The following is a 72,089-nucleotide window of genomic DNA, read 5'->3' as shown; positions in this document are numbered from 1 at the left end:
TATAGTGGTAGACGATCTACCAGAATATACAAAGAAATTCGACATTAAGAAGAACTTAAGATCGTTGTGTAGAGCGAAAATCAGCTTGGCTGATAAAGATTTTGATCTACCCGTAGAGAAACAATCGCCTATAGAATAATAGGGGTTGACAATGCGTACATCTAACATCCAGGGTATAGGAAATTTGAAAAGTTAGTATTGCTAACAACCATATTTGGTTATGTGGTAACCGGAACGTGTAGTTCTCCTCCCGCCAAGGAGACTCATGTTTCCATTTTAAAACTGGCAGTGAAACCGACAACATTACTACAACTGAAGGGCTACTCATTTAAAGGATCCAAGGGAAGATCTTGAAACTCTTGAAACTTTGTGGAGTTTAGATCATTTAGGTATTGACTGCAGTGGTGAAATAACGGAACTGGAACAGAAAGTACTGGCGAACTTTGAGAGTACTATAACTTATTCTGAAATTGACAAATAGTATGTTGTGGCATTGCCTTGGAAAGGCAATAAAAGGAGATTAACTTCCAACGTTGGGTTGGCTTTGAATAGATTAAAACAACAGTGTGTCAAGTTGCAGAAGGACACTCAGCATCTAGAACACTACCAGAATATCCTAAAGGATCAGGAGGATAGGAGATTCATATAGAGAGAGTGGAATATTTTAAAACAGAGGAAGACTGTCATTTCCTGGGACATCATGGTGTTAAAAAAGGACAGTGCAACAACCCCTATGAGGATAGTATTTGACTGTTCGGTCAGACAGGGGAAAAGTGGGAAGTTTGAACGACTGTTTATGGACGGGACCACATATAACAGCTAACCTGCTCAAAGTTCTGCTGCAGTATTAAGGCAAGGGTATAACTGCAGAATCTGTGGAAGCAACAACTGGATTAGGGTGAACCACTCCCAGATCCATTACAGAACTAATGGGCTGAGTTATCCGAAGACTTGGAAAAATGTCTTGATATTTCCTTTCCTAGGAATACTAGTCTAGGAAAGGGGGACTCCGTACAGTTATTCTGCGATGCCAGTGAGTTAGCATATGGTTGTGTAGCCTATAGAGTCAAGAACGAAAACTTATTTAACGATGGCAAAGGCAAGAATAGCGCCCATTAAAGAATTAACTGTTCCAAAACTTGAGTTAATGGTATTGTTGCTAGCAGCAAGAATGGCCAAATTTATTAAAGAATCCTTTGAGAAGGATGAGTTTGTAGAACTGTTCGTTTGGTTGGACAGTAAAGTCGCCCTAAGTTGGCTAGTATCGAAAAGTGTTCTCCCCGTGTTTGTGAAAAATAGAGTGCAGGAAATAAACTATTTAAACTTGAACAGATAAGGCAATTAACTAAGAGTATATTACATCATTGTGTTATATGCAGGAGAGGCCGTATAGGCCCAATATAGTTCCTCCATTGCCTGAGTTAAGGGTGCAATGTAAGCAACCTTCTAATACCACAGGCGCCGACTACACCGGCGCATTATGGGTTAAGGGAAAAGGACAGACCCTTAGAAGGCTTGTATTATCTTATTTACGTGCCCGATAACCAGAGGCATACATGTGGAGCTAGTTGATAACCAGTCCTGCGGGCTCGTTCCTCATGAGCTTTAGAAAGTTCTGCAGCAGAAGAGGTTTCCCAGCACTTGTGATGAGTGTCGACGCCACCACGTTTGTAGCGGCATTAGAATATCTTTAAGACCATGTCGGAGCGACCCATCGAGTAGGAACGATGCATAGCTCTTGGCCCAGGATGGGGGAAGTAGTCCTCATTCATAAAGAGGGGCCAAGGAGCAAGTGGAAGTTGGGCCAAGTAATCGAGTTACACATGGGGCTAGACAAGGTCCCAAGAGTGGCTACTCTAAGAACGGCCCATGGCCAGCTCATGAGACCTGTAATTTATGCCCCTTATAGCTGTGGCAGGAGATAAGGGAAATTAATCCTGCGACAGAACACGTTCAGTCAAGCACCCGCCTTTGCAGAAGGACTGATCAAATTGCTGCAGAAGCCAGAAAGGCATTGATAAGAACAGCACTATTGTAAATAATGTAGGCATAATTTTTTCTTGCGAGTGAGTATGTCGAAACTTCAAGAGAGGTTGTAATTTTCCGCAAGTTGTGGTATAGTTTTATGTAGCCTATTCGTTCTAAATTTACATAAAGTGGAAATGCGTATTATGTAGAAGGAGGATATGTTTTGTAGTGTTTGTATTTAGTAATGAAAAGCGTTGTTTTGGCTGTTTCGTGTATTTAATTGTAAGTATACATGTAATAGTGCTTAACTACCAGCATCAGTTGTATGTCCGGTGGTTAGTCTATGTTTGGTGTTGGCCAAAGACGGCCATGAAACCAGTGTTGCCAACCGTAGGGACATGTCCCTAAATGTAGGGACATTTTGCATTTTTTAAGGTTTGTAGGGACGTAGGGACGCCCAGGTATAATAGCCGGAAATGTAGGGACTTTTCAACTCTGCAAGAAAATATATAATCTTTTAAATTAAGTAACTTATTTATTGACTTACATAATTATTCTTTAATTTATTTATTTACCCTTTTACTGTGTCAAAGCAAACATCACTGCAACATTGGCTGTAGCATTTGCTAGCCTGCTACGGAAAACTATTACTAAATCCAATGCATCAACCACCGAGACTGAATTTGAATCGTGATCGTGACGTGTATCGGACCCTTACGGATTCAAAAGTCCAGACTCGGTGTTCTAAAATTACAGTTAGTCCGTTAGTAAACAGCTTTAAGATAGCATCGATAGCCATTCGTCTCGCCACAGGTTGTGTTTTTATTCTGGTAGGCCCAGGTAATGGATGAAGAGAATGAAGGCCCTTCGACGTCTAAAAAGAAAAGACAATACAGGAGCGATTCGAACGAGTTGGAAAAAGAAGAAAAAGGAACATCGAGGAGGCAGAAATTTAGGGATGAACGGCTACAGGTGAGATTTTTTTTTTTTAAACAATAATGTGTATGACACCTGATTTTTCATTACCATTTAAATTACTAGTGGTCTGTCGGCGATTCGGGAAGTAGGTTAACCAGTAGGAATTTCTACTGACTATGCTAGAAAATTAATTTTGAGGAGTAGAATAATGAGATTTTGCTTCATTTTTCAAAACCCAGCAAATATATATATATATATATATATATATATATATATATATATATATATATATATATATATATATATATATATATATATATATATATATAATATAATATATATATATATATATATATATATATATATATATATATATATATATATATATATATAGAGAGAGAGAGAGAGAGAGAGAGAGAGAGAGTGCATGTAGAAGATAAATCACCAAATGAGATACAACTTTATTTCGAGTTTCGACCTCCATATTTTACCTCAAGAAGCATGAAAAGGAAGTCAGTTATCCCCATTGCGTTCCTCTGATGTTCCCTTCATATTCATGTACGAATTGTGTTTTAAGTGATTAATTTTCGTCTTTTACGAGTGATTTTTCTAATTTGATGCCTAAGATGCTCATATTTAGAAGTTCTAGGCCATTTTGTATATTACAGTAATATAAAGGTAGGAATGTTAAAGCTAATGAAAAAAAAAGTATAGTAGGCATAGGCTATTGTGTTCTGGCTATGTTTTTCCCAATTTAATGTGAAAACAAATCACGCTCTAATTCATTATCCTGTGACCATTGACCAGGCAAATGAAATGAAAATGGATCTATTTCACTTCTTAGGTTATTAGGTAGGGTAATGAGCTCCATATAGTTGGCAACACTCCACCAGATTCAAAATAAATAACGAGAAAAAAATCCGTATATGATTTTCATTGTAATTTTGGAATAAATGTAATGTTAAGAGGTTAAGAGAAATTATATTTCTTTTTAGAAAGAAGAATTTCGAGGCTGGCTGTCTGAAGTCAAGAATAACCCCCATCAGGCTTTCTGTAATGCATGCAAGTCCAAGCTTGTGGCTGGCAATAGTGAATTAATAAAGCACTCAAAGAGGGAAGCCCATAAAAAAGCTGTTAGGTTACTGAAAACTCAACCATCTGCCAGTAGTTGGTTTCAAAAGGGGCTAGAAGGTAACTCTCACAATGTACTCCAGGAAAATGTAAAAAGTTTGAAATTATTTTGAGTGGTGTATTTGTTGAACATGCTAATTTCTATGAATGCTATGGACCATTTAGTGGAAGCTTTACACATCGGTATTCCTGATTCTGAAATTGTGAAAAATGTAAAATTACACAGAACAAAATGTACCAGTATTGTAAAGAATGTTATCGCCAAAGTTGAGAAGGACAAATTAGTCAGCATTCTAGAGAGTAAAATTTTCCATATTAGTAGATGAAGGAACAGATATCTCTAGTGTAAAAATAATAGCAGTTTTAGTTCGATATTATTCTGAGGAAGGCAAAGTTGTAACTCAATTGTTGGAAGCAATATCACATGATTCTCTAAACAGTGATTCACAATCAATATATAATGTCATAATTTCCTGCTTTAATGATAAGCAAATCCTTAAGAAATATTATTGCCATGGCTGCAGATAATGCCAGCGTATTAGTTGGTAAGAATAATTCACTCATGACAAGACTAAAACAAGATGCTGATGAAAGTTTTTTGCAATAAGATGCATATGTCATTCCTGCATATTGCTGCAAAAAGCAAAGCCGCTGCAACTTTGCCTAAAAACATAGAGGATCTGATTCGTAACATAGCATCATATTTTAGCCATAGTTCCAAAAGACAAGCAGAATTATTTCAATTGCAACAGTACCTATCAGCAGAGAAAGCAAAAATTCTTAGACCCGCTGACACACGCTGGCTTGCTTTACAGAAGTGTGTGGAACGTATTTTAAGTCAATGGGAAGTGTTGAAATTACTTTTTTTCCAAGCTCAAGTGGAGGATAAACTTGTCTCAGCAGATCTGATAATGAAAGACCTTAACAACCCATTTACCAAAGCATATCTTACATTCATGAATTATACTTTGACCTATTTCAATCAGTTAAATGCTTTGTTTCAAAGTAAGATTAGTCTCATTGGCATTCTCCAAGAAGAAAGCTTGAGAATGGCTAGACTCTTATGCAAAAACTTCATTAAGCCACAGTATTTAAATGACTTGTCCAAAATTGAGCCTTTCAGTTCAACTTATCTGCTCCTCTAAATAAAATATGTTTAGGATCTGAATGTGAGAATATTCTTTCCGCAGAGTCAGAAGGGCTGGAAGCTGCAGATATAGATAAATTCAGAGAAAGGTGCCTTATTTTTTATCAGACATCATATGGTGAAATTAAGAAAAGATTACCATTATTTGATCCCTTGTTTACTGAAATGAAATTCTTAAAACCAGCAGTAGCACTAGATCCAAATGCTAGGGACAAGTTACCTAGGTTGGACACTTTGATAGCGAAGTATAGCCATTTGTTAGAGTCAGGAAATAATGTAAATAATGAATGGGGAGATATTCCTGCTTATTTTAATGTAGATGAGACTGAAATGTTGAAAAATATGAGTGATGAAGAGTTTTGGTCTTATTTAAAGAATTTGAAGAATTTCTCTGATCAATATGTATTTAGCAATATTGCCTCTCTTGCAATATTAATTCTAACTTTACCGCATTCAAATGCAGAAACAGAGAGGATTTTTTCATTTATGGTAGATTCCAAGACCAAGAAACGTAACAGAATGGGGCCAGAACTCTTAGACTCAATTTTGTTTGTCAATTCAAATTTAAAAGCTAAAGATAAATCCTGCCTAGATTTCGCTAAAGAAATTGACGAAACTCATATTGCTTGTCATAATCAAGCAATGTATGACTTCAAATAAATCTTACAGCAGAATTTTCTTGTTTTGTTTTCATGTAATCCCGTTTAGGTTATCAGTAAATAATATTTAAAAGTTGTGTTCTAATAAGTTTGTCAAGCCGTATTATAATGATTACTCATCTAATTACGGTAGGGACAACATAGGACATTTTCTTGTTAATGTAGGGACATGTAGGGACATTTTGATGAATCCGTAGGGATTTTCAAGCAATAATGGACCTTTTAGTTGGCAACACTGCATGAAACCAGTCTCATCACAACCTTGGTGCTGTAGTTCCGACTGGTAGGGACATAAGAAAAGGGAATGCAGCCATAGTTGTCGGTGCCTTCAAATCCACTTAAATATTCCTTTTCATCTTAAAGTTCATTTGGGGAAATACCTTTAGGAGGTATGCATATCTAAATGTAAGGAGAATTTCTTAGGTGTGCATAGGATGAGGGTTAGGAAGTAGAGATTGTGCTCATGCCACTCACATTCTAATTTAAGCTGGAAATATTGAATGCGTCTTTTTAACTAACAGTAAGTTTATATCGTTTATGTCTTAGATTAATATACACAACACATTGCATTGTTTTAAGTGCAATTTGGAATGGCATACGAGTGAAGTAACCTGGGTGTTGTAGTATAAGATTTAGGGTACGATTAAGTTAGTACGGTTCAAGTCGTTTAGGCTATACGATAACAGTTACGATCTGAAATGCTCTACTTATTCTGAATGAGTCAGAATAGCATTATAGTAAAATCAAAAACGAGTGGCAGGGTAGATCAATACATTTGTGTTAAAAATCTACAAAATTCATAGTTTATAAATTGTGCTGAATAGGGATATTTAAAGAATTCTTATAGAGATGTGCCGCAGATTACTTCTATTTTTTAACTAAATAGTTGTCCATTCCATTTCCATTACCACAAGATAACAAAAAACTTGTACATGTCGCAAATGTGGCATGGTTTTTAAAAAGATTTACCAAATGTGCAATATAGTGAAGAAGTCTAATCTCATTCAACGACCTTAAGCCAACCCTACAAGACAATGGAGTGTCCATTTAAAGCATATTTAAGTGCCCCAGCAAAGGAAGTCGCGTACAATGAACCAACGGACATTGTTTGATGAATTAGGAAAGCTTGTCTTACTTTAAACCGTATTTAACCCTTATGCGAAAAATTAACTTAATCTATCTAATGAACAACCAAATCGATGGATAGTCTATATAAATTGAGACTCCAACAGGAAAGTATCATAAAAGTGAAAGTCATAGACTTAGGTCTTGTTTTTAAGGGTTAAGATCGCCCTAGAGCAGCCTCAAGGAACATCCTTCTAAATGAAATCTGTATTAATCTGTTTTAGCTCCACCCTGCCACTGAATTTGGTCCTACAATAGTCTGTTAGTGGCCTTGCAGTGGCAGGCTTTGCTGTAGATTCTAGTCTGTTAATTATCAGGGTTTATGCAAAAATCATATGAGGTTAAACTAGAATTTAAGTACTGTATATGTAGTCTGTTATTGGCTTCTTATTAGAGGTAAGGCATGGCTGTACTGAATCTATTAATTGCTAGGGTGTTTATGCAAAAACCATTCTGGTCTCCTGGTCACTCCAAGACTACACCCGTGTAAGGAAAGGGATACCATACACAGAATGCTGTTTATAAAGCTGGTGTTAAGCCAGCATGAGCTCTCGCTCACAGACCAGCCCATAAGTAGTCTGGAACTACACTGGAACCAGGCATGTGGACGGAAATGGGTTGAGTGATGTGTAAGTCACATAACAGCAGGTCGCATCGTTAATGGCTGGTGAATCTGTCGGCCAAACCAGAACTTGGCCGATAACCTTTGATGCTTTACAACACCATCAATGGATCAGATGAACAGTTCTCCCCCTACCTCACGATCAATTCACGCAACCTTTAACCTGCATACATTAAACTACTACAGCTAGTTTGACCTCCTGGGTTGAGTTAATTATTGCACTCTTTTCATAGAAGTAGTTTAGTAATATTTTAATCCTCTTGAGTCAGTTTTGTAATCATCCTTTTATATCTTTCATATTTATCTGGGAAACACTCACACACAAAAGTAATCACCCCTTCCTGGCGAACCTGTAGATTTTTATCTGCATGTTCTATTCAGTTTGATTAAATCAGCAACATGCTTTATAAGTTGAAGTAATCAGTCAGTATGTTGTATGTCTATAATTCATTTTTAAGCCCCTAAGACATCCTAGCTTTCACTTTACCTTGAACTTAATCCTCTTAGTAAAATCATGATTTTTAAAAATAGATAGTTATGAAAAAATTTGGTACTTGGAAATCGTATAGCTAATGTTTAGCGAGTTGTCACCGAGACATTTCTCAGTCCAACAGAGAATCATTGTTTTCTTAACAGTGGCAAATTGTTCCTTTTACTAAAGTTGAAGCGTGGGTGTCTGAGCAGTTTTCATACTTAGGTTTACACTTAACATTAAGCTAGATTAAGCTAGATTACTTATTGATGAGGTTCTAGGGTGGTTCTTGTGAGTCACCTTGCTTTGGTAACACCTCGTCCTCAAAGTCTAAACCCCAAACTCGTTCCCATTCGGTCCACACCACTCTTGTGGTATTAACCTTGCTTCGATCGAGTAATACAGCCAACACATAGAGTCAACACAAGAATAGCCTCAGATGGAATGCAGTTATTCGAGCCAAGATGCAATCCAAATGTAGGCTTTAGACTGAGTTTAGAGCTTGCAAATTGCAATACACCACATCAAAATTACCTTATACAAGCTCCCACTCGATATCAAGAATACTGAAAATAGGCTATCAAGTCGTGCAAGAAAAGATGAAAGACTTTTATATTTCTCGTGCTATATAATGTAGATTTGACTATTAATATGGAGTACGCTGTACATAATAAAAGAAAAATCTCAGAATGAGTTCGCATTATTGTGAATGTGGTTAACTGAGTTTCGATATCCCAAGAAAAAAATTCATTAAACAATAACCACCCCTTGAACTTAATCTCCCATTTTCGATCTTTTGGGTGAAGGGTAGCCTATGATATATTCACGTGTCACCCATTTTTTGAGATTTTATTCAAGGAAATTTTAGAAGACCTAACAAAATGATTCAACACTCATCTTTTAACATTTTCAGTTTGTGATACTTGAACAGAGTTCTAGTAGTCTCTTTTCCGGGTTGTTTTCCAACATTCTGTTGTTTGCTCTCATCTGCTGAAACCTTTACACACATCCAGTATTCTTGAGATTTCCTAGGGAATTCTTTGGTAATTAAACAGACGTGTTTGACAAAATGTAAGTGAATATCTATTCTTTGGCTCGGCGAAGTAAGGATCCCAAGCCTTCCACGAGGGTATCTGCCTCTATTTATCCAGTGCTAATTTTCCCTTTATTGTAAAAATTGTCTCCAATCGGAATTTGAATGTTTCTTATAATTCCTTAACTGGATAATTTTAGTGAAAGTTCTTTATTAAATCTTATGTTAGCGATGTGGCTGTCTTGTTGCCATTTTTAATTCTTTGCCTTTTAACTAGGAATTAGCAATTGTAAGATTATCAACTAGTCTTGAAAGTTTAATTATTTTTCATTACAGTATGCCACAGTACACAGCCAGAGAATTAATCGCTCTTCTGACTCTGTCCATTAAAGTCTTTTATTAAACAAACTTCCCTTATAGAGCAATATTTTTGAGTTATTTTTTTCTAAATGGGAGAAGATCTCTTGAATTTAACAGCTAACAAACGCCAATTGACAATAATGTGTTTGACATAACTGAAGCATCAGCGGATAAATTGCAAGGAGGACACTGTGACAAACTAAATGATCCATAAATGCTTTTTGTACCTTTGGGTTTATCTTCAGTTTCCGGAGAAAACTGGGCCAAAGATAATATTTAACAAGTTCACTTGTATCCGTGAAATGTGGGCTGCTGAAAAGCAAGAGCCCGTGTCAGCACATTGAAATTTTACTTGATCCATTATCAGGGGATAACGCCGTCAGATAAACCTCAATGGGCACTGTGAGGCAGAAAAAGCTCTTAGCAGCGTCCCTAAATTTTATAGCTGCAACCCCTTTCATTCCTTTTACTGTATCTCTGTTAATGTTCTCTTCTTTCATCTTACTTTCCATCCTATCCTACTAATTGTTTCATAATGCAACTGCGAGGTTTTCCTCCTGTTACACCTTTAAATCCTTTCGATTATCAATTTCCCTTTCAGAGCTGAATGACCTCATAGTTCCCAGTGCTTGGTCTTGGGGCCAAATTCTATATTCCAATTTATGACTTGACTATCCCTCTGACTAGTCGCCTGCCTGTAATAACAATTTTCTTACCATTTTGAAAGTTTGCTATTCACTTTGCTTTCACGGGGCCAATGCCGTCAGTGCCTGTACATTAGTGCACTGTGGCATTACAGTAATGGTCTTTGCAAAAGTCCCCTCAGCCCCTAGCTGCAGCCTTTTTCTTTCCATTTACTGTGAGTGTTCATATTCTCTCCATCTGACTTTCCACCCTTGACTAACAACTGTTTCACCTTTCCGTCGGAAATTTGAGGTTTGCCCCTGTTACACCTTTTAGCAAACCTTCTTATTGTTAATTTCCGCTTTCAGCGTTGAACGACCTTAAAGGTCGCTTATCTTATGGTTCGGCCTAAATTCTATATTCTGTTCCATTCACTGTGATAACTTCTCAGCAGCGATAGATTAAACTTTAAACAATGATATAATAATAATAGAAATGACATTTCTCGAATTATAAAAATATTTAAATTAATATTTACCATAATCGTGATGCATCTTTGGCAGTGAATTATAAACATAATTTGTCCTCAGATAACCGGTAATTTTATATATTTGTACAAATAGACACTGTTGAAAGCGCAAAATTCGCAGTGCTGTAAAATGGTCCTAATTCAGTTCTGTTACGAAGTGCATTTTCATAATTTCTCATAAAGAGAACAGAGGAGTTATTAATGCCCCTGTCAAATTTAGAAGAGGATTGTGTATATATATAGTATAATTTTCTGCGCAGTTCAAGTACTCAAAAGGCCATTCAAACGAAGTCGACAATGGCACGCGCCACAACAGTTATTGTTTACGTCGTTCTATTTCCAGTCATATGGTTAACTGAACGAAGCTCTATGGAACATTCTCAAAAGTCACAACACGTCGGCATCGATTAACTTTTATTCTGTAATAAGAATATTTTGCTGATTTAAAGAAAAAAAGAAGAAAGAAGAATAGCAAGGACTTCATTGTCAACTATTATTAAAATATTATCTTTTGAAACTCAAGGTGCATCTTCAAAAATGGTTGTTTGCTGATGAACTAAACCGAAACAGTGTGAAATAATGAGTTGTTAAAGAGCGACTCCTTCTTCGCCTGTGGTTTGGAAATTTCTCCCTCGTTTGTTAAATCAATGCGTGGGTCAGTATCTGAACAGCTGTAGCCTGAGTTAGTAGAAGACATACAGGTAAGCAAATGTTCTCGTAACTGTAATTCATACTTTAACAGCCAGCTTGCATTCGTTCTACCTTTGAATACATTTCGTTAGCCCAAATTATTTGATAAGACTATCAGTTGTTTAGGTGTTTTAAAGTTTCTTTGTAATTTTCTGTGTAGCTTGTTGCTAAAACGGTGTACCTAAATTTATGAATTAAAATCTCCAGGATGCATCCTTGAAAATCTATGTGTAGCAAAAGGCAGTAGCCCATTAACTTAGAACCAAGCTCCAAGCCATGAGGTTAACTGCATTAATCGTTTCGGCCGTAAGTCTTTGGCCCATTGCGTTTACGTGCAAACTGGTTGCCGTGTTTAGTACCAGCCCCTTGGGGATGTACCTGTAAAACATGAAATAATAATGGTAAATACCACAAACATAACGGTTAAATTTTACCGATTAAACATAAAAAGACAAACATTAAATTGTTTTAGATGTTACAGTTCATAGTGACTTAACGTACGGAAACGACCAGGACCGTTTAACCTTTTCCCCGTAACTGGACCAACAATGGTTTTTTTGCTTATTCATGTTATGGTATTTGATGGGATTGTTATTCTGCATGGACTGGTAGAAACGGTTCGACTTTTAATCTGAAAGTCACTAGGGCCCCCATGTTCAAGAAGGTTAGCTACAAATCTATTTATGAAAGGAACCATACTTACCAACATACCCTAACCTTTAACACCTAATCTAGTAGGCACTTTAGACCCCCATCCCCGGCAAAGGAAACCACTTGGTAATTCTAAACTGTAGAGCCAACCAGTGAAGCTAGATTATGGCATTTAACATTTCGACTTTGGTAAAATTGCTGTAATGGGGAAACATGGCCAAATGGCAAAAATAAACTTTTCTTGTCATTTTGATGTGTGTTTATTTCATTTCAGCTTTAAAATTTGTTGGAAATTGATAGTTTCTTAGAAATACGTGGATTATTTTCTCCCATTTAACAGTTTTAGGGGTTCTGATACTGGCAATGCATGTGTTTTGATGTCAGCCAAATGGAATGTCCTTCAATTAGTACTGGCCCGGGGACAATACCTGTTCATTAACAAAAGATTGCACTTGCCAGACGGGATAGGAACCTTATTTTTCGTCCTTTGGTCATGCATTAGTTGGGCTGTGACCTGGGTAGTTGAGTGACAAGTTTGGGGTTAGGGCCTGTGACCTGGGTACTTCTGTGAGAGGTTAGGTTTGGTCGTGTGGGTTTCACTGATAAGGAAATATGTTATTCTGATTGATTTTGATGTGAAGGATGAATTTCACCTTGTTGAATTTCATCGGAAATTGATGGTTTTTGGTCCACTTATGTACATGGAATTAGCTCCAAAACCGTTAATACCTGACGAAATTGAAGGTGAAAACCTAAACACATCAGAATCAAGAAAACATATTTTTTGTCATGGAAGGCATGTTGCCTCTTACTGCAATAATACAACCTTTTACTTGCTCTATAAGAATTTAACCTGTTTAGCCCTCCAAGGATAAACCAAAATTGTAACCAGTAAACACCTTAAAGTACCAACGTAACGCCCTGTGGGTGTTTACTGGTTACAATTTTGCCATATTAGCTGTGCTGGAGGGGGTGGGGGCTGTTGTGCTGCCATCATAGATCAACCTGTTTACTGTAGTCTTCAAGGTCAATTACAGTTTAGTTGTGCTGGAACAAAACAACTTTTTCTTGTAAAGCAAGTAAGATAACATAGGAAAATGTCAATTGCCATAGTCTAGCTCACTGTGGAACAACGGCTTAGAATTACCACATAATCAGTTCTGAGGTTAATTATAGGTTAATTACAGTTGACCGAAAAAAATTAACAATGAATTCTTTGATAAACAACCAAAATATTATAGGAAAAGTCAATTTTGAAGGAAATACAGATGCAGAGCCAATGTTAGCTCTACCCATGTATTTTTAATGATATGATGTCTGTATTGGTGATTGGATTTAAATTCATAGGCATAAATTTTGAATGCTGCAGTGACAAGAATTGCTTGAAACTGCAATGAAAGAGTAGTTGTGCTTTCACATTGTGCACTGCCAGTTTTACTCCTTGGGGTTTCCCCTCAGGGGTTAGTGCCATCAGTGTATATCTACTGCAGTGCACTGTAGGCATTACATGAGGTTCTTTACAGCTGTTATTTCTGCCCTTAGCTGTAACCCTGCTCATTCGATGTACTGTTCCTCCATTCATGTTCTGGAAGCTTTCCTCCATCTTACTTTCTGGAAGGAACAATTCTTTTATGATTTTTCAGTGGTAAATGACCCCTAGGTCCCAGCACTTGGCCTTTGGCCTAAATTTTATATTCCACTGGGGTCCTGGGTGAAGGTTGGGGAAGGATGCATCCCTTTGAAATATGTCTGGTCTGTTTTAAACACAACTTGCAGAAGTTGGCCTAATGTGTGCACAGCTCTTGGTAAATGTAAAGGAAATGGCAGCTCAAAGATATTTTTAAGTCACACATAATTTTTTTGACTGTGCTAATAAAGGAAAACCTGTTTGTAAAATGCAATACAAGTGAGATAATCTTGAAATTTGCCAAGCTAATGAGAAATTTGCTTTCTGCTGTTTATACTAAACATCCATCCCAGAGGGCTATACTAAATATAGCAGAAGTTCCATAGGGCAACCTGTTAACTGTGGCACAGCCCTCAAGGATGAAAGTAAAGATACAAATCAGAGACGGTAAATATCTCACTATCTCTGAAATTTCTCAAATGATCTCAACTGTACTGAATTGAAAGGATACACCCTTTGCTGTGATTCTTTGGGACAAAATTATTCCAGTAAAACAACATAGGCTATTCATGTGCTGTCCTTTACATTTACTCAACTCTTTACTGCATGTAATGGACAAAATTTTACACACACCTGTTTTTTTTTTTTCCCCATCTAGCTGGAAGGACAGGCACACCAAAGTCTTACTGTGCTGAGGACATACTACCCTATTAAGTGCTGGAAGCAAATTTTTTTAGTGTTTGGATAGGATTCTTGTCCAGGTAATTGTATACTGTGTGGGGCTAACACCCTGTTTACTGTGTTTAAGGACAAACACCTGGTTTACTGTGCTGGAAGGACATTCTAGTAGTGGCAGGTTAGTATGGGAGAAAAGTTTGTCTTAATCTTGTATTTCAAACATCTAACTGACCTGGTAGTTATATATATAGCTTAAGTCCCTGACGTCACGGCAGAATTTCAAAACTCGCGGCAATCGCCGATAGGTATGTCAGGTGGTCCACCTGTGCGCCTCTCTATCCAGGTAACTGGAACCACACCAGGTATTCCTCAGATCTTCCTGCCGCCATTCCGGTGACATCGTTAGGAATTTCACTCTTTCAGCCTGTGTTTTTCGCAAATTTTTGGTGAAGTACACTTTGGCTTTGGCTTTCGCCGCTTTTTAATTTTTCTTTTGGATTTTCTTGACTAGTTAGATACTGATTGGTTTGAACCTTGACTTGTTTTTGATCTCTTTTGATTTTTCAACATGTCTGACTCTTCATCGAGTGTAAGAATGTGTGTTAGGGGATGTAAGACTAGACTTCCTAAAGCCTCATTGGATCCCCATCAAATATGTAAAAATGTAGAGGGCAAGAGGTGTGAGCTGGAGGTGATAGATGTGATGAATGTTTTTGGTCTGTCTGAAAGAGAATGGATTGACTACAACAGGTATGTGAGAAAACTTGAAAGGTACCGGCTCAGAAGAGCCAAGAGTTCTATATCTTCTTGCTCTTCCAAGGGACAGTCATTTTGATATTTCATTGCCTCAAACTAAACAACCCAATGATCATTCCCTGTAGTGGTAGTTCCTGATCCCCTTCTGATACAGGTAAAGAACCAACTCTTCAGGATATGATGGCGGCCATTCAAACCCTAGGCCAACGGGTTGAATCCCTCGCAGAAGACAGAGAAAAATTATGGTCCAACATGAGAGATCTTGAAATCAAAAAGTGATAAAGTTAGTGCAAGTGCAGTGGAGGGTGCGGCTGCTCGGTCCTGTTGTGCTCCTAGTCCTGGACCTCTTCCAAGCTCCCAACCCCTGGGAGAAGGAAAGTTGAAAGACGAAGGGAGGCGAGAGGCTTTAGCTACCGAGCGGTCGTCCCCTCGAGTGTTCCTGTTGATGCTTCCCCCAGGACGCCACCCTCGCCATAGAAAAGGCGAGGTTAATATGTGCTCTTCGTCTTCTGATGACGCAGTTCCCAAACGGGGCTGGCGTCTTAAATCAGAATCGAGACCTTTGAAGAGAAAACTTCCCGATGTTGAAGGGCGCCATTGAGATACAAGTCAAGCTCCAGGGTGTAGCCACTGAGCAGTCCGAACGTTTTCCTTCCAGTTCTGAAGGCAGCTCACCTCCAAGTGCAGGCGTAAACTGGCAGTCTCAACCAGGACGCCTGGCAGCAAAAGAACGTGGACGCTTTTCTTTCTTCTGTTCACACTCCTCCTTCCTTCGGATTGGGAATCGTCCCCAGAACACTCTCCTCAACCTGTTCACGGGAGTTGAGAAAAAGTCGACAGAGAAAGTTGTGTTGGCTTCCCAGTCTGTCCCCAGCAGAAGGAAGCTCCACAATGGTCTCTAATTAAAGATATGCACCAGAAACTCTCTTCCTTATGCAAGTCTTGCAGCCTGCAGAAAAGAAGGATAAATTTTCTTCCGATTGCTGTTGGCCATCCGGAAACTTTTCGACAGATGTCGCACGGGCGCCAGTTCTCAAGTGACTTAAAGGATCGGCAGTTCAGCGAATGTGGGAAGAATGATTCTCCTGCTCAAAAAAGTTACAATCAGTTCTCGTCAACCTGAGGAAGCTTTTGACAGATGTCGCACAGGCGCCAGCTCTCAAGTGACCTTAAGGTTTGACGGGATAACGAACGCCAGAAGCTGGACGCCAGGACGCCCAAGAAGTTGAACAAGAGGCCCAAGCGTCATTTGGCTGGGCGAAAAGATGTTGATCTTCAGGAAGACAGGAGTCAGGACGCCAGGACGCCAGGCGTCAAGAGGACTTGAAACTGGACGCCAGGAATTTCTTAGAGGAGAGACTCCAAGAATCTGGACGCAACAGGGCGCCAGGCGTCAAGAGGTTGGACGCCAGGATGCCAGGCGTCATGATACTGGAGGCTAGTCAGGATATTCGCTAGGCGCCAAGAGATTGGGCTGGGCGTCAGGATACCTTCGGACGTCAAGACCGTACCTGCAGGACGTTTTTTTGGAAGATAACCCACAGGACATCAGGCCTCAAGAAACTTGTTTTGGAAGCAGCAACTAGTAAACATGGCATACGAAACTGAATTCCATTATACAAGGTTTACCGACAGCATAACAGAACAAAGTTGATGACAACGACGATCTTCTCACTCCCTCTCAGATGTTCTCTCGATGAAAGTTTATCGGACGAGGAAGAGCGAAAAGACCAACTTCCTTCCTCAGACTTGAAGAAATTGATGAAAGTGTTCACGGAGCTTTTTCCTGACAACTTCATTCCAGCCTCTCCTCGTTCTCCTCCATCGAATTTACTTTAAGAAAACTTCAAAGAAGACTATTTTACTAAAATGATCATGTCTCGCTCTCCAAACGAGCTTTAAAAGTTATGGAAGAATGGATGAACTCCAAAAGGATCAAGGACGAACAGTGTTCTCTTTTCCCCCAGCCAGACTTAGCTTCTAGATCTAGCATTTGGTATGAAACCGAGAATCTCTTGGCCTGGGGAGTTCCTGCCTCTTCCCAGGGGGACTCTCTCTCTGGTCGACGCTTCCCGCAGAACTGCTATGGGTGAAAATCCAAGGTGTTTTGGTCCACTTCTGAAATGGATCCATCTTCTCAAAGGAATTTTTAGGGCTTTGAGGTTTTTAATTTCCTGGACTGGACCCTGGGAGCCTTGGGGAAAAGACTGAGACCATTAGATGCAGACACCAAAGACCTTATTCATGTTATGTCCTGCATGGACAAGGCTCTCAGAGATGGAGCCAACGAACTGGCAGCTCTTTTTTCTGCAGGGATCTTAAAGAAAAGGGCACATCTTTGCTCTTTTCTTCTGCCAATGGAGTTACGCCTCAAAAAGGCAGAACTCCTTTATGCTCCTCTTCTGCTCATCTTTTTCCTCAGGAATTAGTGAAAGAAGTCATCTTCAGCCTTAACTCAAAAAAACAACACAAGATCTAATCACCAAAACTGCAAAGAAAGTTCTGCCAACTAGCTTCGCCTTCTCAGAAAATTATAGGAGAAGCTCTTGTCTTCAGCCCTTTCGTTTCAGAACCCTCAGTAGAAGGGAACTCAAGATCTGCTGGGAAAAGATCTACGAGAAGAAACCATAGACAAGGGAGAACAGAGTCTGAGAAGACTCTCCTTCAGACAGCGGTTGGAGCCAGACTAACACACTTCTGGCTGGAATGGGAGAGGAGAGGAGCGGATCCATGGTCCATCAATTAATCAAAAGAGGGTTACAAGATCCCTTTCCTCAGAAACCACCCTTAGCTATCAAGACCGATAGACCTTTCGGCCAATTACAAACGAAAAAACGAAGCGGAGGCTCTGCAACAACAAATTTGTTCTTCTGCTGCAAAACAGAAAGCCAGAGAAAAGTTCAAGACCCGGATTCCCCAGGTTTTTACAATCGATTGTTCCTGGTTCCCAAGAACTCGGGGGATGGAGACCAGTGTTGGATGTGGAGTGCTCTCAACGTTTTTGTTCAAAAGACAAGATTCACAATGGAAACAACCAAGTCTGTTCTAGCAGCAGTCAGACAGAACGACTGGATGGTGTCTTGGATCTTCAGGATGCTTATTTCCACATTCCCATCCACCCAAGCTCCAGAAATATCTGAGGTTTGTCCACGAGGAAGAAACTGTTCCAATTTCGAGCTCTTTGTTTCGGCCTAAGCACCGCTCCTCAAGTTTTCACGAGACTGATGAACAATGTAGCTGGAATGCTTCACACAAGAGGCATCAGAGTCTCCTTATATCTGGACGACTGGCTTCTCAGAGCCCCTTCCCACACACGCTGCCTGGAGGATCTTCAGACGACAGTTCAGTTATCGGAGAACTGGGACTACTTATAAACAAAAAAAAAGTCACAACTGATCCCATCCCAAGAGATTCTATACCTTGGGATGAGGATTCAGAGTCAAGAACTTTTCGGGCTTTTCCGTCAATGTCAAGAATGGAACAAGCTTTAGAAAACTTCAGAAATTCTTAAAGAGACGAACTTGCTCGGTGAGGGAATGGATGAGTCTGCTGGGGACCCTTTCCTCTCTAGAGCAGTTTGTCTCCTTAGGAAGACTGAATCTTCGCCCGTTACAGTTCCATCTCAATCGGAACTGGGACAAAGGGAAAAGAATTGAAACAAAGTGTATCCCCATTTCACAACCCGTGAGGCAATATCTAAAATGGTGGAACGACCCCAAAAGCTTCAAGAGGGCCTTTCCCTGCAACAGAGGAACCCAGACCTAGTGTTGTTCTCCGACGCATCGGACTCAGGATGGGGAGCAACTCTGGGAAAGATGGAACGGTTTCAGGCTCTTGGACCAGAGATCAAGAGTCTTGGCATATCAACCAGAAGGAACTAACTGCTATCCTTCTGGCTCTGAAGAATACGAACAGGTAGTAAAAGAAAAAGTGGTGCAGGTCAACTCCGACAACACAACAGCGTTGGCCTACATCAAGAAACAAGGGGGCACTCACTCCAAATCTCTATACGAGACAACAAAAACTTCTTCTCTGGGCAAAGGAGAAAGAATGTGAGACTACTAACCCGCTTTATTCAAGGGCAGAAAAATGTAAGAGCAGACATGCTGAGCAGGAAGAATCAAGTCCTGTCCACAGAATGGATGCTACATCAGGACGTCTGCAAGAGCATGTGGCTGATTTGGGGCGACCATGCATAGATCTCTTTGCCACAGCTGGAAACGAAAAGGATAGAAACGTACTGTTCCCCATTCCAGATCCAGAGGCTGCTTACATAGAGACGTTTTCTCTGGACTTGGTCAAACTTGGACGTTTATGCGCATTCCCACCTTTCAATATTATTCACAAAGTTTTGCAGAAGTTTGTAGCTCACGAGGGGACCAGAATGACCCTAGTGGTCCCTACTGGCCAACAAGAGAATGGTTCACAGAGGTACTGGAATGGATGGTGGACACTCGAGAGAACTTCCTGTAAGAATAGATCTACTCAAACAACCCCACTTGAAAGGTATCACCAAAACCTCCAAGTTCGCTACAAATGACTGCCTTCAGACTATCAAAAAACTTGCAAGAGCTAAAGGCTTTTCGAAGGGAGGCAGCTGAAGCAATTGCGAGAGCAAGAGCAAGGAGGTCTTCACCAATCAAGGTATACCAATCCAAGTGGGAAATTTTTAGAGGATGGTGTAGAAACAACTCTGTATCCTCTTCCAGTACCTCTGTGACTCAGGTAGCAGACTTCCTTCTTCATCTTAGAATAACCTTAAATTTTCAACTTCAACCATTAAAGGTTATAGAAGTATGTTAGCATCGGTCTTTAGACACAGAAACTTAGACCTTTCTAACAATAAGGACCTCCAAGACCTTCTCAGATCCTTCGAGACCATCTAAAGAGAAAGGTACAAGAATCACCGGCTTGGAACCTAGATGTGGTCCTAAATTTCCTCACGAGTGATAGATTCGAACCTTTACAAAAGGCATCATTTAAAGATCTCACTATGAAAACTCTTTTTCTGATCAGTTTAGCTACAGCAAAAGAGTAAGTGAAATTCATGCCTTTAACAAAGCTATAGGTTTTAGACAAGGCAAAGCGGTTTGTTCACTTTGCTAGATTTTCTGGCAAAAATGAACGTCCATCTCAACCTTGGCCCAAAACATTTGAGATTCCTAACCTGACGGATGTCACAGGTGAGAAATAGAAAGAACTCTGTGTCCAGTAAGAGCTCTAAAATATTATCTAGAAAAGACAAAAGATTTACGGGGGGATTCAGAAGGGCTTTGGTGCTCTGTCAAAAAACCCTCTGTACAAATGTCTAAGAATGCTCTGTCCTTTTTTATCAGACAATTAATAAAAGATGCTCATGTGGGATGTAGGGAATCAGAACACAATATTCTAAAAGTTAAAGCACACGAGGTCAGAGCAGTAGCAACCTCTGTGGCTTTTAAACAAAAATAGGTCCCTCCAGAGTATCTTGGATACGACCTTCTGGAGGAGCAAGTCTGTTTTTGCCTCACATTACCTTAAACAAGTTCAGACTGTTTATGAAGACTGTTACACGCTGGGTCCTTTTGTAGCTGCAAATTCAGTAGTGAGAAAAAATAGCTACCCCTACAGTCCCATAACCCAATACCCTTTTCTTTTATCCCTGAAATAAGATGTTGTTTTTGGTTGTTTGCGAAGTCTGGGCACGCAGTCTTCCGCAATCATTAGCAGACAGTTTTTTAAGTAATATCATTTACTTCAGTTCTCTTAGTCAGGTGGTCATTTGTTCCTTGGTAGCGCCGGAATAAGGGTATTAAAAGGAGGTCTAGTCACATAGAGGTTATACACCGGTTGACAGCCCCTAGAGATTTTCAGCCCCCTGGGTGGATCGCTGGATCTCTTAAGGAATGCAGACATAATGAGGCAGGAAAACAATGAAGTCAGCTTCCTTAACAGGTAGGAACCTTTAGTTGGTTTTGCAAAGTTTTAGTATTTGTCAATTCCAACGATGTTGGCTGTCTCTGACCCTCCACCAAAGGTGTCAATCAGCTATATATATAACTACCAGGTCAGTTAGATGTTTGAAAATGTTATTTTCATAATAAAATAAATTTTTGAACATACTTACCTGGTAGTTATATATAATTAAATTCCCTCCCTCCTCCCCTCTAGAGACTAGGGGCATGGAAGATCTGAGGAATATGTAGAATGGTTCCAGTTATCTGGGTAGAGGGCACAGGTGGACCACCTGACTACCCGATCGGCGATTGCCGCGAAGTTTTGAAATTCTGCCGTCACGTCAGGGACTTAAGCTATATATATAACTACCAGGTAAGTATGTTCAAAAATTTATTTTATTATGAAAATAACATTTATTGAGTGAGGAATGATAAGTATGTTGGCTGCAAAGGTAAAGGTAGGATATTATTGAGCTTTTGGTAATGCATTACATTGCTACTTCATAATTATTCTACAAATTGGTAAATTTTTACTTGAAACTATTATTGTAGTCCTGAGTTGAAAATTAGATAGGGGTGGATAGAGCTGGCGCCTGGCACGCCGCCAATTGCTGCCGTTCGACTCTCCTATCTGGCTAGTGAAGAATTAGAGGAATTTATTTCTGGTGATAGAAATTCATTTCTCATCATAATGTGGTTCGGATCCCACAATAAGCTGTAGGTCCCGTTGCTAGGTAACCAGTTGGTTCTTAGCCAGGTAAAATAAATCAAATCCTTCGGGCCAGCCCTAGGAGAGCTGTTAATCAGCTCAATGGTCTGGTTAAACTAAGATATATTTGACTTTTTCTATGTTTTCATGAACATTTCTGTTCATTTCATTAGCAATTGAGTAGTTTTAAGATGATAAACCCCCTTATATCCTGCAATTTGGGGAACCACAGTGGAAAGCCCCTTTAAAGGGGTAGTGCCATCAGGTCACCTCATATGATGCACTGTAGGCATTACTGTACTTGAGGTTCTTTGCAGTGTCCCTATGGGCCCTATCTGCAACCGTTATTCCTTTACTGGACCTTTGTCCATATTCTCATTTCTTCCATCTTTCCACCCTCTCCTAACAATTGTTTAATAGCACTACTGTGAGGTTTTCCTTCTGTTTCACATTTAAAAATTCTCTACCCTTAATTTCCATTTCAGCACTGAATGACTGTGAGAAAGCAGGATTTTGGGTGGGAGAAAACAAAAACGAGTGAAATACAAGGATGGATATAATCTAACCTGACCTGTAAGGCAGCCTTACCTAACAAGAGGGCTTTGCTTCCCGGACCTCCCATCTAACCTAACCTAGGATGCCATAGCCTCACCCAGCGAAGACATTTGCTTTCCCCACTACTGGACTCCCTACCTAATCTAATTTAGGGGGGCCAGGTCCATACCAACCGGGGGCTTTGTCACCTGAACCTTAACCTAGCTTGTGGCAACTAACATAATCGAGGTTACCAGGTCCTTATTTCCTTAGTGCAAATATCACTTTAAAAAGGTGTAGTAAACCTTATTTCAGTCTCAATCAGAAGTATGATGGACATTAAGGTTCTGTCCTCATATTTCTAATCTTAAAATTCCTGGTGTCTTGGCTATGGCCCGCATGACTGTAGGATATAAGAGGGTGCTAGTATCTGTAAACCTAGCCCTATTGTAATAATTTTCAACTACAGTAATTAGGTTTCAACATTTCCAATGTACTGTACCCACACTTCTCAGTGTAAATAATAGAAGATATTCCAGGTGTGTAAGCCAGTGTCCACAATACAAATAAAATCCAATCAAGGGATCCACTCCTTTGACAGTGTTAATATAAACAAACAATAGAAAATATCTGAGTACCGTAGGTAACAACATTCATTTGTAAATAACTTGGTAGCAGTACCTTTGTGATATATGTGAGCATGAATTTTATATTAAGCATGTTAAGGACTTAGGATGACAGCATAAGAACTCCAGCATCGAGTATTGGGTTAAAGTAAAGTATAATACCTATAAAAAGTTAAGAATACCTTAGTTTAACCAGACCACTGAGCTGATTAACAGTTCTCCTAGGGCTGGCCCAAAGGATTAGTTATTTTACGTGGCTAAGAACCAATTGGTTACCTAGCAACGGGACCTACTGCTTGTTGTGGAATCCAAACCACATTATACCGAGAAATGAATTTCTATTACCAGAAGTAAATTCCTCTAATTCTTCATTGGCCGGCCGGAGATTGAACGAAAATAACACCTATGAACCATATATTTATTAAAGTCTGTATTGTGTTTTATATCTTTCTAACATTTATTATTGGTGAAATATCTTTTCCCAAGTGGTACACTGAAGTTTTAAAAGGCTAAAGCCAAAGCTATTGAATTGCACCAACAGGAATGGTCTAAAATGCATAATTAATTATTTTCGTTCCACTAGCAGCAACCTGGATCAAGGACTCCAGATTCTTTTATTGTAAATGAAGTGGTCATACAGTTTAAGGCCACTTCATTCACAATAAAAGAATCTGGAGTCCTTGATCCAGGCTAGTGGAACGAAAATAAATGGTGGTGTGATTTTTTCCAGCATAGCAGGCAAGATTCCATTTCTGCTCTTCCTATGCCCCACTCCTGCTCATGCTATGTCTTCTTCTTCGTTTAGCGTGCTTTTTCCCATTTTTTCTGCGCCTGTACAATTCTGCATATGCTTGTTTATTTTCCTTTACTTGCCTTGTAGGGGCATTACTTATGCCATTACACTGCACTCACAGTGTCATGAATGTACACATGCACTATTGTGCCCACACAGTGTGCAAATTGATGCAACGTCTGTACTTGTGCTTTGCTGCTGCTTGTGCTTGTCCTTGGTGTGTTACCTGTGCAGACATGCACTGTCTGTGCTTGCATGCTGTGAGTGCTATAAAAGTTTCTGTGCTTGTGCCCTATGCTTGCAGGTTCAGGTACTGTGCATGTTCATGGCAGATTGGCTTGATTTATGGGCATTTCCTTGTGTTACCTTAACCTTTATACCACATGTTTTTGTGCATGGTAGGTGCCTCTCCATCATAGAGTACCAGGAACAGCAGTCTGGCTTGGCCACTGAAGTGTGCATACAGGACTGTTTTGGGGGAATGGTTCAGATCATGATTTGTTGAACATCATGTATCTTGGCTCAGTGTATTGCACATTAGGTTTGAGCAATAAGTGTCTGCAATCATGAGATCAGTCGGAATGTCAGCTTCTGTTCCATGAAGGAGTAATGTTCTCACTTGCAGCTTTTGGCTTGGACCTAAGGATCTCTACATTTTTAATCTACCAGCTCTTGTGACTGTATGTGCTCACTATGTTCCATTACAGAATCAGCCAGCATTTTGAGTACCGGGTAGTTTTTGATTAGCTAACAGCACACAAGCAGTAGCTCTATTTATTTTAGGACATGCTTGACCATTTAACGATCCCATTGCAGAGTAAGGCTGCCTCAGACTTGTTCCTATATAAGTGTGTGTTTTTGGATGTGCATAGGTTATTAATTCCTATGGTAAGGTCCTATATATATGGGTGTGTTTTTGGATGTGCATAGGTTATTAATTCCTATGGTAAGGAATCATGGTCTGAGGACTTTTGGATATACCGTGAATGGGCTAGACAAGTATCTCCATAGTAATATCTACACATTTATGTCTCTCTGTGCAAGCTAGAGTGGTTGTTAACTGGTGGTTATGGGGATGACAAGGAATACCCCTCCCTCACATTACAGTTTAGTCACCTTTTCTTCAGCCACCATGAAGAGTGGACATCTTGCTGTGCTCTCCTTCCTATTATCATCCAGTGCTGATATGTAGTTTGATTAATTTCCTTTACTTTTATTTTGGTATCATTTTTCCTTCGTTGTAGAGAAAATCATGAACTTTTCCTTTGCCATGGGAATAAACATGAATGCAGCAGTAATATCTTTTTGAGAGGGGAGTGGTGTACTTGTGGGCGCTTCATATCTCCTGTAACAGTTCACCCCCAAAGCTACTGTTCGTTATGTAGGGGGAAGGCATGCACCTTTGCTTCCCCCTACAAGGCATGTGTTGGCTGGGTTTGTCCTGGTATGAAGAGGAAGAAGGACAAAAAGTGTTTGTTGGCCTTACCAGGGGGAGCTCACCCCTGCCTACACTGATGAATCCTTCTAGCTCCTTCTCTACATATTTGCATAGTGGAAAGGTTGTTTGAACTGTCGAATTCTCCAGTACCAGATGCCATTGATGGAAGATGCTCTCCAATACCCGTGGACAATCTGGACATCTACGTCTTCCCATCTTTCAGTTTGATCTGCGTTGTGATCAACTGTGTTCATTACGCCTGGTCTCAGGATTGATCCTGGTGGTTCCGCTTTGGCTCAGACCGAGTTGCATCAGATCTGCTGACTCCTAGTTACAGCACTGAGAGTGATTTCCTCATAACCCACTCTCCTGCATCAATCCCATGTTCAAAGGCAGTACACTTCCCTTAGCTTCATGTGTGAAGGTTATCCAGAATATCCATGAACAAGTACCCAAGAAAAGTGGGCCTTCATCTGTGGTTGGTGTTGAGACGGGCTCTCTCTTTGGTCGGAGTGTCTGTTCAGCAGTTGGAGATTTCCTCATCCACCTTTGTCAAGACAAACTCCTGTCAGTCTGGCAGTGGAAGAGTGTTGCAAAGCCTTGTCCCAGTTATCCATCTTAGAGCTGCACCCTCTGGAATGGGATGTATTTCTTGCCACCCATAGCATAACCAAGACTCCGTTCAAATCCCTAGAGCACAGGCTTCTGGTCGAGGTAATACCTTCAATACTGTTGTTCTCTTAGTCTTGGCCTCTGCAAAAAGGGTGGAGGAGTAACATGGCCTGTCTCATCTTCTCCAGCACTCGAGGGTTGGGGATCCCTGCTGTTCTCTTCCATACCTGAGTTTGTGGTGAAAACTCAGAATCTGTTTGGTCCTGACAAGAGATTCTAGTTTCTCAGTTACTCTCTGAGACTTTGTTGGCAGTGACTCAGACAAGGTGCCCATATACTAATGCAAGCTGTTAGATACTATTTGCAAAGGATCTGCTTTCTGAGACCAGAGAGTCAAGACATTTTGTTAGTGCAGGCAAATGCAAGAGAGGTGTACAGGAACACCTTTTCTTTCTGGCTCTGTGAGGTGATCAAATGTGTTTAAATTTTTGGAGCAAGGAGTCTTTTTGGCTGCCTCTGCTCAGATTATCAAACCACACACTGTATGCTTTCAACAGGAATCAAGACCCTTAACTTGTAGGATTTGTGGTTAAATCCTGAGCCTTCTGTCTTGCCTTTCAATCTTTGGCTTGGAAAATGGGGGGAAAGAAGGAACCTGATGGAGAGAAGGTAACAGAATAGATAGAGCAGGGTGGAGTCCTTATCCAAACCTACTTTTCCAATATTGATGTTCTCTTGTTTAACCCTGATCTTTTAATGAGGAATTTTGGCCTTTAAATAATTGTGCCTTCATGCTCTACTGATTTTCTTAATCTGAGTGAGATCTAAACTTGATATTGACCTAAAAGAGTAATCTAGGTATGGAGTCCAGAAATGTGCATTTGTGAGCTATTCTTTTAAGACTCCATCACCATACACCTCATTCCCACTTTAAGGAAACAACCTAGATTGTCAAGAGGCAACTGCAGAGCCACAGCACTGCCATTACTTCTGCCAACTTGAAGAGTTCTTGTTCCTGCTACCCAGGAAGGAAGCTTTCACATGCTTACCAGCTATTCTTATCATAGCCTTACTCTTATTGAAGGTTGCTGGGAACTAGGTTTTCAAGAGGTAGTTATGGGTAATGGTTTCACTTTGGAAAGGAAAGCTTCAGGTTTCTCTCCCTCTGCATGAGACTATGAGAAGGTCTATAATTCTCTGCTCAAGAATGGCTATGGTCACTTAACTGGGAATATTTTCTGAATTTTTTGTACTGAAAGACAAATAATTGATAAGAATATTGAATGGGCATAGGTGGAAAAGAAGGCTACGATTCATTTATATTGGTGGTGGAAGAAGCATTGTTTGGGATATTGAGCAGTTTTTTTACCTTAATGATTTGATGTCACTGAGTACTTTATAAGTCATGAAGGGTCAGGGATTGGTGGTGTGTATATTCACTTATGATTCAGTATATATAGTCCATGATAAGGTCATTGTAGTCTTGGCATAACTCTTAAACATTGTGGCAGAAAAGACAAGGTTTAGATTTGAATGTGGATTAGGGGATTATGTTCTTCTATGTTGAATTACAGTGCTACTGTATTATACTGTACCTGAAAAAGGCATCTAGGAAACTTAATTTAGGGAAATGTCTTTTACAGGCTATGCTGTCACAAAAAGTGTATATTTTTATTATGAATCTTGGTGAGGAGGATTGCAGTGTAGAGGGTTTGCATTGCTTGGTAAATATCATTTACTATAAGGGAATATTTAGTTACCTCAAGCTACTGACAAATACTTCAAAATAAACATGGCCAAAAACAAAACCTCTTAGTTGTAGGTAGCAATTAAAATATTTTAATTAAGTTTAGGTGACTATTGCCTTCTGAATAAAATCTGAGTTTGGCTCATGTGTCTTGAACAATTAGTCATGACTCACCTGTTTGCTCAGTAGGCTGCATGTTAATCATTGGCATGTACAGTGAACCCCCCGTATTCGTGGGCGATGCATACCACACCCCCCGCGAATACTTAAAACCCCTCTAAAAACACTTTATTTATGAATGGAAATAGCCAGTACAGATTGTCTTTAGTTGGAATATATTGAAAGGCTGAAAAGAATGCCAACCAGACTATGGGCATGTCAAATAAGATTTGGAAATCAAGTGGATTGAAATTTGATATGAAAGTAAGATTAAACATACTGGTATGCCAAGTGTGATGTGTTACTGTACAAGCATGAATCTTGATACAGTAAGAAAGTGAAAATATTATTAATATTATTCAAAAGATGAACCCTGTGCATATGGAACAAACCCAGAGGGTCCATTGACCTGAAATTCAAGCTTCCAAAGAATATGGTGTTTGTTAGGTAGAAGTAAGAGGTGGTGAAGGGAAAGGAAATACAGAAAGAGGAGATCTCACATACAGTACTAAAAAAGAAAAATTTAAATGAATAAATTGATAAAAAATATATTAAAATACAAGGAGAATAGTATTATGGTAGTAATACATTGCATCTTTATCTTTTGCTTGAACTTTTGAAGTTCCAATTGCACGACATCCTTAGGGCGACTTTTCCACAGTCCAACGGCATGGGGGATAGAAGACCTCTGGAACTTAAAGTTCTAAAGTGAGGCATATTTACTGCCTATTGGTGGTGCTGTTCAGCAATCTGGTTGCTCTCGGCAGAAAAAGGGGATCAGGAATCGATTGTGAATGTGAAAGATCTCTGTTAAAATGCAACTTATGAAAAATTGACAAATGAGACCATCTGTCGATGGCCCAAGTCATAACGGCTAATATCGGGAAACGGAGACCTGCCACCATGAACCACTTTATCTAAGAGATAAAAATCTTTGGCAGAAGCAGACATCTATACCAGGTAGCATTATTCTAGTAAAACAGGTTGCATTGATTTTATCGCTGTTATTTACATATGAGGCCTTTTGTACAATACCTAATTTTCATGCGTCATTTGCTAACACTTTCATTATATAGATGTTTCTCAAAAGCAAGAAGTGAGGCAAAGTTACTCATAGAATAATTAAAGGTTCAGACTCATTCAGCAGTGTCCCATCCACAGGAATGGCTGGCCCTCCTGCATTTCTGCAAGCGTATCAGGTGAGCTTTTGTTGGGTACCTGCTTATGTGGGTGTAGAGGGGAATGAGAGAGCCAATAGGGCAGCTAAAGAATTGATAAGGTTACATAATCAGGCACTCGTAAACCTCCCACACTGATTTTAAGCAAATCGTTCATGTTTATATAAGTAGGAAGTGGCAAATTAGTTGGAATAACATAATTGGAAGGCCATTGGACCTTCAGTTAGGAGATGGCAGTCGTCAGATCATCCAGATTGGAGGACTAGTATTATTTTAACAAGGCTGCGTATTGGAGACACACATGCAATCATAGATACCTAAAGCAAAGATGAGAAGGGAGACAGGCCCCATTCTGCAGTTCCTGTCAAGAAGTTTAACAGAACTAAAGCATTTTTTAACTGATTGCCCAGTTTTTATATAAGAGAGGAGAGCTACCTCACTAGATGGCAGGTCCATGGATGAGGTACTCGATAATAATTGCAATATCAATAAACTACTGTAATGTTTTTGAAGAAAATTAACTTTTATTTCAGAATTTAATTTTTGTATCAGTTTTTACAGATATTTAATATTAAAGACTATTTATATATTTTTAAACATTTATAATCTTAGTTTATAGATTTGGGTGAATTTAGCTAAAATTATATTACATTCTAAGCGCTGAATGGCCCTAGTTGCCCCAGTGCTTGGCATATATGCCTAAAATCTTTAAATCAATCAACCATCCACTTGGAGGGGAGGATGAGGTGAAAAATCTGTACAAGATCTACTAATCAACAGTGTTTCCATTTTACTACATCAGTCAGATGAGAGAATTGTTAGGAATGATATAAAGGAAGTCAAGAATGTTCCAATGATGTCGATTAGGTAATGATGAAAGGGAGGTGGAAATGGCTTGGACATCTCGTTCACACAACCTCTAGTTGAATGGTATGTTTAGTGTCAACTGGGCTCCTGTGGACACCAGAAGAGCTGAAGACCCAGACCTACTTGAATGAGAATTATGAGAAGGGAAACTGAAGATGAGTGGAGATTTAGGAAGATGAAGCACAGGAAAGACAAAGCTTACCAGAATTTCAGACATGAATTGTGGATGATGAGCAATAGTGCAGTTATGTTCATGAATAGTATATAACATAGCCTAATATACTTATGGGTACTAGGTCCAGTGTGTGTGTTTTTTTTTTTTATACTGATGTCAGCATTACATGGATGGAACTAATGCTGAGGCTGCTGAGTAGCAATGCTAGCTTCTTTAAAGTACTAATGGACAAGAAATTCTGTGAAGTACTGAAGTAGATGGGGATACTACTGTATAATCATTACATTCCATAGTTTTGTAATGAGAATAAAGGGGAAAATTGTAGTAGAATAAATTTTCATATACAGTTCAATAATGCTGATATGAGGGCAAGTTTTATAAAAGTAATTTTTTTGTTTGACAGAGTTCCAGAACAGTTCCAAAATGAGTTTGCCCAAAGGAATACTACAGTCTGTAAAGAAATTCCCTTATCACAAGCAATCATTACGATGGACAAGTAAAGTAAGTAGCTTGTTTATAGTTCCTGGCTTTGTGTAGATTATGTGTAAAGAATGTATTTATTTAGAAATAAGAACCATTGCTTCACAATATGGTTTTTTTTGCTTATCTTAGTGAGCAAACTACAGTACTGTATATGTATTACTAGATTTAAAGGTTTGTTCATCCAATCACTTATGTGCCACTTCAGCATCATAAGGTTTTGTGAGGTTTTCTTTTTGACATGTTTAGAATATCTGATGAGTTCTCTTCGTTTATGTCAGTCTTTTGCCTCTTTAGGGGGTCAAGTCCCCTCTGTGTGTTGCACATTGTGCACTGTATGCATTACTCAGTGGTGTTTTCAGTGTTCCTTCAAGCCTAGCTGCACCCACTTTTAGCCTTTAACTTTACTTCCATTCTTGCTTCTTTTCTTCTTACTGCCCTACTTCTCCTATTAATACTTCTTAGTGCAACTGGTATTTTCTCTAGTTTCATTTTGAGATCCTTGTACTTGATCACATTTTTAGATCTCTTTAGCATGCTGTCAACCAATCAGCTCCTTTCAGTGTCTCAAGTGCTGAAGGGCTTAAAATGCCCAGTGCTTGGCTTTATTGTCTAAACTTCATAATGCACTCATTCATCCATAACTCTTTGATCATTTTCCTTGAATATTCGCCTGGCTTGAGTCCTCATATGTCCCCTCCATCATCTTGTAGGCCTTCCCTTGTTTCACATCCTGACACTTCATGTGTACTGCTCAAAGGCTTGAACCTCTCACCTTCTCATTACATGCCTCAACTAAATCAACCTGAAATTGTAGATGGCTTATAGAAACAAAACATAAGGTAGCCTTGATACAGAATATGAAAGGTGTTGATCAAGGTCTTAGCAGGACAGGTATAAGAACCACCATGCTGGTAGGATTGACCATCGCAAGCAAACAGCAATTAGAAAGTGATGATTTCATTGAAGTCACTGAGAAAAATTATATGTACCTCCTGCAATGATCTATTTTTTAGTAGGGTGTTGAATATAGTGTAAGTGATTCTGTTATTTAACAGATTTAGTTTCTTGTGTGAGGGCATCTGCATGTCAAGTTGAGGTGGCATTGTATTGAAATGTTCTCATGCTTAGTTGAACCCCATGAGGACTACCAGAAAGCTATACGAAGAACCAGACCTTGATCCTCTTGTTTATGTAACATTTTCACCATACTTTCCCCTTCTCAAAGAATATAATTCTGAAAATATTAAGTGATCATCAGAGAATGCACTTTAATTCTGAAGGAGAATTTCAGCTGTACTAAGTTGTCTGTGATGCAAGAACACAGCTCTTATTTTCTGTGATACAATTAGGATTAAATTGAGAATGGAGAAGTCTTGTATGGGAATTGATGTACTGTACTTACTTAATTTTCCGTTACCATGTACCTGGTACCTGAGTGATAGTACCCATAAGCTTCTTGATTTTGCAGTACTAGTAATACTGCATATAGTGAATTATGAAATCTTGTGATAGGGTATGTACACTTCAGTGCAGATAATGAACTTTCATTGTCGTTGGACATTTGTGTTGGAGGCATCAGAGGCAAAATTGGGAAATTGGCAAAAGCTGATAAAACACCATGCTCATTAGATGTACTGGATAGTGACCAGTACACACTATGCATTGTTATCTTAGATAATTTTTATTGATATCATGATATAAAAAGAAATACAGTGTTCATTAGAATCATAGTGACTAAAGCTTAAAAAAGTGTGATGTTTGTTGCTTATGTAGTTAAATTATAGAAAGCCCTTGTGGGTAGACATTAATATGAAGAAAAGAATTTGGTTTGTATTGTTACTTTAGGTAATAGTGACCGTTATCAAGAACAGTACTGTAGCTAATAATATCAAAGTTGATTGTATTTATTTTTTATATCTAATTAATAGGAAATTGAACATTCCAAATTGCAAAGTATTGTATTTCAATGCATGTCTGTTACAGCTGTTGAGACTTTTTTTTGTTATAAAAAGACCACAGTAGTTTTGTCTGGGGAGGGGGTTTGTTACTCAGTCACTGAAACCAGTTAAACTTGTATACTTGACCTTCACCTTAGGAGATGCATCATTAATTTCTGTGACTTTATTTTCTAGAAAATATCTTTTATGTTGAGAAATAGGATAAGTTATGTAATTGACTTAAAGATCATAAGTTTTTTAATGGAATTTTGCATCCTTTTATTGTCAGTGACCCTTGAAAGAATAGTTAATGTGCAGTGAATATAGAGGTAGTTCACAAATTGGAAACCATGTTAATACTGAAATAAATTTGTTCTAATTGTGAAGATGGAAAAAAAAATTCACCCTTCCCAAAAATTTCATTACTGTTCTCAATCTGTGTTGAATTAAGAAAAAAAAAAAAAAGAAAATATTTTAGTGAGGAGTAAATCATTAGGAAGCTATTGTTTAAGTTTTTATCAATCATTTTATCATTTTTTGTTACAGGCATGGATAGGCATAAGTCACTTAGAGCATAAGTCTGTTACAATTTATGTGATAAAAAAAATAACTTTCAGACCATGATTAAGTAGTATACCTTGTAGTTATAATTTGTTTGTTGTTTGTTCATTAAAACAACCACATTTTTTTTTCAGGCTATTAAAGCAGAGAACATAGATCCTCAGCAGTATGCACTTCTAAATGAGCCATGTATCCTAGTGGATGAAAATGACAATAATATTGGTTCCTCATCAAAACGAGATTGTCATTTGATGCATAATGGATCAAGTTTATTACATCGGGCATTTAGTGTTTTTCTTTTAATAGTTCAGGGAATTATTAGTACATCGACGTTCAGAAGCAAAGGTAATGTATACTTCATGTGTTTGAAATTTCCAGATTTTTGTTTTGGCACAAGTATATGTTGAGAAAAGGAGTGGACATTGTTTACAGTATTATATTAAGGAATTTTATATACGAAAATGTTGAGATATTTAATTGGAACATTTTATATTAGGAGGTTGTTCCCTGAACAAATATGATATAAAGTTTTGAATAGTGCTGAAAAGCTTTCTTATTCCAGTACTTGGCTCATAAGACATGAATTTAGTAATTCAGTCTAGTCCAAGGATGTTAGTGGGAAGGATCACATTCTTGTAATTTTCCCCTAAGGGCATTACTGCATACAGTGTGGCTTGTGCAGCATACTGTGTAGCTATTACAAAAGGATCTTTGACATTCCCCTTTGACCACCAACTTAATTTATTTGTTTCTCTTTTCTCAGGGCTGTCCTTTCTTCAGTTTTTTGCTTCCTCTTTTATGATAAATCCTTTGGACAACCCATGGTCTAGAAATGTGATTGTAATGTTTGCATTCCATTTAGGGAAAACTTCACTTCAGTCAGTGAATGTAGAAGATTGGTCAAGGGTTTTGATCAGACAGACCTTGAATATCATTTCGTCAAGTGTTTGATTGTCGTTTGGTCAAGTGTTTGATTGTCATTTGGTCAAGTCTTTTGATTAAATGGACCTTGGTTGTCCTGTTGATTCTTCTATCCTTCTCCAAGAATACTTTAGTCTTGTACCTAGTTCGTCTTGATCCTCTATCTAAATAGCGGCAGTCATCCAGCCACTCTTTTAGGTCATCCTCAGAAAAGTTTTCACTTCCCTTAGTGAGCTGGGCACAAAAGTCGTCAACTTCAAAACCTTAGAAGCTGATCAGCCTTCTACCTCCTTCAGAATACAGTTCCATGCATCCTTCTGGACATATACAAAGCTGTTAGATGGCAGACTAAAGTAAATACTGTGGAATATTCTCCTGAGTCTGCCTCCAGTGTATCCAAGCCTTGCTCTTTCTCCACCTCTTCATCCTCGAACTCCACCATCCATCACTTTTTCTGGGAACTTCCAGTATAACTATTTTGTTGTATCAGTAATGCCTTGGTCTGTCAGCTATGTGAATGCAGCTGTATTAGGAGGCAAAAACATGACCCTAATGTGACCATCATCAGCCATGTGGGTTGTGTTATGATGTGCAGGTACATTGTCAATGAGAAGCAAAGCCTTCACTTGATGGCAGTGCCAAGGTCCTGTGCATGCTGATGAAAATCTTCTTACAAAAGTGATTATGAAACTAACCAGAGATAATTTTGGCAGTGAACCAAGCCTTTACCAAATGGTACCAAATCACTTAGAGACATCCATCAAGCCATGGAGGGTACTGAGCTACTTTCCATATCCAACTACAACTGGTTTTGCGATGATGGCTCCCAGAAGCATTTGCACATAACAAAGTGAACAAGTTTCTTTGAAAGCTTTCGACCAAGTAAATTCTTTTCCTTATCAGCCAAGGTGTTAGTTGACAAGGAGCAATGGAATTAAAACAAGGATTCCTTTTCTTTTAAGTCCTTCAGCATCTGCTGAAATTTCTCTCTCCCAGCCTAAAAAGTATCACTAATCTCCCTCTCCCTCACTGAGATAAGAGAGAGATTGATTTTTTATGCATGTATCTTTGTTTTGTGCATGATAGTTTTATAGATAAACATGGTTAATTTGTCTTTCATTTTTTCATATTTTCCATGCTATAGTAATACAACTTTTTGCTTTTCAATAAAAGCAAACTGGAAAATAAAATGAAAATAATTAGTGAATCATCATATGTAGACTTGAGCTCATTCCAGGGTGGGAAGCCCCAGAAGGAGCTTAATAGGTCAAACCTGTTAAGCTCATTCTGGGGCTCCCCACCCTGGAATGAGCTTAACAAGTTTACGTACGATTCGCTAATTATTTTCATTTTATTTTCCAGTCTGCTTTATTGAAATGCAATAAGTTGTATAATTATAGAATGGACAATATGAAAAATTAATGACAAAATAACATCATGTTTATCTATAAAACTATACTGTACAAAGAGAGAGAGAGAGAGAGAGAGAGAGAGAGATGTATTTTTGTTTGAGAGAGAGAGAGAGAGAGAGAGAGAGAGAGAGAGAGAGAGAGAGAGAGAGAGAGAGAGAGAGAGAGAGAGATGTATTTTTGTTTGAGAGAGAGAGAGAGAGAGAGAGAGAGATGTATTTTTGTTTGAGCTATTAAATTTTGTCAGTGAAGAACTGTTAAAATAGGCAGTTATAACCGTTTTAGTTTTATATAACTAACTTACTAAGTAACTACATAGTTTCGTTTATCAGCAACTTTGAAAATTCGCGGTAGCGTTCCAATATTTCGGTGTAGGTAACTCTCCCCTCCCACTTTTTTGGGGAGGATAGGTACAACACTACTAATGAGCTCAATTCATTTCAGCCGGTTGACAGCTTAACATGGTTGTTGACTTCAGCTTTCATTTGGCTTACTATAAGTCCCTGGTTGGTTTTCATGGGTTTGGTGAAGTATTCCGTGTCTTGGTAGCAATTGCACTAATTGTATCAGCTTATTTAGCTTGGACTTTTGCTTTTCATGAAGATGTCTGACTCTAGTTCTGGTAGCAGTAGGTTTTGCAGCAAAGGCTGTAACACCAAACTCACTTCTATCAAATATGACTCTCATACCATTTGTTGTCAATGTAGAGGACAAACTTGCTCTTCAGTCGTGACTTGTGATGAATGCAAATAGTGGGATCAGGGGAAATGGAAAACTTTGACTAGTTACTCAGATAAACTTGAGAAAAACAGATGTAGGAGAGCAGCGGCTAAGCCCGAAGCTAAGAATTCAGTTAGTCAGGGTTCTCATGTTTTGCATGCCCTTCCAACTCCTATATCTGCATTTTCCCCTATCACCAGTCCTCTGACTTTACCTGTAACTCCGTTATCCAACTTCTAACCTTCTGATCCCATGCCATCGCCAGTCTGGAAGCCAGAATGGACCAGAAATTTGGTCTCTCATTTAACACTGTAGCTCAAATAGGGGCTTCAGTGAGGGGCCTTATGGATAAGTTTAGTACCAGTGATTTTGGTGCCTTATGGATAAGCTTAGTACCAGTGATCAGTGATTTCAGTGCAAGTGTTGTGTCAATCGAGGAGGTGGCCAATCGTCCCACTGATGCTCCTAGACGAAGGTCCCTGTCAAACTCCCCTAAGCCTGGGAAGAGGCAAACCGTAAGTCCCAGGGAGGTTGGTGGGGTTTGCCCACGGGTAGTCGCGCCCTCAGCCAAGCCTATTTTTAGAGATTCTCAGGACTCAGCGGACAGCCACTGGAAAGTGTCCATATTGGAGTTCATGCCCTTTCGGCGAGTGATTCGGATTCGGGATCCAACGACTCCAAGTGCAAAGCGAGTCAGAAAAGGCTGATATCCATGGCTGAGTCTGATTTTTCAATCCCAGGCAAGCGGAACAGAGATCGGGATCTGAGTCCCAAATCTTCATGTAGTTTTTGGGATGATCCATCTAATGTGTCGCCCATAGTTCTGTGTCAGAGCATCTGTTTTTGTCGCCCAAGCGGACTTCCAAGAAACATGGAGATTGTGCTTCAGGATCCAAGGGATCCGGGCATCCAGGGGGATCCAAGGGATCCAGTTTAGTGGGATCTGGAGGATCCAAGTATCTAATGGGATCGGAAGGATCCAGATATTTAGTGGGATCTGAAGGATCCAGACATCCAGTGGGATCCATTTGTCCAGTGGGATCCATTTGTCCAGTGGGATCCGAGGGATCCATCCATCCAGTGGGATCCGAGGGATCCATCCGTCCAGTGGGATCCGAGGGATCCATCCGTCCAGTGGGATCCGAGGGATCCATTCATCCAGTGGGATCCGCGGAATCTAGGTATTTAGTGGGTAGTGGGATCCAAGCACACAGTGGGATCTAGAGGATCCAATGCGCCTGTGGAACCAGATCAGCACGTAGTTTGTTCGCGGCCATCAGTGTGCAATCACTCCCCTTCCGAGCTGGCACCAAATTCATCCAGGCATCCAGCTTCACACTCCACTTATTGTCCAGTTCAGGATACAGCACTGGAACCGATTAAACAACGCTTAGTATTATGGATTTTTTACGTAAACGGACAGACAGTATTATGGATTTTTACGTAAACGGACAAAGACTCGTGAGTCCAAGGATTTGACACTCTCACCCACTTCGTATGTAGAAGAGGACGTAGAACAGGATCAGCCTTCTTCAGCCTATGCTTCCCTTTTGAAATGCTTCTCGATTTGTTTCCCAGACTTCTTTTCCCAGCGACTCCTCTTTGCCGGGTTGTTCTTTTATGATGAGACAGCCTACGGAAGCTTCTAGGCTGCCTAAGGTGGTGCTATTGTCGCATCAAAGAAATCTTTGTGAAGCATTGAGGGCTGGTAGACAGAAAGAGGAATACAGTAAACCCCTGTATTTTCGGGGACGCGTACTGCACCCCCTGCAAATAGCTAAAATCCGTTAATATTTAAAACCCTCTAAAAATACTTAGAATGCCAATTTTGATAGTTTAAACAAGAAAACACTCTAAAAATGCTTATACCTGAGTATTTTAATAGTTTTATCACAAAAGTGCATTTTGTCAGGAAAATATGAAAATACAGTATTTAGTGAATATTTCTCACTGAAAAATACTGCGAATGGGCTTAATTCTCTGCAGTAATGGGTAGATATGCTCCACAGAGAAATCAACGAATATGTTCCGAGAATCACGAGAACGCGAATACAGGGTGTTTACTGTACAGGGAAGCGGTATTCTGCACTCCTCCTCGCTTATCCAATAGGAGATACTTATGTGACTAGGGAAGTGCCATCGTTGGAAGTTACTGCTTCCTCCCAAGGGGATTTCTCCAGTTTGACTCGTCACAGAGAGCTGCCTTCTCCTCATCCAAGATCTTGTTCACGACTTCAGAACTCGAGCATTTGACTAAGGACGTCTTTTAGGTCTTTGAGACCTTAAGTTTTCTTGACTGGACTGTCGGCGCCTTAGCAAAGAAAAAATAGAAGATTGCACCTCTCTCCAAGATAACTTCGCTCCAGATTGGCTGAGAATGCTCTCATGCGCGGATAAAGTGATCAGGATGGATCCCAGGAGCTGGCAGCCTTGTTTATGTGGGAATACTTAAGAAGCGATAGCAGTGGTGGTCACTCCTCCCAGAGATCCACACTTCTTTTTGCACCTTTAAATCAGCATGGTCTCTTTCCCAGTGCTACAGTAGAACATATCGCAATGGAGCTGCAAAAGAAATCCTTGCAAGGCTTGCTGGCCCAGTCCACCAAACTCCCGAAGGAGTCTGGACGTTCCTCATCTTCCGCATAGTTTGTGCCTAGAACGGTTTTCCCTCTACAGCAAGCATTTTGAGGCGGTAGAGGTAGATTCCAGCCCGTTCCCGAGTGTATTCGAGGTCCTTATGACCAGCCAAGAAGTCAGCAAGCAAACCACCTTCTCGCAAGTGAGGATACTATCCTCCGTGTACCAGTAGGGGCCAGGCTTCTACATTTTTGGAGGAAGTGGGAGAACAGAAATGTAGAATCTTGGGTTTTAGAGGTGATCAGGGTAGGATATTCCATCCCATTCAGGGAGAAACCTCCCTTAGCGTCCTCTCCTATCAACTTGGCGGCCTACTCTTTAGACTCAGAGAAGTATGTGGCCCTACCACTGGAAGTATAGTCTCTACTCACCAGGAGAGCCATATAAATAGTCGGGGATGTCAGCATGGCGGGGTTCTACAACCGCCTATTTGTCGTCCCAAAGTCATTAGGAGGTTGGAGACCTGTCCTGGACATCAGCGCCCTGAATTCCTGTATTCAGACAACGAAATTCAAAATGGAAACAACCCACTCGGTTCTGTCTTCCATCCATCAAGGGGATTGGATGCCAATCATAGACATGCAGGACTCATATTTCCACATTCCGGTCCACCCAGAGGCCAGGAAATATCTACGGTTTGTGTTCCAGGACAATGTCTTCCAATTTCGAGCTCTGTGCTTCGGACTATTAACAGCCCTCAAGTTTTCACCTGTATGTCCTTACCCCATTGGCAAAATGGCTACATCTCATGGGGATCAACATTTGTCTCTATTTAGATGACTGGCTCCTACACTCCCCCTCGGAATCAAGTTACACGGAGGACCTAAAGAAGACTCTTGTGTTAGCCCAAGAATTGGGCCTACTGATAAACCTAGACAAATCCCAATTAGTACCGAGTCAATCAATTCTTTATTTGGGAATGCAGATCAACTCTCAGGATTTTCGGGCTTTTCCGTCCAACAAGAGAATAACAGCCTGCATTCGGACAGTTCAGAAATTCCTTTCTCTCCTGTCATGCTCGGCCAACGAATGGATGAGTTCACTAGGAACTCTCTCATCCATAGAAAAGTTCGTTCCATTAGGGAGACTTCACATGAAAGTGCTACAATTCTTTCTAAAAGCCAGTTGGCAGAGGAAGTCTCTTCCAGACTTGTTTGTTTTCCCAATCACCCCTGAGATCAAAGAGGGCCTTCGTTGGTGGCTTGTAACAGGAAGGTTTGCAGAAGGGATATCTCTAAACCTTCTGAGCCCCAACCTGACATTGTACTCGGAAGCATCAGATCTGGGTTGGGGGGCTGTACTAGAAAACAACGAAGTGTCAGGGACATGGTCACAACCCGAGAGAGAACTTCATATCAGCATGAAGGAACTGAAGGCAATACACTTAGCCCTTCAACATTTCTCAACAGCGGCTTACAAATCCACAGTCATAGTCCACTCAGACAATAAGTCAGCTTGGGCCTACATAATCAGGGAGGGACCCACTCCTTCTCACTGCATCAGGCGACCAAAGATCTCCTTATCTGGGTGCAAGGAAATTAAACAAAGATTGTTACCTGCTTTATACAGGGCAAACTCAGTGTCATAGCAGACGAATTAAGTTGTTGCAGACAGGTCCTACCCACAGAATGGACACTGAATCTGCAGGTATGCACCGACCTGTGGAAACGGTGGGGAAAGCCGTTGATAGATCTATTTGCAACGTTGAGGAATCACCGACTTCCTTTGTATTGCTCACCAGCCCTGGACCCTCTCATGTGGGCAATGGATGTGATGCTCCGGGACTGGTCGAACCTGGATGTATATGCCTTCCCACCATTCACTATGGTGAGAGACGTAATCAACAAATTTCTCCTACACGACAACGTGTCGATGACTGGCAGCTCCCTTTTAGCCACAGAAAGAGTGGTTTCCAGATCTCCTCAGTCTCCTAGTAGACTTCCCAAGATTACTTCCACAGCAACAAAATCTACTCGGGCAACTGCACTTTCACTGTTTCCATCTAGGACTATCCACTCTCGCTCTGAGAGGCTTCAGACTGTGAGGAAGCTTGTCAGAGTGAAAGGCTTTTCGAGATCAGCTGCGGAAGCAATTGTGAGATGTAGATGTCAGTCTTCCTCCGTCTGCCAGAATAAATGGACAATATTCTGCAGCTGGTGCAGAAGAGACAATGTATCATCATCTTCTACCTCTGTAGTATGCAGATTTCTTGCTATTTTTAAGGTCTTCCTGAGGATTGGCTACATCCACAATCAAAGACTACAGAGCAATGCTCTGCTCTGTATTCAGACATAGAGGTCTGGATCGATCGACTGATAAAGACATCGGTGACCTTATCAAGTTACTAGATACTGTGAAACAGGAGATGTCAGATTCTGTATCTTGGAACCTAGATGTTGTTTTAAAATGGCTCTAGCTACTGCCAAGAGAATTAGTGAGTTACAGGCTCTGAGCAAGAAGGTAGGATTCACACAGGGAGATGCAGTCTGTTGGGGTTCTTAGCAAAGAATGAAACGCTGTCCTTTCCCTGGTCCTGTTCATTCACAATCAAAGGTTTAACGGACATTCTAGGTCCTACGGACCAAGAGAGAGCTCTTTGTCCAGTATTATTTAAAGAGAACTAAGAATATCAGAGGTGTGTCCCCTAACCTCTAGTGTTCAGTTAAGAATCCAACCTGTCCTTTATCCAAGAACGCATTGGTGTTTTTCTTGAGAGACGTGATTTCCGAGTTGCACGTTAAGATTCAAGAGGAAGACTTGCCAATTTGCAAGGTTAAAGCCCATGAAATTAGGCAGTAGCGACTTTGATTTCCTTCGAGAGGAATGTATCCCTATCTTCTGTTTTGCAGTCCACTTTCTGGAGGTGCAAATCAGTGTTTGCAAATTTTGATCTACGTGACATTGAAACTGTTTGTGAGAACTGCAGTACCCTTGGCCCATTATCCGTGGCTGGCATGGTGTTGGGGGAGGAAGGGTAGGGAGTACTCTTACACTCCTTTATCTACTCGCCTTGAATTAGGTTGTCGAGTTTTGGGAAGTTGGGGGTTGCTGAGAACCTAGAGCACCCATCATTCATTGCCTCTTGTTATGAATGGGTTACAGTAACTGGTCTGTTATATGGTGCATGTTCAACTTGTGTTTTATGGTCTTGGTTTGGTGCTGTACCCAGGGCAAGGGCTTTTGTGTTTTGTATGCTTTGGCAGCCATCGGAGTACCCCTCGGCTGCAAAGCCCCACTGATGTAGAGGCGTCTCTGGCTTCACTGCCATGCCACTAAGGTTGAGATGAGCCGCATCAGAGGCAGTATTTTCCTGCTGGAGCTCTCTCGCCAGGTAGGTTACAACTAACATTTCTCAATGTGGACTACTTACTATTTTAAAATTCATCTCCATTCAGGAGTGTTTTTTAAGTAGTACATGCCCATGCCTGTTCAATGTGGGATGCAGCTAAGTAGTTACTTGGTAGGTTACTTATATAAAAATGACATTTTTGTAATAAAATAGTTTTATATATACTTACCAAGTAACTACATGATCAAAGCCCTCCCTCCTCCCCTCTCATGGGCTTAGGGCATAAACGAATTGGGCTCGTTAGTAGTGTTGTACCTATCCTTCCCCGAAAGTGGGTGGGCCGAGTTACCCGCACCAAAATATTGGAATGCTACCACGAATTTTCAAATTTAAACTGCCGATCAACGAAACGTAATAGCTATGTAGTTACTTGGTAAGTACAGGCAATCCTTGGTTATCGGCAGCATCGGTTATCGGTGATCTGGTTTTACGGTGCTTGTCTAGCGACGACAATAACTGGATTTTCGACACCGATTCCCAGTTATCATCGCTGATTACCGGTTATCGGCGCTGATTGCCAGTTACCGGCAGCGCTGATCACCTGTTATCGGTGCCGATAACTGATTATCTGTGCCGATAACTGATTATCTGTGCCGATTACCAAGAGTGTCAGTGCTATTATCGGCGATTTTCAGTTATCATCACGCTGTCGGGAACAGAACCCCGCCGATAACTGCAAACTGCCTGTATATATAAAACTATTTTATTATAAAAATGTCATGTTAAGGGGTACAGGGTATTTGGCAGTTATAAGCACTTTAAAGCATTTTCAGAGGGGATTTTGCATTTTGCAATGGGTTGTGGAACCTATCCCCACAAAAAAAGTTAGGGAGGACTTTATTTTTGTTTCTACACGATATAAAACCATCGGTCATTGACATTAGGAATTACAGCGAAGCTGGAAATGGCTGTTAAAACTCTAGAACAAGGTGGTTAGGCAGGAGGGACGTAGGCGGGAGTCCCTCCTGCCCGGATGTAAACATTCCAATTTGCATTCAGCCGTCATGCTATGCAGATGTGTTTTCTGAGCTCTGCCTGTTTGTCATTAAGCTCTTCTTTCCTGGTGGTATCTTTTGTGTTATTTCTGTGTATATATTATGTGTTTGATATTGTTTAATATACAAACCCACGTTTTGATAGCCTTGTGGTAAGACCGTCTTTCCCCAGCGTGTGTTTCTTGGAGTCGGCAGCCAGGGTTGTAAATTTTCGCCCCCCTGTCATCTGGACCTCACACCCTCCGCTCCTTGTTCGGGAGCGTGACTGTAAATTTCTGTCTTGTGTGAGTGTTGCTCTTTGCTGCCTGTGCTGTGGGCGGCTTTGCTGGGAGGAACTTTATTGGGAGGGGGTTGCCGGGCGTCATTGGAAGGTTATTTGCCTCTGATGATGCCCTTGATGACTGCCCCTTCGTTCCTTCTGGTAGCTTCCCTTCTGACGACCTCTTCTCAGGGGCCTCCTCTCGCTTCGTAAGACAATCCCCCTCGGAGTGAGAGGAGTCTCCCATTACTAATCTTTGCTTTTTTCTCCAGGTTGACAGCAAGTGTTGTAAGGCACAGCTGAAGTTCCCCTGTGGCAGCAATGCTGCCCTCACATAGTGGATACTTTGACGATGACCACGGTGACGGTAATGGCTAAGATCCCCACGGTGTCAAAACTGTGCCCTGACAAGGGGGACCAACCGCTGTTCGTTCTCTGGCACTCCTCTATGCTGTGCCACTGCCTCCTGTCATACCTGTGGTCCCATCTGCTCCAGCTGTGCCTCTTGCCTTTTTGCTCCTGTTGCCCTGGTGGCCAGTCACCAGGCCGCTCCTGCTGTGCCTCATGCCCCAACTGCCTGGCTGCCCCTGTCGCCGCTGCTGGCATTCCTGAAGCTCTTGCCGGCAGGGCCTCTCCTGTCGTTCCTCCTGCCTCAGCTGCCCTGTTTGCTTTTGTTGCTTCTCCTGGTGTCCTTGTTGCCTGGGCTGCTCCCGTTGCTCTTCCTAATGTAGCTGCCCCAGCGGTTCCTGTGTTTCCTGACCAACTTTGTCTTCGACTTCATCTTCTGCTGCCTTCTCCCCTTCTTCTGAGGGTTGTCGGCTGAAGAAGAGGAAGGCTGCCTCCCCCTCCCCTAAGAAATCCCGCCATGGGGCTTCTAAGGGGGCTGCTTCCCTTTATGGGGAGGCAGTGGGATCTCTTGTCGGCTCTTCCCGGCTTTTGGGCTCAGGAACCAAAATGCTTACCCCAGGGTTTTGTTTTTCGGGAGTCATGGCCGCGCAGACTTCAGTTTCTGCTCCTGTTGCCATTCTAGGGGTTCTGCTTCTAGACTGGTGCCGTGTCGGGTGCTCGACTTAGCATCCTGAACTAGTGTCGGAGTGACAACTCGCCATCCCGGTTCAGGCACAGGGCGAGAAAAAGAATCAAGATACAAGCAGTCCTCGGTTATCAGCAGCATCGGTTATCGGCGATCCGGTTTTACAGCACTTGTCTAGCGACGACGATAATCGGATTTTCGACACCGATTCCCGGTCATCATCGCTGATAACCGGTTATCGGCGCTGATTGCCAGTTATCGACGGCGCTGATCACCGGTTATCAGCGATTTTTGGTTATCGGAGATTTTCGGTTATCATCACGCTGCCGGGAACAGAACCCTGCCGATAACCGGGGACTGCCTGTATGTAAGTGTCTCAGTTCTTCCAGCCAGTACTGTTTTGATTGCTTGATCAGTTCCGAAACAGTACTTGGTCAGGTTCCCAGCCTGGTGTCTCGGTTCCGAGGGTTGGAGCGCCTGGAGAGGCAAGGAGGAGGTTCCCTTCAGAGGACCTGTGGGACTTCTGAGGGACTACCTCTCTTTGTAGAGGCAGTGCGTTCTCTCATTTGGCTCTTCATGAGGACAGCGTAATCGTGTTTACGTGATTGGTTCGGATTGGCTCGGCCTGCTCGCCCAGCCCCTGATTGTGTTTCAAGACTGGCTCTGCTCACCCGGCCCCTGACGTTTACGTGATCGGCTCAGCACGCCGGCCCCTGACGTTTACGTGATCGGCTCAGCTCGCCCGGCCTTGATCACGTTTACGTGATAGGCTTGGCTCTTGCAGTTCGGCTTACGTGCCCAGCCCCTGATTGCATTACATGATCGGGACGGCTCGCCCAGTTTGGTGAACTGAATGCTGACGAGGGTCTCCTTCCTTCAGGAGACTCGGCTCAAGTGAACTTTCGCTCTTTTCAGGTTAGCGCTTCGCCGTGGCATTAGCGCTCTCCTTCCTCCGTGCTGCCGTCATCACCTCTGGTTGATGATAGCCGGCGGTCAGCCTCTCCTTGCTGCCAGGGGATGCGAGTCGGATAGAGAGGACTCTGATGAGTTTTGCCTCCTATCGAAGTTCCGCTGCAAGGATCTACATCTCGGGCTTGGTTCTCGGATCGGCTCGTCATATATCCGAGTAGTCAGGGATGGTTTTCTAGGTTCTGGCAAGGTTATCCCTCCAAGGAGAAGAGATTGCGAGTTTCGTGCCCCAGGAGGACTCGAGGGTCTTTTTCTTCGGGATGCATACACCCTCGATTTTCTTTTTGCAGAGATCTTTACACCGATTTGTCAGCACAGTGATCTCTGGGAGAGGACCATAGCATCCCCTGTGAATACTCTCCACTGTTCCTTGCAGGGGTTTTGTTGGGGCTGCCATGGTCCTTGCTTGCTATAAGGGCTTTCTCAACCAGATGAGTGCCTTTTCCCTGGACAAGGAGTTCATTTTGGTTGAGCCACCCAATCAAGCTCCTTCCCCTTCCTCTTCCTCAACAGAAGCGATTTTTCTTGCCTCAGGGGTCTTATGCTGACTAGCAGATTGTCCTGGCTCTGGCTCGCCCGGACTCAGATCTCTCACTGTTTCTCTTTGCTGCGAAGGGTGTTCCCTCTCACAACAAGAGATGGCGAACCTGGAGGACACTACTATGGTGTCCGTCCAGGTGGTCTCCTGATGAATCTGTGATCCTTCACTTTTTCAAGGCTTTGCCTACTCGGATGTGATCGTTCCTGAGGAGGTCTCTGCCTTTAAGAGATGGTTCCAGTCTTGGGGGTGGGTTCGCCTACCCAGCACCAGGCAGCAACCTGTGGGCAATTCTGGCGCTAAGAAGAGGGACACAGTCTTGATTCCGATCTCCAGTCTAGTAATTCCCGAGTTGTCATATTCCCTCAGGGACGGACTTTTACTCAGTTCTGCCTCCCTCTTTCGCAGAGTAGGTAGATGCCGCAGTAGTCAAGGAATGTTCCAGGGCAAGTACCTTGTCCTCCAGACAATGGCAGGCTAGCCCATCCTCAGTCCTAAGAAGTCTCAGACTCCAAGGGCGCTTGCGGAACATCCAGCCTTCCTCATTCTCTTACTAGAAAGTGCGCATACGTATGTCTTTCAACCCTCTTTCCTTCGGGAAGAGGGCAGAGGGAGGAGAGGAAGGGAGAATACTCGGAACGGCATTTTCCTCCTGCTGGTGCCTTAACCCTTTAACGCTGAAGCCCTATTTACAAAAACGTCTCCCGTATGCCGGCGGCGTTCGGTGAGTTAGCGCCGAAGAGGAAAAAAGTTTTTTTTTAAAAATCACAGCACGCTTAGTTTTTAAGATTTAAGAGTTCATTTTTGGCTCATTTTTTTTGTCATTGCCTGAAGTTTAGTATGCAACCATCAGAAATGAAAAAAATATTATCATATATAAATATTGGAATATATGACAGCGAAAAAAAACTCGTATGTAATTGTATACAAATCGCGCTGTAAGCAAAACGGTTAAAGCTAATGATTTAATTTTTTTTAGTTGTATTGTACACTAAATTGCGATGATTTTGGTATATAACAAATTTTAAAACGATCAAAGCAACACAGAGAAAATATTATCACAAAATGATGCATGAATTAACACGCTGACGTAAAAAATGTTTTTTCAAAAATTCACCATAAATCGAAATATTGTGCTAGAGACTTCCAATTTATTGCAAAATGAAGTTAAATGATTGAATATTACTAGATCGTAAGAGTTTTAGCTTAAAATTGCGTTTTTTTACCATTTCGGTCGAGTTAAAGTTGACCGAAAGTCGAATTTTTTCTATTTATCGTGATTTATATGGAAGTATTTCAAAACCGATAAAAGCTAAAACCATGATTTATTTTTTGTTGTATTGTACATGAAATTGCGCATATTTTCATATATAAAACTTTATGTAACGACTAATATAAAGCGGTGCAAATATTACGACAACGAGACGAAAGAATTTCTGAGATGTTCGCCGAGTTACCGCAGAGACGTAAGGAAAATGTTTTTTAAAAATTCACCATAAATCGAAATATTGTGCTAGAGACTTCCAATTTATTGCAAAATGAAGTTAAACGATTGAATATTACTAGAATGTAAGAGTTTTAGCTTACAATTGCGTTTTTTGACCATTTCGGTCGAAGTTAAAGTTGACCAAGGTTGAAATTTTGGCAGTTATCGTGATTTATGTGAAAATATTTCATAACTGATAAAAGCTACAACCATGAGCTATTTTCTGTTGTATTCTACATGAAATTGCGCACATTTTCATATATAAAAGTTTATGTAACGACTAATGTAAAACGATGCAAACATTACGACAACATGACGAAAGAATTTCTGAGATGTTCGGCCGAGTTACCACGCGCAGACGTAAGGAAAAAAATTTTTTTTTCAGAAATTCACCATAAATCGAAATATTGTGCTAGAGAATTCCGGTTTGTTGCAAAATGAAGGTACATGATTGAATATTACTAGATCGTAAGAGTTTTAGCTTATAATTGCGTTTTTTGACCATTTCGGTCGAGTTAAAGTTGACCGAAGGTTGAAATTTTGGCAGTTATCGTGATTTATATGAAAATATTTCAAAACTGATAAAAGCTACAACCATGAGTTATTTTCTGTTGTATTCTACATGAAATTGCGCACATTTCCATATATAAAACTTTATGTAACGACTAATATAAAACAGTGCAAACATTACGACAACGTGATGAAAGAATTTCTGGTGCGGACATAAGGAAAAAGTTTTTTTCAGAAATTCACCATAATTAGAAATATTGTGCTAGAGACTTCCAATTGGTTGCAAAATGAAGGTAAATGATTGAATATTACTAGATCATAAGAGTTTTAGCTTAAAATTGCATTTTTCGACCATTTCGGTCGAGTCAAAGTTGACCGAAGGTTGAAATTTTGGCAGTTATCGTTGTTTATATGAAAATATTTCCAAACTGATAAAGCTACAACCATGGGTTGTATTTTTGCTGTATTGTACATGAATTTGCGCACATTTTCATATATAAAACTTTATGTAACGGCTAATATAGAACAGTGCAAAAATTACGACAAAATGACGAAAGAATTTATGAAATTTTCGCTGAGTTACACGCCCGTCGTAAGAAAAAGTTTTCTTCAAAAATTCACCATAAATCGAAATATTGTGCTAGAGACTTCCAATTTGTTGCAAAATGAAGGTACATGATTGAATATTACTAGAATGTAAGAGTTTTAGCTTACAATTGCGTTTTTCGACCATTTCGGTCGAAATCAAAGTTGACCGAAGGTTGAAATTTTTGTAGTCGACGTGACGGTACGCCCACTGCACCCAACAGACAATTTTAGTCGACGTATGATACGTCCAATAGGCGTTTAAGGGTTAATGGAGGAGTGACTGTGAAGTCAGTGGACTATATGACAGCAACATTACCAAGACCTGGCAGTGGATATCCTTCAGGAGAAATATCTATTTTCCTCCGGGTCTCGGCACCTTTCATCAAACTTCTGTTCCGTCTCCTCTCCCGTGTTCCCGATTTTGGGAGCAGCCAGCTAGTCGTCTTCGGTGTCCTGTTGTCACTGCAGAAGTTGTCCCCTCAGGCAGCTTTGCCTTCGTTTCTCGTCATGGAGGAGATCTGCCCCCAGTTCTTGATCTTTTCCTCTCTTGAAGGATGAGGAAGATTTAGGCTGGTGCTTGATCGACAGGATGTGTCTGCATGTTCTCCTTTTGACATGCTTCTGTCCTCAGATGCACCGACTGGGGAATAGGCGCACGCCAGGAAGACTGTTGTCTGCAAGGTGTGCGACCGAGATGATAAGTGCCTTCTCATCAACGTCCTGGAACTCAAGGCAGTGCCTTCTCATCAACGTCCTGGAACTCAAGGCAGTTTCCTGGCCCTCCGAGAGTTTCAGGATCGGTTTTTTGAGATACTCTGGGGTGTTGTTAGACAACAACACCACAGTAGTGGCATATGTCAACAAACGAGAGGGTCTCATTTCCCTCCTTTTGCTTCGGTTGACTTTGCAGGTGCTCAACTGAACTGTGGTGCACTCTGTAGAGCTGTCAGCCAGATACATTAAAGGCAATGGGATGTATTGGCAGGCAAGCTCAGCCTCTGGCATCGAGTGACGGGGACAGAGAGTTACCTTCACTCAATTCTTCAGAGAGGTTGCTTGACATGAGGGCTCCCTATCATCTTTCAGTTTGCCTCCTGGCTCAACAGAAGTCTGCAGGTGTTCTGCTTCATTGTACCAGACCCGAGGACCGCTACGATGATGCATGCTGACAAGGTGGGACAACCTCGATGCTGCCTTCTTCCCTTCGTATTAGTCTAATTTGCAAGGTGTTCAGCAAAATGTCATTAACCCCAAATTTAGATGAAAGCTGGAAGACTTCACCCTTTGCCTGACCTGCTAGCTCTGCTTCCAAGGTACTGAGAAGAGTTCCTCACTGACTTGACCTCATGAGTCAGCAACATGTGAAGTAGTTTCTCAGGCAGTACAATCCCTGTGTCTGCACGACTAGAGACTGTCCGGCTTCCCTTGCAAACGTAGACTTCTCGCCGAGCAGCAATGGAGATAGCTGGATATCTCTACCAGAACTCTGCAGCAGTACCCAGGGATTGGAACCATCTTCACTGGTTGGTGTCACTGACGGGACTTTATTTTCTGGTCAGATCCACTCTTCAGCAGGTTGCGGACTTCTTCGTCTTCTTCGCCAAGAGTTGCTTCTCTCAGGTTCAGATGTGAAGACTTAGGTCCACATTCGGCCTAGTCCTTCACCTGAAAGTAGCCCTTTTCTCCTCAGTCAAGATTTAGCTACTGATGAGAAGCTTCAATTGGTCTTGCTCTCCCAGGGACCTCGGGTCCCCAGGCGGCATGTGACTCTTGTTTAGGGTTCATGTCTCATGCTCCGCACGCACCTTTGCGAGAGTTGTCAGATAGAGTTCTGACTCTCAGACCATCTCTCATCCCGCTCCAGCATTGGGGAAGAGGATAGACGATCTTCATGGACCTTTTTTGCTCTGAGCATTCAAGGGATGGTGATCAGTAGCTTGACTCCGTCTTGGATGTCGTAGCAAACTCCGTACTTGTCAGCTCCTGTTGCCAGGTTCGAGTTCTTCATGGTCCCCTCCCCCTTGGACTTTGTAATCGATGATCCAGATCAGTCGCTGCCTTGTCCTATTAAGGTGCTGTAGTGTTTTCCAAAGAATCCTCGACGTCTCTAATGGATGTCGGCAACTTTGCGCTAGTACTAAATTGCCCAATAAAAAAGTGTCCAAGGACACGTCTGTCTTTCTGGCTTCATGAGACGATTGGAATGGTGTACTCTGCAGCTGACATTGATGACACCTGTACACTCTGCAGCTGACATTGATGACACCTGTACACTCCACCCGAGACCTCACGAAGTCAGTGGCTTTTTCCATCCCTCGCGTTCCGGAAGTTTCTGTCGGTCTGATAGCAGAGATGTGGTCTCATCAGACCACATTTGTCTTTCTTCCTTCAGGTTTATGCCCACGGGTCCTTGGAACCCCCTTTTCTTGGACCTGTGGTGGCTGCTCAACAAGTTGTGTTTTCTTACTCGGCTCCTATAAGAGGACAGGTAGCATCTTGGAAGTGAGAGGGATTATGAGAGTGACTGGCCTCTCCTCCCCTTCCTTCCTTGTCCCCCTGCTTCTCTTCCTTCAGGCAGAGAATGGGACTGCTGGAACTGGCGTGTGATGCGGACAGGTAGCATCTTGCCTAAGGTGTATGGTTCTGGAAGTGAGAAGGATTTTGAGAGTAACTGGCCTCTCCTCCTCCTCCTCCTTTTTCGTCCTGCTTCTCCTCTTGCTTCAGGTAGAGAATGGGACTGCTGGAACTGGCATGTGATGCGGTAAGCTTACACGTCGAGCACCTGTTCTATTTTACTTTCCTAGAATCATACAAGCAATCCTGCTCTTTCCTCTAGCAAGGGGAGGAAGGAGACATTGGCAATAAGACAAACCCTTTCCTAGTTTTTGCCTCACTGCCTCTGACTCTTTAGATTCTTCCTAGCCTATTTTCGTATGAGTTACGATTCCTCACTCATTCAAAAAGGTCCATAAGTCTGACAGTTGATCTCACAGTTCCTATACTCCGATCAGTATGTCAGAGACATGGTACTCCTTGCTCTTTCAACCAGGAGGAGTAGCCCAAGTGTGCTGAATTCCAGTCAGTTTAGAGACTCGCTCAGATTCCTCCCTCCAAATGCGTCTTCCTAATGTAAAGGACTGATGGTTTATACAGTAATACTGTATCTCTCTCTCTCTCTCTCTCTCTCTCTCTCTCTCTCTCTCTCTCTCTCTCTCTCTCTCTCTCTCTCTCCAAATCATTGATAAATAAGTTCACTCTCTTAAGTAAGGACAATCCTCTCTCTCTCTCTCTCTCTCTCTCTCTCTCTCTCTCTCTCTCTCTCTCTCTGCCTCCATAATCATTGATAAATAAGTTCTCTCTCTTAAGTAAGGACAATCCTCCTCTCTCTCTCTCTCTCTCTCTCTCTCTCTCTCTCTCTCTCTCTCTCTCTCTCTCTCTCTCTCTCTCTCTCACGTAGTTAGTGCTCACACAATTTTACAACTTATTATTTCTCTGTACATCTTTACCTTTAAAGTTGATCCAATTTTACCTGTGCCGTAAATTGATCCAATTTTACCTGTACCGTCTACAAAGTGTAAATGCGCTAGTGTGGCAAATACGTTCTAAAACATACACATAATAACTAAGAGTTGTATTAGGCAAAATAAAAACACTTGTTTGTTCATGAAAAAGCATTTCAGAACAAAGAGAAGGAGATGCAGAATAAAGAAGTTATTAAAAAGAGATTGAGAAGACTTATAAAAATAGATTGGTCAGAAGGAGAGAGACAGAAATTCTCTTCCAACTCTCTACTTTTATGTCAACCATTTATTTCTTTTTTGAGGGTAATATATTAAGCTAACTTTTAAATGAAATTACAGCTAATTTCATTTAAAAGCTAGCTTAATAATTTGGGAGTTAAAAGTTAGCTTAATAATTGGGAGTGTGATTAGGGTCATATTTAGTGTTTAAACTTAAGAAATAAGCATTTATTAGCATTTTTAGAGACCGTGCTAAATTTACCCAAAAATTTGCCTTGTGTGAGCGTTTCTGGAACCTAACCTCGCGTAAGTTCAGGGTATGACTGCATATAGTGTAGGAACAAATCATAATTTTTTAAAGTAAATTGTATTTTTCCTAACTATACAAACCTGGGGTCTTTACATTTATGCCCACCTCATGCCACCCCTCAATCCGAAACCTGGGCCGAAAGGTAAATTGGACTATTTACATCTGGGCAGGCGGGACTCCCAACTACCGGATGGTTACTGCCTAACCACCTTGTTCAAGAGTTTTAACGGTCATTTCCTGCTTCACTGTAAGTAATTCCAAATATAAAGGACCTCAGGTTTGTTTAATTAGGAAAAATACAATTTCCTTTAAAAATTTGCGATTTGTTTCTACACGATATGCAAACCATCTGTTCATCCTCCAAGGAGTTACTCTCATGGTCCACCCCCAGGGCTCCATAAGACAGACCGACTAATTACAAAGAGTTCTCCTATAGTTGGTCTTGACCAGAATAGTGCTTGTTGGCACAGTGATAGAATATAAAGGACTCAGGACAGGAGGGCTCTACCCCCTGCCCTAGAATGACTACCTATGTCTCAGTTGCACAGATGTGGCAACAAAACTGTACAATATATTAGATTTACAAGATATAATAAATTTTGTATCACAGCATCACTACTACTTGTTGTGACTTCGTCACACATCCCCGTGCTGGATTCAAACTGCCATACTACTGAAAAATTAGTCAGAAATATAACTTATATTTGATTACTATAATTAGTTGAAACCAAAGTTATGAATACTCTAATTTGCCTGACACTCATAGTGAAATGTCATCAGTTCACATCTTTCTATGTTCTATTCCAGTAAACAAATGTAAGTGGCATGTATCAGATGGGAAAAATACACCTTATTCATTAGGTAGATGCTGCCTTTCAACTTCGTTTAACCCTTTAAACGCTGAGCCTCTGTTTACAAAAACGTCTCCCGTATGCCGCGGCGTTCGTGAGTTAAGCGCCAGCGGAAAAAATTTTTTTCAAAAATCACAGCACGCTTAGTTTTTAAGATTAAGAGTTCATTTTTGGCTCCTTTTTTTGTCATTGCCTGAAGTTTAGTATGCAACCATCAGAAATGAAAAAATATCATTATCATATATAAATATTGAATATATGACAGCGAAAAAAAACTCATATAATTGTATACAACGGTTAAAGCTAATGAGTTAATTTTTTTTAGTTGCATTGTACACTAAATTGCGATGATTTTGGTATATAACAATTGTAAAACGATCAAAGCAACACAGAGAAAATATTATCACAAAATGATGCATGAATTCGTAACGCGCGGACGTAAAAAAAAATTTTTTTTTTAAATTCACCATAAATCGAAATGTTGTGCTAGAGACTTCCAATTTATTGCAAAATGAAGGTAAACGATTGAATATTACTGGAATGTAAGAGTTTTATCTTACAATTGCATTTTTTGACCATTTCGGTCGAGTTAAAGTTGACCGAAGGTTGAAATTTTGGCAGTTATCGTGATTTATGTGAAAATATTTCAAAACTGATAAAAGCTACAACCATGAGCTATATTTTGTTGTATTCTACATGAAATTGCACACATTTTCATATATAAAAGTTTATGTAACGACTAATGTAAAATGATGCAAACATTACGACAACATGACGAAAGAATTTCAGAGATGTTCGCCGAGTTAAGCGTCTTGCAGACGTAAGGAAAAAGTTTTTTTCAGAAATTCACCATAAATCGAAATATTGTGCTAGAGACTTCCAGTTTGTTGCAAAATGAAGGTACATGATTGAATATTACTAGAATGTAAGAGTTTTAGCTTATAATTGCGTTTTTTTACCATTTCAGTCGAGGTAAAGTTGACCGAAGGTTGAAATTTTGGCAGTTATCGTGATTTATATGAAAATATTTTAAAACTGATAAAAGCTACAACCATGAGTTATTTTCTGTTGTATTGTACATGAAATTGCACACATTTCCATATATAAAACTTTATGTAACGACTAATATAAAACAGTGCAAACATTACGACAACGTGACAAAAGAATTTCTGGCGCGGACGTAAGGAAAAAGTTTTTTTCAGAAATTCACCATAAATCGAAATATTGTGCTAGAGACTTCCAATTGGTTGCAAAATGAAGGTAAATGATTGAATATTACTAGAATGTAAGAGTTTTAGCTTAAAATTGCGTTTTTCGACCATTTCGGTCGAGTCAAAAGTGACCGAAGGTTGAAATTTTTTGTAGTCGACGTGATGGTCGTCCACTTGGCACCCAACAGACAATTTTAGTCAACGTATGATACGTCCAGTAGGCGTTTAAGGGTTAATTAGAGACCTCAGTGATAACACTAAAAATATCACAAATACCTGTGATGGTATAAATAAGTGTATCCCAAAATTTCCTGCTAATAACAGCAAGAAGAAAGGCCATGATTGTCTGAAGAATTATCAGAACTAATTGGTTAAAACAGAGAAATGTCCATAAATTGCATAGTTCAGAGATGTCTTGTTTAACAAGTTATTTAATACCCCAGTATTGTGACACCTCTCATAGAAGACAATATTATAAAAAATGCAAATTCTGTAATCTGTCAATAATGAAACCAGTACTGTATACTGTATAGTCAGGTATCAGCCAAATTCAAGTTATTAAAGGAGAAATAATTTCTTGGAATACTTGTCTCAAGAATAACTCCCAACTTAGTACAGGCAGTCCCCCGGTTTACGACAGGGGTTGCCTTCCTACGCCGCTTCGTAAGCTGAAAATCGTTGTAAGCTGAAAAATCGTTGAAAATCGTCAAAAAGTAGCACACATCCTGGTCAAGACATGATTTAATCAAACATCTAGCCCCCTAAGCCAAAAAGAAATTTAATTTTTGGTACCAAAGTATCAAAAATTCATAACTGGATTGCAGCTAGGGTATGTTTTAAGTGAAGTTACCAAGCAATGTAAAGGGAATGGAAAATAGTTTGAAATCTCAAAGGTCGAGATGATTTTGGAATTGGGTGAAATGGGGAGGAGTAGTTAGTCAGTAAATTAGTAGACTTTTATTTACGAAACAAAAGCCAGTGTAATATTGAGAAAATCATGAAGGGCCTAGATAAATACTAGATTTGGATTAAACGAGAATTGACAAAAAAAATGCACAAGAAGAAGGAAGGGAACTCATTACACATTTAAGCCCACAAAGAGGAAATACCTTTTGTCAAGTATTTATATTGTAAATGTTTGTTAGGCTTTGCATGCTGTTTTTTGGTGTCTTAAGTCAAGACTAAACTTGTGTGAATTACTAATGCACATACAGTATTACATGTATAACTGAATCACGAAAATATGGAACGTGATGAATGTACTGTATAAATAAAGGCAGTGCCACAAAGGAAAGAGAAATGACAGAGAGGTGCTAGGCCTTTCAACTAATTGTCCTTTACTTAGCAGACTAAGTAAAGGACAATAAGTTGAAAGGCCTAGCACCACCCCGTTGTTTCTCTTTCCTTCGTGGCATTGCCTTTATTTATACAGTATTACATGTTGAAATTTACATAATCGGTAGATAACTTGTTTGATAATTCGTGTATTTCTCATCAAACAGGGTTATTATTGAATGAAATACAATACTGTATATGGTCATAGCATTCTTAGTTGTAATGCTACACCCCCACATACAGACTTGACTTTTGACAAAATTAGTTTTTACTTTACATGACTAGATTTGTTTTTCCATATATATATATTATATATATATATATATGTGTGTGTGAAATGTGATTTATAACAGATTTGTGTTTATTCCAAGTTTTTCAAAAATTCTCTTCAATTATATCGTAATACTTGAATAATGAGAGACCACTAACACTAGAAACATCTGCACTTATATCTTTTCATGTTTTTAATGTTTATTTTTATTTCTATATATTATCCATTTTATTGTGAGGCTGTAAGTAATGGTATATGGGGTATCTGTTATTTCTAATGGGAATACATGTAAGTCAACTTGCTCTTGGTCTTTCTTTCTTTGATAAGGATTTTCTCTTGAAAGTAGAGACATTCTAGGGGTGAAATTAGAAGTGTAGTACATTTTTTATTAATTTAATTCTTCAAAAGTGTAAATTTCTTCCAGATCACCTTTCCTGGATATTACACAAATACTTGCTGTTCCCATCCTCTTCATACTCCTGATGAAATAATAGAGGAAAATGCTCTTGGGGTTAGATTAGCTGCGCAGAGGCGTCTTGAATTTGAATTGGGAATTCCACGAGCACAAGCCTTACCCCAGGATTTTACTTACCTCACTCGCATCCATTATGCCAGTCCTTCAGATGGAATGTGGGGAGAACATGAAATGGACTATATTTTATTTTTAACAAAAGATGTTTCCCTGAAGCCTAATGAAAATGAAGTTCAAGATGTAAGGTATATTAAACGAGAAGATTTTTCTCAGTTTCTGACGAATCTCCACAGAAACAACATTCCTATAACACCATGGTTTGATCTTATTTGCCAGAAGTTTTTACCTCTGTGGTGGGAAAATCTTGATAATATTGATAGATTTATAGACCATACAAATATCCATAGAATGATAAAGTAAATGTGTAAGGTAAGTTATGGCTTTGTATACAGTAATTCAGTGCAATTTTATCTTTTATAGACACATCTGTGCATTACTGTTTGCCATCTTGGTTTTAACTGGACTAAATAGCAATCAGTTAAGGTTCTGAAATTTTTAATTAAGTCACACTGTTCAATTGCTTGGTATTTAAAAATAATAATATTGTGTAGTTTTGACTAATATTCTGAATTCTCTGATAACAGAAGTAAAACTTTTAATCTGCCAAGATATGTAACAAAGCTATCAGAACTGGATATAAAAAGTAATATTTTGGATTTTATCAATCATTGTTTTATTATTTTTGAATTATATATGTGCATTCTCTTAATTTTTACGAATGAGGAAATGAAAAGATTAGTTTGTGTAAATATCCTCCAAATCACATTCAAAGAATTTTTCCAAAATTGTCATTTCTGTTTTTGAACAGAAGTTTCTAGAGGCCGTTAACAAGTTTTGTAGAGAAAAAATCTCAAAACACATATACCATAGATCTGAAAACTGAAATGACTGCATCTCAAATATGGAAATTACCTTGACAAGTGAGTACAGTATATGGCTGAACTCTCCTGCAGTTCTTGCTTGGCTGGAAAGTGAACTCCTTTCCTCTCAGTGGTCCATTGGGTTTTTATGTTAAGTGATCAAAATGGGCATAATAATGCTTGATGTGTATATCAAGGTTGAGAAATTGGAGGTGGCATGGAATCAGGCTCCTGTTGAGAGCAATTTCCAAAATAACTATAGCACAAACAGTAATATGTATGGTGTTGCCGAATGAAATTGGAAGTAAGAGCTGGGTCACTTAAAAGTGTCTCAAGAGCCACCGCAGGTTATGAGAATAGGAGGCCTCATGCTGCCTGTTTATCTAGTTTTAAACCCATAACATTGTGGCCTTTTTGCAATATTTGTAAAATGGTTTTAACTTCTATACAATATTTAACTTGGTGGATCACCAGCCAGTTTTCATTATGTATCGATCGTTATCTTTTATATCGAGTCATACCTTGTATATGCCTTGTTGTCTATTTAAGTAGAGACCAAGCTTTTGAATCCTTATTGAAATGAGGCAGATAATAAGTACAGAAAATATTCCATAATAAGAGATCCTCCACCCATCCCCTGTTCAGCCCTGTTTTCTTTGTGATATGTATGTGTATAGATCCCTCTGCCAATAACTAGTGACAGTGTTTCCTCTTATGACAGTCATTAATGTAATGTCTTAATACGATCAGTGACAGTTCAAGAACTTGATATTCGTTACAACCCAAGTAAACCGCATTCCAGTCTCACCATTATCCTGAAAAGAGTGCACCTCTTCCATCTGCCCAATGTCTTGCCTCTGCTTGTGTCTACTGTACATTCATTCCATTATGCAACATTATAGCAACAGCATCTTAGCATCACTTTCCCATATAGACTGTGTGCTTTAGCCTTTGTGCCTTCTTGCTCTTGCTGATTTTTTCCTCACTTTTGCTTTTGATTGTTATTGTGGCTTAGTATTTTTATTTTTTAGTGCTTATTACTCTGTTGGAGGGAAACCTCTGGCCATTATTCATATTTTGGCTATAAAGGATTAACAGGGAGGTTCTGAGTTTAGTCAGTTTATTCCATACTGAAGATGGTAAGAAATAAGATGAGAAATTATATGTGGAGAGTAGATCCCATAGAGTGTTTGGTAAGGGGTATCTGGAGGGTTAGTTTTTTGGCAGCACAGGTTTGCTGTAGGATGTTTTCTAGGGATGTCAGTGTTTGTCTGTCTTGACAGAGATCCTTAGGATGAGTATAGCAGTTCTGATGGAAAGGGAGCTCTATAGCCCATGTAAAAAGAAGTCCAGTTTAGCAGGTGAGACCAGTGCTGAATTCTTATAGGCTGTCAGGTTCAGGGAATCTGAGCAAAGCATTCTCCCAGATGTCTATGGTTATGCTTGCTCCCACGGGGAGTGGGGGAGCTCCTGGGAGAGTCGGTGTTAGTAGATGGTGGTTCCTGATTGTTCCACTCATTCTGCTTAGGAATGCTGGAGGTAGCACCTTACATGCCACAGTCAGGAGGAGGAGTGTCTCCTGAATGGAATTGAGAATAATACATCATGAGGCTTCCTCATGATGTATTAGAATATCCTTCTGAAAAGTGCACAGTGGTCACTCCAGCATAATCCCCGCGCCTCCTCAAATATGGCATCTGTAGCAATAGACCACATTGGGAGGGGGCTGGGTTGTGTTTATGACCAGGCTGCTATTTTTTCTGTTTTTGTGGTAAAAGATGAGCTTCAGTTCCTTTCCCAAGTCTGTGAGGTTGATATCCCTTTTGGCAGTGGTATAAAGGGTGTGATCATCATCATTGTATTTTCAGTGGAGTGTACCATTACAAAACAGTGTGATATCCACGTCTTTTGAGGTGGCAGGATGGGGTTCCTGGTAGTGCCAGTTTTCTATGGCTTGTCTGATACTTCTTATGACTTCTTGGTTAGTGTGCCTGTTGTTAGGAAGGACCTGGGAAACATGACATAAGGGCTGATGGTGGTGCACTTAGACTTTGTGGCACTTGCTCTTCCCATTCAGGCACATGCCGAGGTTCATCAGTTTGGTGTACACCCAGATGATAAAGTGTTGCTCTTTTTGTTCTACATGGATGTTGAGGAGCGGGAAGCGATGGTCACAGCTGTATTCGGTGGGGAAACTGGTGCAGGTGTGGACTTGGAAGCTGTATCAGAGGTGGTTTTATATCCTCCACAATGGCCCAAGAGGTGTCAGTGCATCACCATTGGCTCCTTTGTCAGGAGAGTCTCTTGATTTATTCTTCTTGGGCAGACCCACACTGAGTTGGGTTGTGCTTCCCAGATCCTAACAATAACAGACTCGCTAACCAAGAAGTCTTGAGTATCGGATGAGCCATGGAAAACTGATGACATCAGGAATCTAATCTTACTCCCCAGAAGATGTGGATATCACTCTTTTAACCCTTCTGCTGTGAGTCTGTTATTGTCACTAGTGATGAGATCAGTGTCCTGTTAATTGTATGACTAAGTTTCTCCCTTTTATATTTGTACTTGGGTCAAATTTATTTTCATGATTTTTATAGTACATTATTATATTGTACTAGTAAGTTATGATGTGTTATTATATTAGAATACCAAAATATACAAATATATAGATAATTATTAAAATGCTGAGATATGTAGCTTTTATTACTGTACTGATTTATTTCATTGTTGTACTTCTTTAAACATGGCGTCAGGTAGTGCTATTTCCATTCATCGGTTTGAAAATCTTTATTACAAAGCTTAATGCTTGCTCTCAGCCAAAAATTTCATCTGGAAAAAACTTACAAAAAAGAAATCAGACACAGATTTGGCATTATGTTGGAAATATTAATTTATCTAATAAAAAGTTTTGGAACACTGATTTTTACCAACTGAATCTTCAATGGCTTTCACTAAAAAAATTGTCATATTTTCTTTGTTTACTTACACCACGTGTTGCTTTACAAATCTGCTTCTTTCTCTGTCATATCCTCTTATTCATAGATCATCTCCAATCAAACCTGGAGTAAAAAATTATCTAAGCCAGTATTGTCTATATCTACATTACAATAAGCATCACCATATTCACTACTGTCACTGGGAGAACTGTCTGGTAGTTAGGTCCACTGCTATTGATGCCATTTCCAAATAAGAGCCTTTGTACTTCATCATCAAGGGAAACTTCCCTATGATAATTTGATGGTTACTGAAAGTCTACCCCTCATCCTGAAATTATGTTGTAAGATAGGAATTGAATGTTGCCATTTGTTGTGACCAAGGAAACCATCTCTTTTATGAGCTACCTGACTAGAACCAAAAGAATTATGACGGAGGAAAGTTCCTTGTCATGGATGAGACCTTTTGATGAATGAGATCAGTCGTGTGCTCTGAAAGGGTTAAGGTATATTAAATGGAAAATACTGCCCCTTGGACATGTGAAAGAAACTGAAACTTGTCATCCATAAAAACAAAAAATTTGCCCCTCTCCTTTATGTAGATCCCTTGAAGAGAACCAACATGGTCTGTTTGTTGCTACAGATGCCCTGTCCAAGGATACCCTAATGCTTATGTCGATATGACCACTATACTTGTCTCCAAGAGGACATCCTGCAAAGTTCAAGAGGGTGCTATTTACAGCCAAAGCAGAGCTGCCCAAAATACCAGAATTCAGTGAAGTGATATAATTTCAGTTGTTGAAATTTTTTATTGCATGATAGACTATTGCTGCCTCTGTTGCTTAAAAGCCATACACATTGGGAAGGATAAACTCAGCCTTGACACCACACAGGACACACTCCTCCTCCTAACTGGTTTGTAGGATGCTGCCAGCACTCCAGAGCAGTGAGTGAACCAATCAGGAGCTGCTGTCCATCACCATATTTTCCAGGACCCCCCATCTCAAATGCCTCATGCAGAGACAAGCACAACCATCGACATCCGGGAGAAGGCTTTGCTCAGACTCCCTAATCCCCTGACAGCCATTAAGAATTCAGCACTGGTTTCACCTTCTCTGGAGCCCCCTTTCCATCAGGACTGCTCAATTGTTCGAGGATATTTCTTGATGTGTGAAATGTTGATGCCTTAGGAAGTGCCTAAAGCAAACTTCTGCTGCCCAGAAGTGACCCCCAAAATACATTTACCAGATACCCCTTACTGGAGACTTGACAGAATTTACTCTCTTCATTGAACTTCCCATTTTAACTACCGTGTATATTCATTACCGCCTTCAGTATGGAATAAATTGACAAAACTCAGGACTCTGTTATTCATTTGTAGCCAAAATGTACACATTGGTCAGATTTTTATCAAGTGACAGCATCAGAGAGAAAAGAATTACTGTAAGAGTTGACAAGATGTATAAAATAAATTCATCGGAAGCAGAAGCAGCTGTTCTTCTAAACAGAAAATGTGTGATTACTGTTTATGTGAGAAGGAAAGGGAATGATGATACCAAGCAGACACAGCTACTTCCAGTCTGACAAGATGAGTATATTATAGCTGGTTGTAAGTATGCTTTGCAGTGCTTTCATCTGCTTGGGAAATATGAAATATAAAAACTGTTGGGTTATGCAGTTCATTTCAAAAGGAACACAACACTGGTACTCTCCATGTTATCAGAGGGGTCATGCTTTTGACCAACTTAGATACTGGTGGTAAATAAGCCCCATTATCTAGTCTCCAAGTAAAGAGAAAGCAATTCATTATTGATTTAAAAGATTTTTCCCTTTTAATTTCTGTGAACATTGAATGACACGAATTGTTACTTTCATTTTCAATTAATTTCAAGCACTTTTTATAATAGACAGGATGTAATGTTCGCAAAGCATATATGTCCATATTCAATTTGGCAGTCTTTCATTTTGAGAATGCACCAATAATCGGTGCATCAAGGTGATTTCTATGAAGACCGTTGTAATGAGTTTGATACTTGAAAATGGTCATCACTATGGTCAGATTTTCAGCAAGAGTCCAGAAAAGGTGAGTAAAATGGAATTTGTATAAATTGAACTACTCCATCCAGGGCAATTCAAAGTTTTTTGAGAGCCTGGTTGATAGGCAATTGGTTATACATCAACAGATTTTAAATGAATTGTTCTGGAAACTGCTTTGATCAAAACAGCATTGCCTTGTCTCAAGACTCTCCCAAATTTTTAATCAGCAACTCCTCTCCCTTGCTTTTATAGGATGGTCTTAATTATGATGAAATGGGCTAGAAGTGAAGTTGTGGCCTTGGTAGCATTTTTCGTGTTCAGTTTCATTATTTTTCAAGAAAAGAAACGATGTCCATTTCATCTTTTGTGTTGTGGATCACTATAATGGGGTAAAAGTCATTGGTGAGTATCTATTACATTGTGTTTTTAAATAAGAGATTTGCTGTGGCGGCTTATTCAGACAGTTGTTTTTGTTAAGATTTTAGAGTTAAGCCTACAATGCTAGAGTTTGCCTTTCAGAATAAGTATTGGTTAGCTTATAGTTTTGATATGTAGTGCTGATTGGTTTTGAGTATTTATTTATATTAAAATGGTTTTAACTTGGCTAGATTGGGAAAAGTAGAAATTCTTTTCATTGGTTAAGGCCAAAGAGAGAGAGAGAGAGAGAGAGAGAGAGAGAGAGAGAGAGAGAGAGAGAGAGAGAGAGAGAGAGAGAGAGAGAGAGAGAGAGAGAGAGAGAGAGAGAGACTATTTGCATTCATGTTTTGATACTGAAATGAGTTTCTGTTCTGCTTTCAGTGTTGTTTTGTATTTTTGGAGCATCATTGTTATGACTGAAGATTTTGAATGATTTTACATTGCCTTCACACATTTTACAACTACTGAGAAATTCTGTGGCTAGTAGTTGCACTTATGATTTTTTTAAAGAATCAAGTAGCACATCAAGCAGTAAACCTTATAAACATAAAATTGCTTTTCTTAGCTTCAATTTCAGAATTTCAACTAGTTTCACTGGTGATGGTTAACCATTGAAGAAATCCTTTTCACTCACTCATGACTTGCGTTCATTTTTTAAGACACTGTCGATCATTTTGTTAATCCTAATAAAATGATGAGCATTGCAAATTCTTTGTTTTGTTCTCTCTCTCTCTCTCTCTCTCTTTCTCTCCAGAAAAGGAAGCTAAATCTGCTGTTCTTATGGCATGTCTCTCTACCCATAAACTCCTAGCACTTTGCAATTGGGTGAGGGGTTTCAGAGGGCAGCACCCTATATTCCAATCATAACTCCCTCCTAAGTACTTTACTTCAGAATGAAGAAGGTAGACCTTTTCACCTTTTTTGTGCTAACATTCTTCCTTGTTCTTCTTCGATGGTGTAATCTTCATTGGCAACAAAAGTACATATTTGAATGTATGTAGTCTGTATTACCTTTAGAATGTGAAGGCTTGAGTTGGGGAACTATGTTAACCAGCTGTTGAACTAGAGTACCTGACACTTGGCTGAGTAAGGGAAACTTGTATCAAACCTTTTCATCTCTAAGGTTGACAAGCCTGTAGGCATTTAAGTTGGGGTATAAATTCAGGACGTACCCATAGGGAAAGGAAAAAACTTAACATTTCTACAGAAATTGTGGGTATGGGGATAACCTGATTAAAACTTTTTGCTGATGTCCTATTAATAAAAACTTGTATTAAAATAGATTCTAGCATACATGATATTGCCCACAGGAGGCAAGAGCTCTGGCTCGTCCTTTCTCAGTAGTTTCTCCATAAGAATTCTGGAACCATGTTATTTCTCTAATGCTATACTTCAACCAGGAGGACTAAGTTGTAGCATGGTGGTGCAACAAGTTAATAAGAATATAAAGTAAAGCTACAAGTGTTTAAAAGTGCTCATGTGAAGTTCCTGGTGGTACAAATGGAGAATGGAATGTTGGTGCTAGATTTATATTTGTTTGATATCTGTAGAGAGGTAGCTTTGAGCACAGATGAGCTGAAATAGCCTTATTAAGTGATTGTGCTGTGTTGGTGGAAGTTTGATCACAGAAGGAAAACTCAAAAGTTTCAGTATCCAACATCGACCTCTGACAATGATGCGGATTGTGCGCCTTAAGATCCATAAGCATACTGAGGTACTCAGAAAGGCTTCAGAAATAATAAAGGCTTGAGGAATAGAGGCAGACAAAGTAAACTGTTAAGTGGAACAGTATCACCATTTTTGCTTATATACTGACCTTCATCTCCTGGGATTGTCAGATATGGTGTATTTATCTTGGCCATGACTAAAAGTACAACCACCTTCACCTTCATACTGTGATGCTTTGACCGCCAGAGGTTTGGACATGTTAATGGCTCATCTGGATGGAAATTAGCATGTAAGTAACCTTTAGTACAAATCTAGTAATTGTAAATAGCCTTTGACCGGGCAGAATGTATCCAGGAGTATGAAGCTAAAGTTTCAAATAAAAGATCCCATTGCACATACCTAGCCAACTCCCTGGTCCATGAAGTGACAGTTTTTAATTCTAACTCTACAAAGAAAACTAATGTACTACCATTCTCTCCAGGAATACTTATACGTTTCTGCCATTTTTTCATGTTTTGCCAGTGGCAGAATTCCTATTTCAGTGCATTGTCATATAATAATTTTTTCATTTTGAAGTTTATAAGGTTTTGTATTGTTACCTTTCAGCTGGCAACTGAAGCATTATGACATTGTTACATGGAGTAACTTCTCTTTTGCAGTTTTACATTTTAGTCATGTCATTTCAGCAGCAGATTAGTTATCAAGTTTAATTTTTTCCAATTGCTATTTTCTTATGTATTATGTGTAAACAATTTTAGTTTGGGGTTACTGGTTTGCCAAGTGTAATGGGCTGTTAACTTTTACCACTGCATTAATCTCGTCAGGGTTTTTGGTTTACATAGTGATATTTGTTGGGTGGTGTTTACTTTCTTTGCACTTGCCATATTAGTTACCTGCATTTCTCATTCTGTCTGTGAATTATGTGATTTTATTCCTGTGATTTGATAAGTGCCATGTTTTTTTTTGTTTTTTTTTTTGCTACTTATATGTATTGTGCAGAGTGCCTCAATGTACATGAGTAAGTAGGAATAGCAAGTACAGTAAACACTTTGCCAACACTTTGCCATCCATGAGGACAGCCACCATTTGCAGTTCCCTTTATTTAGAAATGTGCTCCCAACTTTACTTGTGAGGTTTGCAAGTATTGGTTTGTAAATCAATGATTTAGGTTTGGCATCAGCATGCGTACTAGCTAAGTAATGCTTCCTCCATTGGCAAGGTGTTGGATTTGTCTTGTGCCCTGACCATGATTGTGTTTAGACTTCCACTTCCTCATTGTCATCCCCCTCCACCTTGATGTAGGACCACCTACCTGTTGTGAGGGGCCACTTTCCAACACCTTGAATTATTTTTGTGTTTAAGTCAGAGTCTTACCCTTTAAATTTTTTTTTTTCATTAAAATTTTCTATCTTGATGAATAGCAAAAAGGTATCAAGGCTGGGGATATCCTGTTAGTAGTTGAAACTGTAATTGGAGTATGTTGTGTGCAGAACTATCTGGAGGGTCTGCCCATGGATTCAGGGTACGTTGATGTTTTGGGGTAGGGCTCTTGTCAGTTTGTCCACCAACATAATATGGGTGGATGTTTGTAGAAGCCTTGGGAATTGAGCACAGTATTTTTGTTAACTGGCTTTTTTTTTTCGAATTTTTTTTCATGATGGTGATAATTGGTTCTGTGAGGTTTACATTATTTTTGTAATTGACATGAAATTCTATTGATTGTTGCTAAGAGATAGAAACTATCATCGCATTATGACATTTATTATAGGATTTGTCTAAATTAAATAACTTCGAATAGATACTTTAGTAAATACATAATTTTCTAAGTTTCAGGTGTGATATTCTTTTTGTCTGGTTTAGTCACTTGAGAACCTTGACCAGTTTTGGGTCCCAAAGGGGAAGCAAACGTGAGTCAAGAATCAAGGGTCGAGGTTGGGGCTGTCTTATTTTTCTTTGGTTCCTTTTCATATTTTGATAAGGTTATAAAGTCTCGTGTAAGAGTGAGTTACTTTGGAGGGTATTTTGTACTAACTCCTGTATTAGCACCATGGGTCATCAACAGTCATGGGAGGTATAGGCTTGCATGGAATCGATTCCTTCATGATATCAGTGGAAGCAGACTTCCAAATGTCCCTTACCCTACCCCAAAGTGATGGCACTTCCTTAACCAAACCTTCTTGGTGGGATTGAAAGCATTACATGAGTATTCCCTACTCTGATTATCTTCTGGCAAACCAGTCTCCTATCCTTTGAAACCAGTCCACCCCTGAAATCTATGGTCCTCTTCTAATAGATAGACCTACTCCTGAGATATCAGTATGCATAGTATATATTGATGCCTCCCAAGTCCAACCAATAACAGGTGGTTGAAGTTTTCCTGTTGTTTGTTAAACATGGTTCTCTCTTTTATAGCTTGTATTTTGACTGAATTTCTGCATTGTAGGTAACAGCACCAACCACAATGAGCATGTCAGTTTTCTGTCTTGTTGCTGTCTCATGGCAAGTAAAACACTGTTGAAGATTTTATAATTCTTTTTGTTGGGGATGGAAAGCATTAAAGAAAAAGATACTTATTTTAGTATTTTCAGCTGTGTAGGAGATGGATGGACGCAAAATACATACCTACAAAAATGAAATTTCAGATGCCTCATTTGGCAGTTAATAATTAGAAGAGAATGCTATATTTTTATATATTTAGATTCTGGTGATATTTTATATTTTTGGTTATGTTGACATAAATCAGGAAAGTTTTGGTAATGTTCACATAAATCAGGAAAATTTTGTTCCTACAGATTTTTCCCCGCTTCAAGTAATAGTTTTTCCTGCAATTATGTTGTTGCCAAAACATTATCTTTAGAGTTTCCTCTCTTGCATGTAGTGCTTGACAGATGAACACTTGGTAATGTACATTTGGCATTTTTGCTGTAATCCTCTTTCAGTAAATGGTAGTGGCTGCTGTTTCTTTGTTGCACTATGTTTTTGTTAATGTTTTGGCTTAATAGAACATACTTTTTCTTTTACTCCTCTGTGTAGTCTGGTAAATACATAAATGCCTTCTTGTCTGCACGTGTAATGTGCGGCCTCACTCCTTTAGCCCCCTCTCTGTGAGAAATGCCTGTAAATCAGTAGTGGAAATTAAGTAGAATATTTTTATCATATAATAAAAAAAATTCAATACTTAAGGTAAAATAAATTTGAAATAAGGATTATTAAAAATGTATTGCAACAACTGAATACTGGTGTACAAGTCTCAAAAATCCAACAACTAAAATAACAATATATTTCATACCCTATACCCTACACTATTTAAAGACAAACTACCTTCAACCTTATGTAACCTAAATATACAAGCAGTGTTAACACTTACTTGCTTAGGAAATGATCTTGTTGGGTTTTTCCATCTGTGTTAGACATTTTTAAGTTGTATGAAATTTATGACATCTCTGTAAAATCAGAATCTTTCCCCATATTATAGTTTTGCGTCAAGATTTTTGCCAGTATATCTTTAAAAATATGCAATAACAAAACCACAGAATAAAACTATCTTAATTCACATTTGTACTGTTACAAAATTTCTAACAATTCTTAGCCTGTAGGAGAGAGTAAGTTATTTTTTATTGTCATTTATGAATTAGTTTATAATAAAAATTGTTAATTCATAATTAGAAACAATTATTTGAAACATAATTAGAAGTGCAACAACAACAGAATAGATGTTGATTTTAGCTGTGTGGTCTAATTGTTGAGGTATTTTCTCCTGTGAAGGAATCACTTCTGTAATACATCAAATATATATATATATATATATATATATATATATATATATATATATATATATATATATATATATATATATATATATATATATATAAAAGCCTCCACAGATTCAGATAATATTTATGCAGTATGTAAAATTAAGTACATTTGTGAACTATTTCATTGTATGTATGCATCATTCACCAATTAACAAAACCATACAATACAAATTGTTGATAATAGGTTTGCTTATGAACTGATAGCAGATATACTGTATTAAAAAACAACACCATCATATTTCAAGTAATAATGTATCATGGTTTGCTTTTACATTTTTGTGAAAAATATAACCACCTAAAATGAGTAAAATAAGTCTGTAACAATCCAGTGTATAGCAACAAGAGGCACTTTGGTTTTTATTTTTGTAAAAAGCTGCTGCATATCCATCATTATTATTACTAGGTAATTTGTCACGTATTACAAAAATAGACAATGTGATATGTATTAATGGAAGCCATGTGCATGAAGAATCATGAAAAGAGCTTTTATAGATTCACACCATGAATGAGAGCACAATTATCAAGTGCTGGGTAGTTTATGTTCACAGTTACAGTAATGGAATGAACAGCTATTTTCAATTTTCAATATGCTAGGATGCTTTGTCATGAAGCATAACTAATTGATGATTTCTTATTGTATCTATGGTGGCAGCTCTGGTAAGGACAGCATCACACAATTTTCATCTGAATTGTTAGCTGTTATGTAAGCACTAACAAGACCTGAATACTCCTTAAACTGGAGTGAAGAATCTCTTCCTTTCACTTCACGGGCCCCACAGTCTTCATAATACTCTTCTAAGAAGACTACGCAAAAGCTGCTACTTCATCTGCCATTCTTTTAATGCCAAATTCCAGAACTGCCCGATGATGTCGAGCTAAAAAAAATGGTCATATAGCAAAACATCAGCACTGTTTAGTTCTCGTAATGTTTGTACTGTTTTGGGATCAAGAGTTGGTTTGACCTCTTGTCGTCTTGCATTTTTGTAAACACCACAACATCGTTCAAACTCAACACAACAAATGTCTTAGAAGAATCAGTGATTCATCCATCAGTTCTGTAATCATTACCAAATCGAAAAGATTATCAAGTTCATCAATTGCTCCAAGTAGCTGGGCTACTGATATGTTATCTTCATATCCAAAGTCAAAGAGCATCTGGTTCTTCCCAAATTTTCCTCCATATCTTGGTAGTGCCATCAACTTCTGTAAACAAGAGAGAGAATAATTAATATTTCATTAATAATGTTCTTGTTGAAAAAAATAATGGGGAACCTCTCCTTCCTAATAGTCAACTAACAGTGTAAAGCAATGTTTTATGCTTGAAAAGAAAAATCCTCAATGCATTCACAGAAGTACTAAAGATTTCTTCTGTTGTACCAAAGAAAAAATCTTCAATGCTTTCATAGAGAGTACTAAAGATTTCTTCTATTGTACCATCTAAAACATTATATTACTCTGATATGTTCATATAAAATTTTCTTTGCTTTTTAAAAGGAATTGCTTATATGAATTTCTGACCTACAATACTTGCATCTTGTAAAAGGTGAAGTTGTAAGCATGTGTAGAACTTCATTTCAGCACATTTACTGCTATCTTAACCATCATGACATTTGCTTTCTTTAATTTCTTTTAACTTTATAAACATTTGAGTGTTTATATTGAGTTGTCTTGCCTCTTCACATGTACAGGAGTCTTTGACTTGGTGTTCTGATTAAATCAACACTGTGTCTACTTCATTGGATGTAAAGAACTACAAAATACAGGCCTTTCTTGTGGTGCTGTATAAATTCTACAGTCTGAGATAAAAACCTTGGTATAGTACTTGCTATTTTTGCCAAACAGATTGGCTACATGGGGCAGGAATCACCACTACTTGTTATCTGTGCAGAGTAAGAGCAAGCAACCAAAATGGTTAGCTGGTAACCCATGGCTCTCTCATTTGCTAGTTGATAGGGCTATACAGTATTTTGGAGTGCTATGTTTTTACAGTTTGTATTTAGTGAAAACACCAACCTTTGTATAAGTTCTTTCAGGACCTATAGGCAGTGTCTAGCAAGGTTTTTCTATTTTTTCTTACGGTCTTTAGCCGTGTAACAGCAAGGGCCTGCCGTGCTGGCTTTCCACCTAAATCTGCACACACGTCAATATGGTGTGCTTTTGAGAATGCATTCATACAGAAATAAGTGAAAGACGAGAATTATATACAGTAAACCCCCCATATTTACGTTCTCATGATTCGCCGACTAGCGCATTTGTTCTGGGTTTCTCTTTGGAACATATCTAGCCATTATTAAGTGGAAAAATGTGCCCATTTGCGGTATTTTTCACTGAAAATATTCACTAATTACTGTATTTTCATATAATTTTCATGAATAAATGCACTTTTTGTGATAAAACTATTAAAATACTCAGGTATATGCATTTTTACAGGGTTTTTCTGTTTAAACTATCAAAATGGGCAGTTCTAAGTGTTTTTAGAGGGGTTTTAAGTATTCGCGGATTTTAGCTATTTGCGGGGGGGTGTGGGACGCATCCCCCGCGAATATGGGGGGTTCACTGTATGCTTTTTTAGGATGCATTCACACTCAATGAGGTGGTGGAACAAGAAGAGGCAAGAACAGCAGCTTTGCTGTTTTCATTTGTTCTCAAGTATTGGGGTAAAATATTTTATTTATGCATTTCCATTTCAAGTATAACAAATAGTGTAGAGATGGTAATTCTTTTAAGAAAAACAGGTCACATCATTCTCCCCAAGTATTGCACTGCCTAGATTGATTGACACTGATTATAAAATTTAGGTCTTGAAGACCAAGCGCCGGAACCCATCAGGAAAAAATTATGTCTGAAAGAAAATTGTTCCTATGACTGTCCCTACATCTTTAAATTCTTGGTTATACTGCTTTTAGCAATTGTTCAGCTTTAGTGCATAGCAGTTGTATAATTCTGGAGATCATATTGCCAATCAGGCAGTAAGACGAATGAGGCAGGGAATTTACTAAATTAACTGCTATTATTGAAAAGGTATATGTTACACAATAAAGGGCATGTGTCCTTACAGTAACAAATTTTATGTATTTTGTTAAACACTTATGTTTTAGTGCTATCATGGGGAGATACTGAAGTACTGTATTTGGTTTGTCAAACTTTCTATGTATCCTCATCACTTTGTTCAATTGTAATGATTGTTCAACTGTAATGATTTCCAGTTGGGACCAAGCCGATCTACATCACCAGCTAGGTCCACTTTCCTCATTTTGTGTTCAAACCATCAAGGTCCTGAACACCTCATCTTTAGTTACTTGTGCATGTGCCAAGATTCTCCGTGCACTCCAGCCATGAGCCTGATGGCAATCCTTGGTACAGCTCAGGGCTTCCATTGACTTGGATTTATTCCCTTGCTTCCCGGTGTAAAGGAAATGCTCTTAGTCTCTTAGGTACCAAAGTCAGGAGGCATGATGAAGTGGAGACAGTTTTAACTAGTACTGAAAAAATAAGGTACAGTACTAAGAAGATAACACCAGTGTTGTCAGCATAAACTTAATTTCTGTCATCCAATGATCCATTATAGGTATTTTAAAATGCCCTATTTGCTTATGAGCATATGGATCTTAACATCATTCTCTAGAAAGCAATCAGATGGCTGAGTAAGTTGGTGCATGCACTTACAGCTTCTTAGGTCTCTGGTAGTAAACTAATTTCTTTGAGTCTGCAGATGGTTGTCATTTCCCAGAGACTGCCAGAATTTTGGAACCATGCAGGATTATTGTGCATTATTTCCAAGTAGCTTTTTACTAGCAACAATGATAAAGTAATTTACACAAGATACTCAGCATAGGTTTATGTAGCCACTGGTAATTTAATTCACCAAAGTTTCAGAAATTCCTGTAAGTAGCTTTGTAATATATTAATCAATTTCATTTTAAGATTTTCATGAAAAGATTAACATATGT

The 72,089-nt window shown here is 39.5% G+C and overlaps 1 protein-coding gene and 1 pseudogene across 1 annotated transcript; one reads left to right on the top strand and one right to left on the bottom strand.

Annotated features, from left to right (window-relative positions):
* Positions 1-28,707: 28,707 nt before the first annotated feature.
* Positions 28,708-57,144, top strand: LOC136838861 (isopentenyl-diphosphate Delta-isomerase 1-like). The gene is given in 5 exon segments (XM_067104521.1): positions 28,708-28,743; positions 30,168-30,265; positions 32,880-33,055; positions 33,057-33,090; positions 56,302-57,144. Coding segments are annotated over 4 exon segments (756 nt in total). The 5' UTR covers positions 28,708-28,743; positions 30,168-30,187; the 3' UTR covers positions 56,770-57,144.
* A 10,380-nt stretch (positions 57,145-67,524) lies between these two features.
* Positions 67,525-70,312, bottom strand: LOC136838950 (galactosylceramide sulfotransferase-like; annotated as a pseudogene).
* Positions 70,313-72,089: the final 1,777 nt, after the last annotated feature.

Source organism: Macrobrachium rosenbergii, chromosome 5 (assembly GCF_040412425.1).
Source record: "Macrobrachium rosenbergii isolate ZJJX-2024 chromosome 5, ASM4041242v1, whole genome shotgun sequence".
Lineage (NCBI taxonomy): Eukaryota > Metazoa > Arthropoda > Malacostraca > Decapoda > Palaemonidae > Macrobrachium > Macrobrachium rosenbergii.
The sequence above is the reverse complement of the archived record's forward strand: the minus strand, read 5'-3'. Positions and strand labels throughout refer to the sequence as shown.